We start from the raw sequence: 72,089 nt of genomic DNA, 5'->3' as shown, positions 1-72,089 counted from the left end.
CTGTGTATTAATAACCACTTCAAAGCAAATGTGCTCCCCTGAATGTGTTGTGCATGCATTTAGAGGTCTATCTTCCGTTGGTATGAACCCCCACAGCAGACTGCATGTAAACGTATCGGAGGCAAATGCACGCCGGCCTGGTGGCTGTATTCTGTCAGCCTGTAAGTCAACTGTTTGGGTTTTTAGTTTGATTTGTTTTCATGCAGGAGCCCATACTTCTGATGGATGATTTCCACGCGCAGTATTTATCAAGGCTGTCGAATGGGTTACTTGTCACAACGCAAATGAATGGGGGAAAAAACTATTAGTATAATGCTATGAAACTTAAAATTTGAATTTACTTTGCTAATGAAACAAATCCCAACATAATATATGCTTTCTGTCTTTAAGTCGGCTGATAAGCTAAATTTATGGTAGTTGACTTTTGCCTTGTGGCGACAACTTCAGCAGGGGATGCCAGGAGTTTTAGTTTTCAGCTGTGAGGGTTTTGTGAAGTTTATAGAAAGGGCCTGGGTACATCCCCTCTAGTCTGTCATCATACTTAAGTGGAGCATTGTCTAGGCCCTGCAGCTCCCCCAGATAAAACTGCCGGTGGTGCAATTTCCCCAAGACCCCTAAGGGCCCATAATTCTCTTTGTAGGTTGTCTGACAATTTGCTAAGCAGTTGAGTCAGGGACACAGAAAGACTGAGAAGTGCTGGAGCAGTATTGTGCATTCACTGAACAAGAGGTTCTACAGACGATTCTGCAAGGTTACATGAACCATTTAACTTTCACATTTCATGTATGGCAGGGAAAAACGGAAATATTGACAGCTCTCAGTATGAAGCATACTGCAGTGCTCAGACATGCAAACACACAGGAAATGTATCAATTCAAATAACACAATATGTTATTTTTGAGAGGTAATATATGTTTAGGGGTGATCATCAAAAGAAGGGGAAATCTCACAGATATACAGCAGGAGCCTGAGGAGCCAGTAGGCAAAAGAAGAAAAGGATTTTGAGTTCCACTCTATCAAGCACTGGTGCTTTCTGGGCAACCCAGATTTAGTGCATTACATGCGTTAATCATCCTGCCAAGTGTAAAAATTGCACCGAAGGAGTGTGTTGGCTGTAAGCTAGAATAACATACATGCAGCACGCATGAGACGCTTCGACTGATGGACAACTGTACGGGGAGGGAGCCAAGTTCTGCAATGATGCTCAGTGTTCCCCTCCACTTGTCATGTTGCGGACGTGTTTATGATTCATGAGTGCTTCATATCAAGCCATCTGTAATTCTGTAAAACTCTCACTATGCCATTCACAACGACACTTGTTACTCCGAAAACTTAAATTTATGCAAAAATCTGTCGGTGCTGCCTGTAAAGAACTTTATATTTGTGGTGATTTGTGTGTATGAGAGCAAGAGACGAGAATAAAATCATTTATTTTTCATCTTACTACAGTTCGTGATGGAAATAAAATCATATTTCCCATCTTTTTCACATTTTTTTCCCCTCACAATAAACTATTCACAATCAACCTGTAATTGATTGTAAGAATGAAATTGCCTGTTACAATCTGGGATAGAATTGCCGCAGGGATGGCGTGAGGGAACTAAATAACAAATGAGAGGACAGGATGAAAGACACTGCTTTAATTCACCACAACTGATTTGATAATAAAACTCGAGCCAATTTCACACTATAGCCAATTATGTCTTCAGTGAGTTCCGCCATCACGGCTGTTAGAGTTTTATGCCTCACAATCAACTCCGTGGCTTATTCCACACCAGTGTGTCGTCTGATTTGAAACACCGTCACATAGCCAGTTACAGGGACATTATACATAATTAAACAGCAAACAATAATTACGTTATTACCTTGCATTATTCTAAGTTGTCAAAACATTTTAAAGCCCTCTCCACTTTGAAAACTTTTATTTTATCGTGAGCCGTCTTGACTAGTTTTGCAATTCAAAACGCACAAGAGGGCTCCAAGGTGACATGAAGTATGACTCAATTCTTCATGTGAGGGAAGTAATTAATTAGGATGTCAAATTCAAGGAGCATCCATGCCTTCATTTTTCTTCTTAATTGGGGAATAATTTGGAATTTGGAGAGGTGGCAGATCGCATTTAATGAAGATTGACACCTGTTATTTCTCCCTGTCTCCGCCACCCACCACTGACTACGATTTATTAATGGCCGTGCCCTTCTGGAAGGTACATGCGCTGCCTCCGAGCTCGCTGTCAAAGGGGTCGTGTCCCAACACACAGCGACGATTGGTGGGCCGCTGGGTGCCACCTTTAAGGGCAGACCTGATGACAGAATAGGACTCTTCTCTGGCTTGACTACTCATATCCCACGTAACAGCTGTCTCTCACAGAGTGATGACTTCATTTTGGCATCAGTGGTCCCTCCTGAATGGCTCCTCCATGCAATTGCCCCCCTGAAACTAATATCAGCGTTAACATATGTCAAAAGGTCAAATACGTGTGTTTTCACCTTTCACTCAGCACACGATGGCAACGATCAGCCCACACTGAAATTAAAGCTGCCGCCCGGACGTGGAAGGAACATTAATTGCCCTCCACAGTCTGGTTGTACTTAATCTCGCATCCTCAAAGTGTGGCTATGTGAGATTAGGTTGCTCTAAGCCACTAAGCGCTTGGTGTACACACAGTCAGGGACACGTTTAGGTACGCGCACGCATATGTAAAACATAAAGCTCTGTGGGTGGTTGCCCAAACATATACAGGTTCAACATGCACAGATTCACTCTGAAACAAATAAGACCCACGCACACACACGCGCACACGCACGCACGCACGCACACACACACACACACACACACACACACACACACGCACACACACGCACACGCACAGCTGTTAAACCAACTACCAAATGTCAATCTTCAATCCAGAGTAATTCACCGGAGACAGACCCGTATGGGTTTGTCACAGGACAGAGAATCTTAATCAAACCTGAGCTCTGTCAGTCCGCTGCTCACCTTTTTTTCCCCACACAAAATCTAATTAAATGAGACAGGGGGGGGATGTATGTGTCTGTGCATGTGTGTGGGGGAAGAGTTACTGGTCTGAAACAAGAGCCACGGTTCCATCAAAAGCAGGACTAAATAATCATTGTTTGTGTGTAGCAGATTGGGCAGCTTGAAAGGGTTAAGCATGAGTGGATTAAAACGCTGGCACACATCCGTTTCCATACTTTAATCCTCTTAGTGCCCACTCCTAATACGTTTTTATATCTTTCCTATCTCTCACTGAGGTGAAATATCAGATTAGTTGCCAGGCTTTGACTATATCTTATTACAACCTTATCTAACACTGAGGAGTTGTGAGCTTCCAGTGAGGCGGGGTGTTCGCTGTGCTGGGCACTGCTCTCACTGACGGTTGTTTATAAAATGCTAAATTAAGGTTTTGGAATTGCTGTGGTCTAAAATGGATAATTTCTGCTCTTGATGTGATTGTTTTCCTTCAAACCTATTAAATGGCAGTTAGCAGTTGTCATTACTCCTATAATTATGCTGCAGACTGTATATAAAAATAAATAAATAATTATAAATGATATAAATAATTAGATATTAGGCCTCAAACAGAGCTATGTGGGCATAGTGTTCTCAGGTTTTCTGTCAGATCCTCCCCTCGTTCGTCCCCAGCTCGTCCAAATATGGTCACTTCTGGTTCCAAAAAACAAGATGGTGGCGGCCAAATTGCTAGAGCTGAGGCCTCGAAACAGCTGTTCACAAACTTGGGCAAACTGTACCTATTTGTAGGTCAGAAGGTTACTTATTTATTACGACCTCTCTTAGCTGTTGTAATTATGATGACAGCAAAGGAGGAAGTCAGCCATTGCACAAAGAGTGACAAAGTCCATGTAGGGAGGAGATCGAGAGGATTTGGACGATTTAAACATAAAACTTTCCCCCATGTAAAAACAAAGGCTATTTTGAAGTTACGAACATAAGCGAACTTATGTCATTGTTAAAGCCCTACTGAGCCGACTAGGAGGTGGAACAGTAGCTGTATCTATAGGCAAGTCAATTTGTCCATCATCTTCTGATTTGCTTGTGTTTTACAGTTGCAGCCTGTTTGTTTACAGTTTGGTCTGATGTCAGATGTCCCTTCTCACCAGTGAGGAGGCTATTTGACATAAATTAGTGTTGATGACAGTAGCAGGAGATGTGATACAAATGCTGGATTTGGTAGAGGCAGGTGAAAATTAAGCTGAGCTTTCCTTTTTGTATCCGGGGCCTATTCTGAGCAAAAACAAAGGGCTCTCCAGACATGACGTTTATCGACTCTATTGAAATGTACACACACACACACACACACACACACACACACACACACACACACACACACACACACACACACACACACACACACACACACACACACACACACACACACACACACACACACACACATACACACACAGACATGTAACAATCCACACCTAGTGTAAATACTGTAAACAAATAGTCTATCAACCTGAGACCTAAATTCAATTTTAACATTGCCTCCAGCTGAACGAAATCTCATACTGTTAAAATCAATCATCTTCTTGCAAAAGTTAATGAAACATATGAGAACACAGGAGGTGAATCAATGAAAGTGTTCTCATGGAAGGTTCTTGGATGCCATTTAACAGCAATCTATAGTTCACAACTGCCTTGTATAGACAGAAAGTGCCACAGTATTGATTGTGTACTGTAGTATAGTGATTTATTTGGCATTACAAACTGTAGACTAAGTGCTTACAAACAAACTTGTCAATTAGTTTTCGGCACAATGACGAGCAATACAGTTTGTGTGGTGAAGTAGTGCAATTTGAGTCACACCAAAGATTATGAGGTGTACCTTAACCTAACTTGGTGCAGCTGGAGCAGAGCCTATAATCAGGTCACCTTCACACAATTTAATTCAGAGCTGCAAAAGACAGACCATGACCACTTTCCTGCATTTTCTGTAGTGCAAGTAGTAGTATACGTAACCCTGTGCCTCTGAGTGGCCTTCAGCTTCATCATGACATTTCTTGGGAATCATAAAACATCACACAGAAGACGATTTTGTGGCATTTTAGGAGAAGGAAGCAAAAGAAAGCATCCTTTTGATACATTACAAGCATTCCTACATCATTAAAAAAATTAGTACTTACTAGCCCTGTTTTCACACCATGTAAATGGAAGAGTAGCAAAAATTTGCAGATGGAATTGAATCCTAATTGGCCATTTTAACCAGATATAAACTCTATTTAAACGAACTAGTTCACTTGTAATTGTGGTCATATTAGATTCTGTTCACATATTTGTTTGTCGAAGCTTTCGTTCCGGAAAATATTGCAGCTGTTGGTATTTCCCTATTTCTCGTACTTCTAATAACCACTTGGAGGCTGTACACAGTGTTTTTCAAACATATAGGACTAGTAGCTATAATCGGTGGTCAGAAAAGGATATGTTTCATGCTCTTTCTTCTTCCTTGTTATTGCTTTACTATTTCATTTTCTCGTTATTATTTCTTTATTGTTGACATTTATGGAACAGCAGTGGTAATTTTACTGTTTTCATTTCTTTTGCCATCACTTTTGTTCTCCGTTGTGAATATTTACATTGGTTTAACAACAAACTATTGAATGCATACTTCTGCCACCATACTTGCCAACTAACAAAATACTATCAGTTACCTATTCACCGTGATACAATGCAGAGCAATTCAACTTTGACGTACAGTGTACAGTCTGCCCGCAATGCTCTTGCACTGTCCCTGCAATGCAGTGCACTTTCATATCGGCATAGAGAAAGGACCAGTTAATCCACAAGGTTAGGATAGTGAAAGTTGTTCTTTATCCACCTTAAGATGATCCTGCTTTTGCAGTCCTGTGCAGCCCAGATATCAGTCAAGAGCTGAGGGGAGAAAAAGTACACAGGTATGCGCTAAATGCACATCCTGAGGTCTGCAAAGGGCCGTGATGGCAAACAGTGTGGAATTGTTCAACCTGTGTGATCACTGAGGGACACAGCAAAGGAGGGCCAAGTTGTAGTACTGACAGCAGTATAAACACATATTGATGGGGAAGTTTAACAGTGTGGCTGTGTGAGACACTGGAAGAAGCTGTTCCTATCCCTTCTGCAGTTTGACTACACAAGTGGTAAGAAAAATGGTCCATGTGAGATAGTTGCAGAGTGCATAATTTAGAAGTACCCTGCGGTATTGCGCAAAGCAACTTGGCAATGAATTAAAGGCTAAGGAGAAGAAAAGTGCAATCTAATTAACAAGGATGTAAACAATCCACCATTTAAAATAGTCTGTAACTCAGAAAATAAGTTGTATGAGGAATGAATGCATGCAACGTGTTTGTTAGGTGTCAGGGATACACACACTGAATACATATGTTTACGGGCCACCTTTAATCTAAAGCGACTCAAAATTGCCCTTTTTCACAAACTGTATTTCTAATGTGAGATAAAAAACCACACTGGAAAAGCATTACCTCCAGAGTGAGAAAATATAAGCAGAAGTATTAAAGAGGAGGCACCTCTGGTCTCTACCTTGTGAAATATCTAATTTCTAACGTTTCTACACAGTCGATGCTCAGGTCTGAGTGAGTTTTACCTCCAGTGCCACTATTCGGAGTTCACTTCCACAGTGCATTGATCCTGAACTACGTCTTGGAAAATAGCCAGATCCTATAGGGAGCAAGGAGAAAACTGTTGAGTAGCGACTCCAGAGATGCCCCCCGCTCGCCCAGCCCACCCCACATCTCCTCTTTCCTTAGAGAACTGCTGACATCATCTGCATCTCTTGACTTATATAGCTCATAAATTCAAACACATGGTTGGTTAAAACACAAGAATGAGAGGGGACACCTCAGGTGGAATACAAATAGCGACGCTTTACAACCGAATCATGAAGCGGTTTCCAGGGAAGCAGAGCAGAGCACTTGAGTGTGGACATCTCTCTTGCTATCTCTTCCTTTCTCTCCCTCTCCCTCTCTGTCTCTGTCTCTGGCTGCAACGTAAGGCTAGCTATGGGGAAATTACCCATGAATGAAACAACTGTTGACACAAAGAGAATTATTTTTTTGCCCTTGCTCCACTGTACAGGCAGTGGATTATGAAATCCTGTGATCCAACCTCAGTCCTCCGGCCTCGGTAAACATTAGCTGACACATGGGGGAAAGGAATCCCCATAGCCTCAGGCCTAGATTGCCTCCTGCCAAAATAGGCAGAGCCTCCCCACGACACAGTAAGAGAGATAATGAAGCCAGGAGGCTCCAGAAAGAGCAATTATCTTAAACATTCAGGTATTAACGACCTTAGCATACCTTGAGCTTGTATTGAATAAATGAAAAACTGAAGAAAGGCGGCTGAAATAGAAAGATATATTAAATGTAACCTTGATTTTTATGATGACTTATAACCTTGAAACACCTCTGAATGGCGTCCTTTATACTTAATACACCTTTTGTCAATGACCGGTGACTACTAATCAAGAAGTGGCTGTAACCTAAAGACTAAATCAGGGTTAGTTAGTTGTTCATCACCATTGGTTGTTCACTCAGATGCCCATTACGACTTGTTTACCTGACAAGGACCTCTAGTGGCCATGTCAATTATAGCCGTTACCTGACAAGAAGGCAGTGAAAACATGTCAACAACCGAGCGTTAACACATAAAACGTAACACAGCATACTGTTAGAATATATTAGGATTTGACTGTACCATGCGGTAAAAAAGCATTGACCTTAATTGGCCCCAGTAACCTCGCATAGAGATGACCATAGAGATGATATGCATATCAGTATGCATGTAAAACTCCAACATGACTTTAAATAGATAATATATTAATTTGTAGTTTTCTTTACTTGGGAATTATAATTTAGTGCTTCCCTCAGAACTGTAGGGGCTTTACATTTTTCAAATTCTCCCTGTTTACAATTCCAATAAAACCATCAGGATTATCTTATCTGGTAGTTTCAACATAAGATATGTTTCTGAGTTTCCCTTTTGAATATGGCTTCATGTTGTACTTTTGCACTGTGAATGCTGCTAGGGTAATTTTTACCTCAAATAATTTATCATAATAAGTCATGAAGTCGTGACTCACTCGACATACAAAAGTAAAATTATTAGCATGCTGTCTGCTGTTTTCAGAAATATGTATTGCTGTGTTTGATTTATGTTTAAAATGAAATAATTTTCAAATTTTTATTGATGAATCATTTTGAATCTTTGAAGACCCCTTAGTTTGCTGCCGCATAATTTAAATATGTACCATTTTGTCATCAGTTCTAATGCGCAGAACAAGTGAGGAAATGTTCAGAATTTAAACCAGACTCATCTCAGGCCCGGGCTCGCCTCCATCAGGTAGATGTTACAAATGCTAACATGTTTATTCAGAAATGTTAAGGACTTCCAACTCTCCAAGGATCAAAAATCAGTGCGTGATGCTAAAATACAATCTGCTTACCTCTGACCACTCCATAGCAAATGCACAATTAAAGTATTGCAAACGGCGTGATGTACCTTTCACGTGCCATTTCCTTAATTGCACATTGCGCAGAGGGTTGAGTCTCCCAAGGAAGTCAATCCTCCCATATCACTACGTTTTCTGTTCCTCAGATATCTGCAAAGGGAAGTGCCACCTTCCTGTAGCACCTCACACCACCTTTAACGCCAAAGGCTTTGAAGACAGCTAATTTCCATACTAATTTCTTTCTTTTCTCCCTCCCCTCACCGTAATTCTAGACCAGGCACGAGGCAAGAAGACATGTGTCGCTTGATCTAATGGCAGAGGACTAATTGCATTCTGGGATACATGCCTGGAATCCAAAATGTTCAACAAAAAAGCATGTTGTGCAAGCAGACCACATACAGAATCGAGACAATTAATAACCCCCCTTCAGGGGAGAAAATTTGGATTGTCCAGCCTCCCAGAAGACTGCACTGCTGCCTTTATTGATATCTGTGGCGAGATAGAGACAGGCTGGCCATCCCCGGGCAGCGTGACTCCGCTGGGACTCCACTGTGACTGGACTGTTATGAGGCCAACTTAGCCAGCCTGCTCCAATCATAGGAGCACAAACAAGCCCCTAACCACACTGAATGCTAAGCCAGATCAGTCTCGGGGGTGGTTTGTCAGGTTTTGCAGGGATAACATAGCATGAGATTATTTTTTTTCTCTCTCTCGTGCACTCTTGCTGTCTCTCTTCCTCTATTTCTATCTCTGTGTCTGTTATTTTGAATTCACATCTCTCTGAGGAGGAGAATGCCTTTTCGACACATGCTGACACGCGCACACACTTGCATCCATACATAGTGGCATAGACACAAATGCGCCTGTGTGCTCACACCCACACACACTCTCACCTCCTATCTCCCATCGATACAAGCTGCCAAAGCGTTCAAGGTCTCCATTTATATGGTTCAGATGTGGTTCAGCTGTGAAATTAAGATGAGGTGTTGACAAGCTAATGTTGAAATAACAAGACCTACTAATTTGTGGCCAGCCTTATGGAGCCTGTGCCATCAAATGTTCCCGAAGCCCAGTATTAGGGTGATGAAGTGTAACATTTTAAACTGGCACAATCATAGGGCAAAGTCCTCATTACCACGAAGGCACTGGTGGCACATTATGAAAAGCTATAAACATGACCCCCCGCTCATGCGACTGCATCTATCACAGCCACCCCTGCGGGCATATGGGTGCCTGCAGGGGTGGCTGTACTTACCCGCCCGGGGTTTGCTAACAACACTGTCATGGTCAGTGTGAAAGGAAATGTCATCTTCTTAAAAAACACTCCTTTTTCACCAACAGGAAGTCAACATTTGTTAAAAGGAGACTCTAACCTTCACTAGGGTTTCTGTCTTAAGAAAAATGTGTGCGGCTGTTTTGCTAAGTGTGTGGGAGAAGGAAAGAGGCAATGGCAGGCAGAGAGGATGGGTGGTGTGTGTGTGTGTGTGTGTGTGTGTGTGTGTGTGTGTGTGTGTGTGTGTGTGTGTGTGTGTGTGTGTGTGTGTGTGTGTGTGTGTGTGTGTGTGTGTGTGTGTGTGTGTGTGTGTGTGTGTGTGTGTGTGTGTGTGTGTGTGTACGGAAGTTGTCATCAGTGAATATAACCTCGTTGTCTCTATGCAGCACGCTGCTCAGTCAGGCTGGTCGGGATTTAGAGCATTACCACGGCTAAATCAGCCACAGCCGCTCAAAACATTTTGGATATTAGATTAGATAGACAGATTAGAGAGGAATAAAAAAAAAAAAAACAAAAAAAAAAAAAACACTATGTTTTCCTCTTCTTAGCTCCCCCATTTTATGGGAACAAAGATCAATAAACACATTTATTTAAAACAGACATGTGTCATCTATAAAATGCAGCAAAGCATGGCCAAGCATGCACCAATTCAAAAGCGCAGCCAGAGGTAGTGACCATGACATCTCCGTTCACTGCTTCAGTCTGAGGGGGTGAAAAAGGTACACAGCCACACTAATTTGTCTTGACGAGAAAACAGCTGTAAACACCCCCAAAGGGGGGCGGGGGGGAGGGAGGAGGGGCGATGAGATAAGTGCCATGTTGTTGAGATGGTATCAGATGGCAACGATGTCCCACCCAGGCACCACACTGCATTTTCAGGTGTTCTATCCACCATGTTGTGCCTATTAATCAGAGCTGACACTGAATAAACACAACAACACAAAGCTAATTGACCGTACGCCAGGTGAACAGAAACTTGTGTGTTCACAGATCATTTCTATTGTCTATTCAGAGTCTTGGGTTTATGTTGCTTTTGTTGTTTTTTCTATAATTTGTATTTTTTGTTTTTTGAATGGATCCAGGCCTCCTAACAAAGACAACTGATTTTGCACACTGGGGTAATCAGATGAAAATGAAATCTCTGGCTTGGCATTGTGCGGGTGATTACACCTATTGTGCTTCATGCTATGGAAACGGGGAGAGAGGGCTAGATATCATGGTTTAAAGAGTCACACATTCACAAACATGCATCTCCAAAATGTTTAATCAATACAGCAGACTTGGTCCAAAAAAGCCCTGGCTCCAAGAATGTATTTATTTATTTATTTATTTATTTTACCGGCTCAGGTTGCCTAAAGCATTCACGGCTACTGTAAAATGTTCGATTTCCCAATTCAGAAATGTTTAAAAGATTGTTGCTCAGAGGTCAATCCTTTTCAGGGAAAAATGAAAAGTGTTAAAAGAAGCACTTTGTTGATTTAGGAGAAATACTTCTGTAAATATCTAGAATGATGCAAAGCTCCAAAATGTCGGTAAAGCATGTCCTGCTTCTTTTTCTTCTTTTTGCGGAACTCCTGCAGGCAGAGAAGAGGAAATCAATAAGTGAACCAAAATGTTCACAGTATGTCCTATACTGTCGAATTGTTCAGAATCATCATTAGTTATCATGGTTATTGGATTCTACAGCTTTATAAACTATCACCTTTTCCATCCTATTGGCTACATGCATGTCTATATTCAAGAATTAAAAAAGATGAGCAAACTTCCATGGCAACAAATTTCTGTTACACTCAACTCTGTAAACCTAAGTTTAATATACAGTAATATTTAATAAATAAAAAATTACACAAATAGCATCAAACAACTGCATACAATACAGTGAATTGCTAATGTTCTGAAACTGTAATTCCACTTGAACAAATAGCCATTTAGAGTTTAAATGACTATTTATCACTCAGACATTCAAATAGAAACGGGTCTAAACATGAGAGGACTGAACACAAAGTCTGTTAATTGCCATCTAACAGCATAAATAGCTAAACCAATTTGCACAAATAGAACAAGCTTCTCTTAAACACATTTCATTTCAGAAGCAAATGGGTCATTGGGTTACAAATTATTAATTGTTTAAACATCAACAAACTGCATATTTAATCAATGCGGTTTTTGATGATCAGGAGCCCCACCAACCATGTGACTTCAAACAGCCACGTTTAACAATTCTTTCATTTGCATCTGGATGTAACAAGGGCCACAACTGTTCTAATACAACACCATCTGCATCTGTATTCTGCTGGTGCCGGGCAAAGCAAGGCGAGAGACTTCATTTTCATGAAACCTGGTGGAGGCTATTCAAGAAAAACCTTTTGTGAGAACACGTGAAAATCAACAGCAGGTCTTGCAGAACGAGGAAATATTAGTGGCCAACAAGTTTGTCATCAGAAGCCACAAGAAAAGTTTTGCTCTAAGCTAACATGGCAGCAGATAATAAAAGAAAGCACAGCACCTTAAATAAGCACAAACAAAATACATGCACTTTATTTCCACTCGCTGATTCTCAGAGAAGTGATGGAAAGAAATGGTATTAACAGAATGAAAGACACAAAGCTGCAGCCACTGTACTCTATCTTCCTTAACTCAGCCGCGATGGGGTCCCAGGCCAGTGCTTTGAGGAAATTAGGATTAAAAACAGGATTAAATTAAAAAAAAAAGTCGCACAACAACCACCAGCACATCAGAAAGTAGTTGCTGAAGAGCAGAAAAAGAGTTGCACTAGCAGCCATGTTGTTGAGCCCAAGGGACTCTGCGAACCCTCAGATGGTGAGAGTTGATACTAATTGATGTATCATGGACAGGAACAGTGTGGAAGTGAGTGGAGGGCGTATCATCATTGACCAGAAGCCCATAGATTAAGCCTGTCAATTCCCCTTCCTTTTTATGCCTCTGGCAAGGGGTGCTCAGGAGGAATCAATTTTTTGAGAAGCGGAATGAGTGAGGACCATAATAATAACATCATCTTCAGCTCCGGCCAAAACAAGCATGGCCATCTTGCCCATTCAGAATCAATGCGCCACTGTCTCTGCCGTCTGAAACCTAGCTCCTGTAAGTCCATGTCTGTGCATGGCCGAGATCCAGTGCCGGCAGGACATAGAGGTGATAATGCCAGCATCTGTCAGAGAGGCTTAGATATTCCTTTCCAAGCAAGCAGCAGGGACAGACTACAGATGTGTGCCATTCCTTGGCAGCAGAGAAAAAAACCTGATATGAAATAAAATCAGTCATTCCCTGTGTACTTTCAACTGCACTGGTTCAAGCTTTCCACCACAAATGCTTCAAATATGCTCCAGACTGATGCGAGGTTTTGAAATTCCCATGGATTTAAGTAGCCGAGCTCTGCCTTCTGTTGAAGAAAAAAAAAAAAAAAAAAACAGCGCTACACATATGTCAGGAAGTGAGGAAATATCGTATTATACTTGATAAGAGTGGATTTTTCTACAAAAATAAAAACCTATGCTGATGGACAAGTAACAGTCACGCACAACATTGCAGTGAAGTTCACCGTGTTTGTACTTTCATACATTTTCTGCTCGTTTTTCATCAACAACAAATGGAGGCTGCTTAAATTAGCATAAAACTGTGACATAAACTCCTCAAAGCCTGAGTGAGGTCACAGTTTTTGTTTTCTTTTTTCTTTTGACAGCATTGTTCTAAGTCTTGAAGCACTAACAAGTCTGTAATGACCATTATCTCTTTCAAACTTCACTCGATGTAAAATGTATTTTTTGGGGTAAATACTTCATGTTGTGTTTTGAGGGAAGTTGAACTATACTCTAAGATCGTACAAGACAAGAACATAGAGTGGCGAGCCAGACGCTCCTGAGCCTTACAAACGACAGTTTAATGAATCAGTGCACAAGTAAACACATTTACTTCTCACAATTAGTTTTTCCTCCTTTTTTTTTTCTTTCTTTTTTCCATAGAACAAATGACGGCAGTGAAAACAAACACTGATGCTAAACACTCAATGCTGCACCGCTCACAACAGAAAATTTAAGGATTTTAACATAGTGGTAAAATCAATACAGGACACAAAAGAAACGTCAACAGCAGGAAGTATATTGAGGTAGATTGTAGCTCATAAATGAAATATGCCACTGCTCTCCAAGAGAAAGAAATACATTGTGGCTAAATTACTGCCATAGTTTATGATCAACCCTGCAGCTCGAGGCAGAGCTGTTGCCTTTATTCACACTGCACTCAACAGCAGGGGGAAAAACATCTGCAACATTTTTAACCCTCTTAGCCCTCACCGTGTACTGGAGCTTTCCAAAGTGGACTGAAATTTTCACACTCAAGGATGTCTAACTCTCAACAGCTTTGGGTTAATGGCAGAAGCATCAACTCAACCCTTGTAACAAGAAGCAACATGCTGTCTTAACATCTGAAGAAGAAAAAAAGAGACTGCAGTAATTTCAGAAATACATGGAAAACCTAAGTTACATTGTAAAATATCGATCACACATGCCACATATTCCCCTGTACATTCACCTAACAGTAAAATATCATTAGTTATTGACAGTTACCAGGGAGAACTTGCACCTGTTCGTGCAATCAAGCAGGCAACGCAAGCCTCTGTAACATGCCAGACTGACAGAAGCACGCAAGTTGCTATGCACCGTGTTGTACATATGGCCATCAGAAAGTCCCGGGGAAAAGAAAGTCCCCTGCCACTGCCTACGGTTGTTTAACTCGCCAACATTAAGAATTTATGAGCTTAAAGATTCTTCTGGCGCGCTCCTTATGCGTCTGCAACATGTCTTGAAAAGTGTTGTGGCAGAGCAAACAAGTTGCTTTGTTGATACTTACTTGTTTGTCAAGATGTGATAGCATTATGTGAGAGGAGAGAAAATATTTTCATCACAACATCGTGGCATCCAAGGCATTTAACAGCGATTCCTGTAGAGGAGACAGTGTGGCTTCACCTTTCTGCAGCTTCAATATAGTAGATGCTGAGGTGTAATTCTGAGCTTTTAAAGATAATTATTTCTTTCCTCGGGTGACCTGGAAGACACAGTCTCACATGGGTTCATATATTCTGAACAGTTTAATGGTAGCAAGGTCCAGATAGTGCTGAAAAATATGCCAAGTGAAGCTGCTGTAGCTGAGTTTTTATTAGACTGACACATCTGAAGCTTTTGAAATGAATAAAAAAAAACATAAATAAACGAGGTAAATTCAATCACCATACTGCACAACAATGACCTTGTTGTCCTTTCCATATAGAGTTCAATCACTCTTTATTGATTAACAATGATTGGATATGGCCCAGGACTAATTCACCCCCTCGGCTGAATATTAATTGTGGTCAAACTGCAGACTTCTACTCCAATATAAAAAGGAAATTGATTTGACGGTGTGTTTCATTGTTATTCTCGTGGCACGCTGTTGTTTTTTCATTGGGGGTGAAGCAGTCTGGGGGTAAAAATGGACAAGCTGGAATAACAGAATGGAGCGGCGGCTGCGGACGCTAGGTGTCACCCTTGTGACTTTGAAATCGGCCTGCCCTCGACAGGATGTGATGGCGGCTGAGCGCGCCGGTGAGAGGCAGACAGGCAGGCAGGCTGGCTGCATGGGAAGAGGTGTGTGTGTGTGTGTGTGTGTGTGTGTGTGTGTGTGTGTGTGTGTGTGTGTGTGTGTGTGTGTGTGTGTGTGTGTGTGTGTGTGTGTGTGTGTGTGTGTGTGTGTGTGTGAGGGACCGGCTGGAAGCGAGTGTCGCTTCTATCTGAATGAGAAGAGTGAGATTTCAGGGAGGGTGATGACAGTCTGCAATATGTGTAGAGCTCCGGAGGAACTTTATATTCAACATTTTTTTCATCGACAGAGTCGTTTTTAAAAAAAAAATTTTTTTATTTGTGTTGGCTGCCATTGAGCTGAAGTGAATTGTTCCCATCACAAGGAGCCATATAATGTCGGCCTGAATTACATGGAGATAAAACAGAAGGGACGCTTTGAATAGCTAATAATTGATATGTTGCTCCTTTTATTATGATGATTAGCGGCAGGCTGTAGGTGAGAGTCCACTCACCTTATTATTAACCTTATTAACAAACGACTTCATACAGTTAGTGAAGGCTATTTATTAATTTTCATATGCTAAAATTATTTCCCGATAATTAAACACCCTATCACAGGCTGCTATCCAAACGTATTTAATGTCAAATTAAACGTGTTGGTCATTAATATCAAATAAATTGACTAGTTGTGATTGAGAGTAGTGCGGCTCAAATATGATAGGCCTGAAGAATGATTTTTATTTTCGTGACATCTATAAAAAAAAAAAAAAAAAAGTAAACTCTGTTATTATTGATTTGGCCTGTGGCAAGATTTCCTCTGAGTATGTTGCTACATGGAAACCATCATTTAAACCTATAATGTTTGTTCATTATTGGGAATTGCCTCACCACGGTCTCTGGTGCTGCTGAAGTTCAGACGAAGCGCACTTAAACGCAGAAGAGACACGTTATAGGCTAAATGATGTAACACGATGCGTACAGTTTCAGCGGCAGTATAGATCAACAGGCCCCACACTTGACTTTCAAATAGGCAGTATAAGGTAGCAGGAAATGCTATCTGGTCATGCGGTGATGCTATCTGCTCCGGCACAGGGTCACACCCTCAGATGTCGGTGCGTCTCCAGCAGATCACGGATAACAGAGGATCCCCACGGTGAGGATCTGTGCTGTAAAATATAATTGACTACTGCAGTAGAAGAAAAAACAAGGGCAGATCTGTGAAAAGTTATCCTGAGCGTCTCCTCTCTGTCTCTGCTGGGGGAAATTAGTCTTGTTACTCCTTTTTTTTTTTTTTTTTTTTTTTTTTTGTTGCACCCATGAGAGCCTTCTCAAAGACACCCATGGGTCCCCAGACCCTACTTTTGGAACCGCAGCTCGACCGATCATCTCCTACTCAGGTTCGTGTTTCGACGTGCGCGCTGTAATTGCCCGTTCAGTCGTCCATCTGCAGGAGAACAGGTAGTTGGCCGTGTTTCATTGCTGTACTTTGCCCCACCCACCAGCAGCTCCAGCCCTCCCGTGTAACCCCTGATTGGCTGAGGGGATTGCGGGTCCTGAGACTGAGCGCTCGGCTCGGAGCTGCGCGTTCGCCAGTGTGCACCAGTGAAGCGAGAGGAGCGCTTGTTGGAGTCAACCAGACAGCCTACTGGCAACGAGTGGTGATTTCTTTCTTTTTTTCTGCCTCAACCAGACTGGATATAGGCTACTGTGCTTCAGTTTGCTGCAGCTCAACATTAAATGCTTTTTGAAGTAGGCTCTGGCTTCGTTTCCTCCCACTGGCTTTTGGCTACATTTTCAACGGATTTTTTTTTTTTTTCTTCTGTTGCATGGACTAATAATCGGGATATGTGCATCCCGTTTCCAAGTGAGATACGAGGAAATTAATTAGTAAGTAAAAGCTTAAAGACTTTCGGAGAGGATGAAAGACTAAAAACCTGCTGGAAATAAACAAGGTAATCGGGACTTGAGTGATGTGATGAGACATTCCTGCAATTGCACCCTTGTTCTTTAGGCAGAGATATCCGGACTCAGGCTGTTGAATAATTTTTGTGACTGCAGATCCTTTTAGCTCTCTTCATCAGATGTGCAGTTTGAAAGCCTATAGCTGCCGACCGAAGAGGACATTTGTATCACTGCTTGTAAAATATCACAGAGAACAAGATCTTTATCCGAAATGCGACTTATATATTGACTGACATCAAGGCGGAGAATTTAACACGGACTTTTGAGCCCCATCACTTCACCCGCACGGAAGATTCAAATCTTTTGTGGACTTGCTCACAGGAATTCTCATTTTGTGTCTATGCAGTCCGTGCATTTTTCCTCCTTTCAGCCCACTTGAATATGGACATTTCACCATATGAGTCATGTGTAAAACCAGTTTACCGCTTGGTAAGAGCTGCACGGATTTATACGACTAAATCACTATTGTGAGAAGATTCAGCATGTTTACACAGATCTGTCGTCCTCAATGTTTCGTCCGCTGCAGTAGACCTGAGGATGTGCTCTGCCTGAGAAGAGTGAAATAGGCTGAGGCACTTGTTAGAATTATAGCTTTCACACCATGATATAATTTGCATCCACGAGAGATTCATCACTCAAACACTTTTTTTCTGGACATTTTAATAAGATGATTAATTTGCATAATTTTTCCAGCTTTCTCTGACGTGCATTCTTGTGCGTAATTATCAAGGTCTTTATTAGACACCGAAAAACTCAACAGGTACGATGCAAACCAAGGAGATGGAATTAATAGAATTAACTGCTGTTTTCCTCCTATTCTGGGTTGGGACTGAGGCTGTTATCAACCTAAAGTATGGAATAAACGAGGAGATGAAGCCCGGGTCAGTGATTGGAAACGTGACAAAGGACGCACTAAAGCAAGGATTTCAGATTGCACCGCAGCCCCCATACTTGAGGGTTATTTCCAATTCAGAACCACGATGGGTGGAACTCAGTCCAGCCGGAATTCTTACAACCCAAATGAAAATAGATCGGGATGTAGTTTGTCGACAAAACCCAAAGTGCATTATTTCCCTCGAAGTGATGTCAAACTCTATGGAGATCTGTGTCATCAAAGTTGAAATTGAGGATTTGAACGATAACGCACCCAGATTCCCAACGAGCCACATTGACATTGAAATTTCAGAGAATGCCTCCCCTGGTACCAGGTTTCCCCTAGAGGGGGCAAGCGATCCGGACTCGGGGATATTTGGAGTGCAATCATATTCCATCACCCCAAATGAGCTTTTCGGACTAGAAATAAAGACCAGAGGGGATGGGTCCAAAATTGCTGAGCTTGTTGTGCAAAAATCGTTAGACAGGGAGACCCAGTCCCACTATTCGTATGAAATCAGCGCAGAAGATGGAGGAGATCCTCCAAAGATAGGTGCGGTCCAGTTAAATATCAAAGTAATTGATTCTAATGACAACAACCCGGTTTTTGATGAGCCGGTGTATACAGTTAATGTGATGGAGAATTCCCCCATCAATACATTAGTCATAGACCTGAATGCAACGGATCCTGACGAAGGCACTAATGGAGAGGTTGTATACTCCTTCAACAGTTACGTCACCGAGAAAACGAGGGATGCTTTCAAAATTGACCCCAGAACCGGGATCATCACTGTCAACGGCGATTTGGATTATGAAACAACTCAAATATACGAGATCGACGTCCAAGCCAAAGATTTAGGTCCCAACTCCATCCCAGCTCACTGCAAAGTCACAGTGAACGTGATGGATACGAACGATAACTCACCTATCATCAGTTTACTCTCACTGAACACAGAGATGGTGGAAGTGAGTGAAAACGCGCAGCGTGGATATGTCATTGCGCTGGTGAGGGTGTCAGATAAGGATTCTGGGGCAAACGGCAAAGTGCAGTGCAGGCTGCAGGGCAATGTTCCGTTCAGACTGCAAGAATATGAGAGCTTCTCCACGATACTTGTTGATGGCAGGCTGGATAGAGAGCAGAAGGACACATACAACCTGACTATCCAGGCGGAGGACAGCGGCATCCCTCCTCTACGCGCCACAAAATCTTTGGTAGTTAAAGTCACAGATGAAAACGACAACCCTCCCCACTTTCTTAAGCCACACTATCAGGAGATGGTGATGGAAAACAACCTCCCTGGTTCGTGTCTGCTCGCAGTATCCGCAGAAGACCCGGATCTGGGGATGAATGGCACAGTTTCCTACTCCATAGTCCCTGGTGAGATTAAGCACATGGATGTAAACACATATGTCAGCATAAACCCATCAGGCCGCATTTACTCCATGAGATCATTCGACCATGAATACACCAGGACTTTTGATTTCAAAGTTTTGGCCAGAGACAACGGTAATCCCTCTTTATCGAGCAACGCCACAGTGCGTATTGTTGTGCTGGACGTCAACGACAACACACCTGTTATGACAAACCCTCCGCTGGTTAATGGCACAGCGGAGGTTTCCATCCCCAGAAACGCTGGGGTGGGTTACATGGTGACACAAGTGAAAGCTGACGACTATGACGAGGGGGAGAACGGACGCCTGACCTACACCATCTCAGAGGGGGACAGGGCTTTCTTTGAAATCGACCAGGTGAACGGAGAGGTGCGCTCCACCAGGATGTTTGGAGAAAATGTCAAATCCACGTACGAGATCACAGTCGTGGCGAGGGACCACGGCAAGCCCTCCCTGTCCGCTTCGGCCTACATAGTGGTGTACCTCTCTCCAGACCTGAATGCGCAGGAGCCTATTGGACCTGTCAACCTGTCTCTCATCTTCATTATCGCCCTGGGCTCTATCGCAGCCATCCTCTTTATTACCATGATTTTCGTGGCGGTCAAGTGCAAGAGGGATAACAAGGAGATCCGGACGTACAACTGCAGGTACTGACTAAATCCTGTGTGTGTGTGTGTGTGTGTGTGTGTGTGTGTGTGTGTGTGTGTGTGTGTGTGTGTGTGTGTGTGTGTGTGTGTGTGTGTGTGTGTGTGTGTGTGTGTGTGCTGAGAGAGAGACGGGGGGAGGGGGGAGAGAGAGAGAGAGAGAGAGAGAGAGAGAGAGAGAGAGAGAGAGAGAGAGAACGTGCTTGTGTCCTCGATTGCGCCTGAAACTGCCAGTGTTGTCAGTGCATTGCTTTTGTCATGCAGCATGTAGAGGCCCTGATGTGAGGACTGCAGATTTTTTTTTTTCCACCGCTGAAACTGAGGTAGACCTAAATACAGCCGCCTGCTTTAAATCAGACACATTCTGCTGAGGCTCACTGTTCCGTGTTAGGAAAACGTGATTGATGGATTTAATCCTTCCATTGTAACCAATTGACTCATAAATACGACGGTTCAACTGTCATGTTCAATTTGCGGTAGTGTTGCCGGACAATTAACGTCCCACTTGGCTCAATAGCAGTCCCAGACATTTATTATTTAACGTCCACCGTGGCTGATTGGCTGTTATCAGCTTTAATCTAGTGTGATTATGGACAGTCCTGCAGGATCATTCAGATTCCCCCGCCCTCTCCCCCCACCTTTTTTTTTTGGTCCACACTCAGCTATAGGAGGATGTACAGTAAAATAAAACAGTAATGACAGTATTAAAAACACTGTAGTTTAGATGCTATGAAATGATGTAAATCAAATCAGAGTCATTAACTGTTAAGACAGTTTCATGGAAAAGGAGCAGTTTATTATTTTCTTCAATCTTGTATACTGAATATTCTGTTTTGTTCATCAATCTGAACATCAATTCTGCCTTTGATTTCCCGGTGCCATATTACCATTGTAAATTTACATATAGATTGGATTTGAGAATTTAACCTGAAGGTATAATCATTATTTGCTCCCAAATATAATTTTGTTGATTTGAAGTTCACTTAATTTTTCAAGCAGTAATGGTTGTAAAAACAAAAGGTTCTAAAAAAATCCTCAGTATTGATTGGATTTTTTTTCTCAATATTGATCAGGAATTATGTTGGGTTTTTTTTCCATCCTGATGTCGTATTTGGTTGAAATATTCACAGGTGTTTTTCAACATTGTTAATTGCAGAGAATGGAAATAAGGACGTTAATTCTATCTCTCTTGATGTATTAGCTCAGAGGAAAATTATACCTCAAATCCACTGTGACCCTCCTTTAGATTGTTAACAACTCTTTTCTCCTGTCAGCATATAAATACTTTTCAAAATTTCTTTTTATTCAAGCCTAATTGGAAATACATGAGAATTTATGTGCTGACATTTTGACAGAAAAAATGGTGTCACATTTGAATGCCAGTTCTACATTTTGTTCAGAGAAGAAACAATGATAGACAACAAGAAATTCCAAAGTGAAAACTGCTCCCAGTACTTTACTCTCCTCGTGTGAGCCACTCTCCCTGCTGGGTGCTTTAATCAGCACTGATGTGCTCTGCCTCTCAGTCGCCACCTCGAATATGAGGAGCAGTTATCTCCAATTTATTGCTTGTCCTCTGTCAGTCTGTCTGACTCTGAAGATTTCCCCTCCCAAATTTCAATTTGGGCACTGAGTAGAGAGACAACATGTTAAAATGACAAATGAAAAAGAGATGGAGTGTTTTCTCCCCTTGCAGCTGCCCATTTTCTTTCCTCTGAATCGGAAGGGGGGAGGGGGGGAAGCAGAATGTGGGCGGGAGCTGTTTTCAAGATGCCATCAAAAAGAAACATGAAAAAGACAAACTGCAATGGTGCTTCTTCTGGGCCAGTTTGGCTTTTAGGAGCAACAGAGGATTAGTGCTGCAGAACAGAGGCCAGTATGGCCTGGCACAGCAGAGACATTTCAGACAACACGAGAGACAGAAACAGACACATTGCAGATAGTCCAATTTTATATGTAGCTCTGGTTTAGTTTTGGCCTTAATATGGGATAATAAACCATATGCTCTGAGCCACAAGGTTAAAAATGAGCTCTTCCAGAGTTCGAAGTAATGCAGATATTAAAAAACATCAAAAATTATATGGAATATGTCTCGTGGGGTTTGTAAGCACCACTGTAGAGTACTTAGCATTTGCTCTCCTGTGGAAAACTGCAAGGCTGTGCGAAGAATGGATATTTCCCCCAGTCTGTGGATCCTTTGATAAAACATGGCTGTGTTGCTCATTTGCTCTTATTAAAGTCAAAATACTCAGTTCAAGTTTGCAGCAGCAACTGAGAGTAGCTAAATGAATTTGAATCTGCAGTTCTCCTGCACTGTGTACTGCTAGTGGGCTCGCTTGATAATGAAAGAAAAAAAATTGAATTACTGTGGGTTGTGTGCTTTGAATATTATTGCATATACTGGTAGTGCTGTTCTGCATCCCTGTGTTGTTTTGCTTTGCTTCTGTGGTTTTGGCATGTTTGCATATTGTCTGCCTGTTTGTGACATGTCGATTGTTGAGCATGCAAATGCAAACAAACAAGGGATGACAGCTCCATTGCAAGCCGGGTGTGGGAAGCCACTTAGGTGTGCCGTTCCACCCCTGGACAGGGGCAGTGAGCCTTTGTCTGGCACCCATGGTCGAACAGCGCCCTAGCTGGCATGGTGGGAGAGCGTTTTGACCGTGTGGGGAAGGCAGGACACTGCTTTATTGAGTCTGTTCAGTTTCTTCTACTTGCGCAGGGTGGCGGAGTACTCATATGGCAACCAGAAGAAGTCCAGCAAGAAGAAGAAGCTGAGCAAGAACGACATCCGCTTGGTGCCGCGAGACGTTGAGGAGACAGACAAGATGAATGTGGTGAGTTGCTCATCTCTCACCTCCTCGCTCAACTACTTCGACTACCACCAGCAGAGCCTGCCGCTGGGCTGCAGGCGCTCCGAGAGCACCTTCCTCAACGTGGAGAACCAGAACTCACGCAATGCAGCTCCCAACCATGGCTATCAGCACCCGTTCACAGGGCAGAGTCACCAGCAGCCAGACCTCATCATCAACGGCATGCCACTGCCAGAGGTGAGATACAATCCACTCTGCTCTGTCCTTGATCCTTGGCTGGGCTGCTTTGGCTCTTAGGGGTAGGATGAAAGGGGAGGTTGATTATAACATTGATTACCATGGTTAAATGCAATGTTTTAGTAGCAGTGAAGAAATAGTCAACTTTATAGGTTTGGTTTTTCATTCATCAAAAATGTATCAGGTCTGTTTGATCACACTAAATATTATGAAAGCAATGTAGCGATGCTATGCAGCACCCTTCAACACATCTCAAGGTCTAGTGCTGTTTCAAATTTCATTGTATCAAAGGATATAGTGTCAGAGACATGTTCGTCTGTTATTGATGGAAAAGCTGAGCTATTTGAAATGGCAATATGTCAGTCTATCTGAGTGGAATCCTTCAAGGCATTTCAAGGTGCCGAGACACTGAAGCTGACCTGCGATGAGAGCGCTTTGCCAAGCAGAATTTGGAGGCCTGACAAAGTGGATTATTTGGCCTCTCTTACTGCACTTGTTTTCTTTCTTTCTTTCTTTTTTTATTTGTGTGTGCTGAGCTATTGCAAAAAAGAACAGGAGTTTGTTCACCTGCCAGATATATTGACCCGGCTAATCAGCTCCTCCACACATCATTTCAGGTGCTAACAGAAAGAATAATCATTGCCTAAATCTGTATGTCATCCATTTGGCTGCAGTATTACCGCATGGTCGCTCTGCACAGCCAGCCATTGAATTACCCTGACATACCATGCGTGGCTCCAGCAGAGAAGTGAAGGCTTGACTTGAAAGACTATTCAAGCTGACAGGTGTATGCCGACCAGCTGATCTTTAGTTTATAGATTTTTGTATGTATGAACTTGACTATTGGATTCTTTTGGCAACCTTCCTCTTTCTCTCCATGAACCACTTCTCCCTGGTCCTATGGGAGAAAGGGGACATTTATGTTTGTGTGTGTGTGTGTGTGTGTGTGTGTGTGAGAGAGAGAGAGAGTGTGTGTGTGAGAGAGAGAGAGAGAGAGAGAGAGAGAGAGAGAGAGAGAGAGAGAGAATGTGCATCGCTATGTGTGTGTTTGCCTGAGAATGTGTATCTTGCTCACTTATATAGACAGCAGCAAGTAAGCCCCGGCCCCACACACACACACACACACACACACACACACACACACACACACACACACACACACACACACACACACACACACACACACACACACACACACACACACACACACACACATCCATGCTCACTTGTAATTGATGAGTCCAATCTCCATTTGACATTCAGTGAGGGGAAGGTGGGGGTGTTGGTTTGCGAGTGGGGTTCTTAAAGCAAGAAACACAAGATGGATATTGATATATTGACTGGATGATCCAGAGCAATCCAGGCACCGATGGATCCTGCGGGGTCAATGAGACCTACTTACAGGCATACTGATTTACTGGGCCTGTCTGAGCTGGTTCTGAGTCAGTGTGTGTGAAGAGCACAGGTGGAAAGAATCAGAAATGTTGTCGGGGGTTTTCCTGTGATGTTATCCGGTTAGTTGAGCCAGAGGTTGGGGGGGGATACAGCAGGCCCATGCAGTGACCCGTATTCTGTGATTGTGTTTGCCGATAGGTAGCGCCTGTGCAGGTCGCCCCCACCCTTCCTCAGCCCAAACATTTTGGGGGGATTTGGCTAACGGTGTAAAAAAAAAATTAAATCTCCAGCAACTCTCCGTCTCTGTGGCTGAAGCATCCAATAAAAGCACATTTGCCGCAGGATCAGGACACCCTTTATTTGTTTCAGCTAATGAAAAAGTGGAGAGGGAGACAAATAGGAAGGAGGATTGATTTTGATGATTCCATATGCAAAGCTTGGCGTTGTCTTGATAGAGCTGTGTGGAGGGCAGATCGAGAGATGAGGAGGATGAATCTCCAGTGTCAGTGCCAGGTGTTTGAGCCCCCGACCACGTTTTCTCATTTCTTAGAGGCAGTTGATTGGCTTGATAGAGGCCGGGGCTGTTTAGCATGCAGCTTCCCTCTCTTTCCTTCTTGCACTTGATGTTGACAAACATCTCTTTGACCCAGCCTTTGCACATTTTCGGTGGCCTGAGAAAAGAGAGCGTGTGTGTGAGATTGAGAAAGTAAGGAAGAGCGGCAGCCAGAGCGTGCCTCATCCTACAGCAGGGTAACCCAGCACAACGACAGTTGGCATTGTTGTCTTTCGTCCCCATCGTGACATTTGCGAGAGGCAGAAGCACACAGTGTGTACAAATGTTACTCTTAAATAAAAAAAGTGTTTTTGGTATAATTACAATGCAATTTATAGCACAAACAAACAGCAGTGAAATGACTGATAATTGCTTTGTTCCAATGAGCAAGCTTGGGCTTGAAACCACTTGACTCCACAAGTCCTCAACCCATATCCCATTGACTGGCTAGGACACACGAGTGGCTGCACTGTTGTGATTACTGAGGCTGCTTTGTCCCCCAAAAAAATTGTTTTCATCCTGAGGGCAACCTCATAATTATCCATGATTCATTTATCCTCGGCAGAAGAGCTTTTTGTTTTTACACCCGTGCGCAGTGATGTCCCTGTGTTTGTTTATTTTCCAAACGTGTAGTTTAAAATTATCATAGCCATCAAGAACGCGGTCGGATTTGGTTTGCTAATGGAGGGGAAGAGGATATGAGCTGGTGTCTATTTGTCTATTTGTAATTTATGTGTTCGATTGATGCAAAGTTGTCCTCCATTGTTAGTTTATGTGGGGCAGTGAGCTTCCTGCTTATGTCGGAGCAGCTGGAGTCGAGCTTTTCCTACTTCAGACAAAGCACGCTTGCGCACACACAAACACACAGAAACACAGCCGACTGGGCCGAGATAACAGTGACAGGTCTCCCCGAAGGCCTCATACCTGCTATTGCATTGTGTATATATTGTATTCTCCCTTGTGAGAATGTGTACCATATACCTCCCTGAACATCATTGTCCATTGTTTTGAAAAGCATCAGCTGTGAGATGTTTGTTAGACCTGCCTGTGGTAGCACTAATATGAACGCTCACAGGAGAATAGAGCTGTCTTCCATGGCTTAATTATAGTGAATCACTTGGTGGGGGAGACAATTATACAGTAAAGGAACGGCCTTTGGCTAGAATGTGTTTTTGAATTTGTAATGCGTGCTTAGGCTTCTCACACCTGTGATTCCAGATAATGAGCATAGCAGGAAAATGAGTTATCTTACTTCATCGATTAGCCTTATTCAGGTAAGAAAATGGGGATTTTTCTTTTTGACGGGCGACAAATTAATCAGAAAAAGGATATAAATGAATTAAAAACGGTGGTCGGACATTACACTACATGGAGTGTGTTTCACAAGTTTAGTTCATTGATAATCAAAGCAATCATCCTCCAGATGCTCCCCATACTCCTTTTTAAAGGGTACTGTTATTACATGAGTCCTAGTGATGCTGTATTGTAGTGGATGGTCCAAATTCTGAAAACAACATGGCTGTGCATTTTGTGTTTGTTTGTTTGGCTCTCTCAGTCAATCAAAGGACGCTTAATGAGAAAATGAAAATTGAAACAAAACAACTAACAGGGAATCTCAGTGCTTGCTGTTTTTCCCAGTTAGCAAAGAAGACGTTTGGATATTGATGTAGGAGAGACAACGGGGAGTGGTTCCAGTGAGGCTGCACATCCCTCGCTATCACTTCACATCAGGACAATATGCATGGGAGCATTCAAACGTGTCATATTGAGCATGCAAAGTAGATGTCATGCTGTCAGTGCATACTACACATCTGTTGAAACTGCCAGTCTCCCCCCACACACGTACCCACGAAAACACACAATGTTTCTTATGGAGTGTCACATTTATTTGAAACATGGGCTGTGACATTATCATTTACATCATTGTGACCGACTGGGAGATCTCTGAGAAGCAGGGAACGAAAGGCATAATCCAACATTTTCGATAATCAAGCTTTGGTTTGAGTCTGCATTTATAGCACTCTTTGATTATTGTCGTGATGTTGTCAGCTCTGTAAGATTTCCTCAGTAGTTTCTGTCATTCTAGTAAAAGATCATACGTTCCTGTGTACGTGAGAATGTCACACATCTACTGTGGTTCACAACTAGTGTAGATAGATTTGTTTGTGAATATAAATTTATCATCACCTCAGCTGTTTTCAGTCACTATAAAGATATATATTAACATTTTGAAGGTCTTTTTTCTGACGGTGTAGATTTCAAGTAGGCACTCCATTTTCAGTTTATCTTTGCACGCTGAATCTGGCAAAATCATGGAGCTTTGTTTGTTTGTTTGTTGTCTTGAACAAGCTGTGATTAACAGAAAGTTGAGGACATCACCATTGGTTGAAAGTGGAACTGTGAGAGAACAACATGGGAAGCAGAGAAGCAGAAATTTGGAAGTAAAACTCTCTTGTCCGGTCTGGTCTATCGTGTTTTGGCTGAAGGCATCCATTACTGCGAGTGGAGACAGTTGGAAGTTCTTTCGCGATGTGAAAGTTCATTGCCTGATATTAGTTATGCAGGATGTGACTGTCAGCTTTGTATTTCCGTGTCTTTTGAAAGCGAGTGAGTGAGTCATTAGGTAAACTGAAATATACTGAGTCATAATAAACAGGGTGAAGATAAGAAGTAGATAAATACAAATTAATAATTTATTTTCTGGTTATTTAAAAAGAGGTTTAGATAAGTGTTTATATATATATATATATTTAGGTATACCGATAATGATTATGATTAATGATTAATGATTAAAAAAAAAACAGCAAATTCTCCAGTGATACAAAACCTTCTTCACTCTGAACAGTTTGTCAAAATCTAATCACACTGGGAAAGAAACACTGAAAGATATACAGACATTGTGCAATAAGGGAATGGATACATATCTGCTTGATCTTAAAAGTTTGTGTTTTTTTTATTTTTATTTTTGATGCGTTGGAAGACTGGGAAGTGTGCGTTGCAGTCTTTAAAGTCTCCTCCCTTCAAAGCATTTGAAAAAGATTTGTTTCATCTCGAAAAGCTTCAGATGCGCGTTGATTGAGTGGCAGATGAACCTGTTAATTATTTAGAGAGGTTATTTGTAAGGCAGAGACTTCAGAAATGCTCAGCTTTTTAAGTGTCAGTGTTTATAAGGTGAAATAAAGCCGTGTCTGTCAAAAATAAATTAACAGTGTGACAGTGATGTACTCAATGCCCTCTGACAACACTCTGCGGCTGGCTCCGCCCATCATGTTCAACACACAAAACTGGTGGAGCTGTGGGTGATTTGGCAGCATTACTCAACAAGATGGTTTTCACTTCATGCACAACCAGTGCTAGTTTTACACTTGGTTGGGTTTTTATAGCCTTGACCCTTACTCGCAACACCCCATCACCGCGTGTCATTCTTGATGTTGCAGAGGTACAATGAAATGACATAACAACCCCAGGCAGCCAGTCAGAAGCATCCAGGCCCGCCGGGCTGCCACCCTCTCGTTGGGATCAGAGCATCCAGTCAAAAGAGCTTAATAGTCAAAACACATGAGTGACGGCGTCTGATGTACACGTCACTGTATGTGTCCTTAACCACATGTGACTTGTACAGATTACACCGAGGGAGCAATACTGCAGAAAAACGGCGAGGCCGTTAAAAATCGAGGGAGGAGAGACAGTGCGAGAGAAGAGGGGAGAGAGACCTATTTATAGAATGTCAATGATTTTCCTCAACCTGTATTGCTGCTGCCTGAAACATGTTATTTTTTCTCTGTAAACAGCAGTGTTGAGAAAAGGAAAAGATTTTATTGCAAAAATCATATTAACCTCCACAGAAAGCAATCATGTCACTTTTATATTGCATGGTCAAGATGCTCTTTTCTCCTAAAAAAAACAACCAAATACTATGATTAGATTATTTGAGCGTGAGTGCAGATGTGAGAGGTGGTTCGAACACAGGATAGTGGTTTGAGCATAATTTAGACTTTTGTACCGCCAAGTGTTTCCCTTAAAATGTGACAGTCTGAAATCATCAATTGGGTGGAAATCTTGAGAATATCAGTGAGCTACATGGAGACATGCAGGAGATGTTCTTAGATGTCAGTAGACACACACAGGCAGCTACACCAAACAAACAAAAATGTTCAATCATATGGGTATAATCAACATAATTATTCCACAACGTTTTGAGACTATTCTACTTGGTTTAAGATGACAGCATTGAAAAGGAACATACTAGTTAAATTACTTTAAAAGCTCTATCACATGGAAAGAATTGTAAACCTATTAAACATTAAAGCGAGGGGATTTTTGTGAAGCCAAAAATAGTTACACAATGGCAGTCGTCGTCCAACAATTTATGTTGTGAGATTCTTTTTCGACACGTATCTAAATGCAAAAAGGGGTATAATGGCATTGGGCTTATAGGTTGATGAGTCCACCCGTAAATGAGAAAGGGCTAAATGGAGTGAAGGAAATGGACATCGTGATGATGTTTATCGCCAGGGAAGGGGACATGATTACGCACCTTGTTAAGCCCTGCAAGCAATGCTGCTTGGACGTAATTACCCATTTAAATGAGTTTCCCGCAGCGTTGTTTTTTTATTTTTATTTCTCAAATTAAACTCTCTGACATAAATATGCCGCATTGTGTTTTCTTTTAATGGAAATCCTTCAAAACTCAAGTCCCAACACAGAGGGACATAGAGGTGTGGAAATGTACCACACACGGGTTCATTAAAACATTTTGAAGTGGTCATTTACAGCCTTTCACACATTTTCTAGCAAAGTTTGTGTACCAAACGTATGCCATTATGAAGCAAAACTGAGGTGGAATTTTAAAGAAAACAAACTAACAATACCTCATAAAAGTCAGAGGAAAACTTTTGAAAAGAGAAGTCTCCAGGAGAATAAAGAAACATAACCCCATCTCTCATTAATGCAGATTTTGCTGCCTGAGCTGGAAATGTTATTTACATTAATATAGGCTAGAAAAGGTCAGCTTACACATTTAAAAACACAAAGCCTGAGACTTGTTATGACCAGGAGTGAAATCTATTTGCAGAGAAAGCTGACAATATTATTTTTTCTTGCATTCGGTGTGTCAGGAGTGGCCACCTTTGTCCCTATGGCTTAGGAATATAAAAACAGAAGCATTTGTACATGGTGTACTGGAATACACTGCAAGATAACGTAGACACTTCTTCAATATATTTGTCCCTCCTTGCAGATAGGAAAAACAAAGGGCTTGTCAACCATACTTGGGGGAAATAATTTTTTTCTTTTCTGTTATGGAACAACAAAACCAGAGTATTTTTCAGAAAGTAAACGAAGTGAGGAAAAAAAGTAATTACTTTTCTCTTGTAATGACCATTATGGGTGCCAAAAACTCATTTCATCCAAATGTGCAGAGAGAGGAGTTATTAATTAAAATTCATGTGTATCAGGCTTGTAACATTTTTTTCCACTGTCCTGTCTCAGTTGAACTGCAGGTTGCCAGACTTTGTTCAGATGGTTCCCAGGGCTTTCTCCTGAGTGCTGATGCTAGGCTTTTTGAATGACAGGGAAATGGGGGGAGGGATTCTGTGAAACATAACAATACTCGCTGTGAACGGAAACTTTTTTCCAAGTAGCTCTGACACCAGGGAAGAATGACCTTTCCAAGTGTCCTGGTTTTTTTTGTTGCCTAAAACAAAGAGGGAGCAGGAGGATGTTAGTTAGCATTTCCCCCATCAGATTAAATGTCAAATTCTGCATGCATAATTGTAGAACGGAGAGGAGGACGACTTGAAATGAACCAATTTGCTGGTGGATAGATGAATCCTGAGCTTAGTTATTCGCTGCATTGCAGATATTGTCACAATACTTTCAGTAGCTTTAGTTGTGTTGTGTTTGGATCTCTATGTAAGGACTTCACCTGCCGTAATTGTAACATCAAGTGAAACTGAATTCAGTTGTAAACTAAAGAATTATTCATTTGTCACATGTGTACCTTTTTAAAGAGGTTAAAGAAGGCTGAGCAGACAAAAGGGCACAAACGTCATTATATTACTCGCACAAACGCTGCATTATACCTTTGCTTTGTTCGCTCCGGCAGTGGAAGCAGCCTTTGCCTGTTCCTGCCCTCCTTTCATTTTAGCAAATTCATACAGCGCTTTTGTTTCTAGACATAAACCTGGATTTGCATTAGGGAGCGCATGTATGGGATGTTTGATGAGCACAGAGGCTGTTGGCAAGCGAGCCACTATAGCAGCAATATCAGCCTCCTCAGAGGTATGCAGCAGTATGGCTGGAGGAGCAGCAGGGTAGCGTAATTGTGCATTGTTCATCCACAGAACAGAGGCAGAGCATGTAATGAGCTGTAGCATTTTCACCCAGCCAGCCTAATGGGCTATGACCGAGTGTAGGCCTCTCAGAGCCCCTGCGCTCCCCCTGCCCTGTGTGGCCACTGTCTTGGGCCCCCTCTTTTCTTTTCTCCCATTCTCCCCTCTTTCTCCACCCGATCAGCGTCAGCCATTCCTTCACCCCTGTTATCCCCCCTCCTTTATCTCTGCTCCCCCTGCCCATTGTCCCCCTGTCTGAGGAGATGGTGGGACCCCTAATGTGTTCAATGTGTGGCTCCTTTTCTCATTCATGATGTCTGTAAAGCCTCTAAGCAGTTAGTCTGATTCAGCCTGACATAAATCAGAATAGCTCATTGATGGCACGCCGAATGCAGTGTGATTATATTAAAAAAAAAAAACACTGAATACAAAGTTCAGGAGGAGAATTTGCTGATGTTAGTTGTAGGGGATTTGTTGTTAGAAGTCGGCACATTTTTCTATCAGAGGCTGTTTTGCATTTTGATTATCTAGTTTCCCTGAAAGCAATTCAGGTGGGCCTGTTTCGCTCAGGTTTGTTTTCCTGGGATTAGGGCTTTTCAGAAAGTGCCCAGGCATATTATTTACACCATATCTACTTCCGTGGGAGGCGGGAAACCATTTCTTTGTTGAGTGTACCAGGTCAAGTTGGAAAGACAAGAATATGTGTTTGGGAATAGATTAGTTATCTAATCTGAACTGAGTGCGGAAGATGGAAACACTACTAATGATAATAGTTATTATTGGCTTGCAAGGGAATTGATAACGACTTTTCCCACATCTTTGTGCTCTCTTATGGCATCAGAAAACAATATCCAGAGTTCGGTCGTCTGGCTGCGGAGCACAATGGGACATCAGTTTTGACTTTCCCCTCACGTCCACGATTTGACATACCACAGCACAGGCAGCCAAGTTAATGAATGAAAAGCACTTTGCCTCTGTCAGACTGCTGCGAGTGCAGTAACCTCCTCACTTCAAGATTAGCTGTTCCCAGTTCAGTCTTATGGGGAGCTAGAGAGCACCGAAGGCAGCATGTCTATACTTGTTAAAGGGAAGATTGCTTATAATCTCTGTGCTTTAATAACACAGATCGACTACTTTGGGGAACACTGCAGGAAGGTCACCAAGGAGCTGAGTTTGAATGCTCTTATCTTGTTCAGGGATTACATGATACATGAAAGCAGAGTTTAATGCATCAACATAAGAGATACATGTGCATATACATGCATGCACACCAAGGAATATCCTACAAACAGGGTGAAGCATTTAGCTTCCCAAAATGGTCCAATGCCTTAAAAGAAACTATTGGCAAAAAATTTAACATTTTAACTTATTAATTGTTCAAATATATTAATATATAATGTCTTGATTAACAAGCTTTAGTAGCGCTAGTATACACATTTTGTTAGATGTGTCTGTCAGTTGCTAAGCTAACCACCTGCTTGTTCCAGCCTAATACTGAAAACAGAGACTGAAATCAATCATCTTTTATAACTCTCAGCAAAAAGGAAAATAATCATATTTCTCAAAGTGTCAAACAATGTCGTTCATTTATTCATTTGTAAATGGACCTTTTCCTTGACTAAATTAGATATTCCAGAAGAAGAGAATCCAGTCTAAGCGTTGTTTTCCTCTCTGCCCCAAAATGTAGTCCATCCTAAATGTTAATGTGTGGCTGTCCCCTTTTTGTTTGTGTGCGATGGGACGGCAGACAAAATACCAAGAGTGCTGGGGGAGGACAGACATGGGAGTAGTGTTCTGACTTTTCATTTGTTCGCTACCCAGTAATGATTATTTTAGCCTCTAAGCCCCAGATTTGGCCTTGTTTTGCTGCGGGAAGCGGCATCAATAGGGACAGAGCAGCCTTGCCCTGGCTGAGAAGCTTGTCTGTGGCTAAGCTGGTTGGCAGCGAGAGTCAGGTACACAGCATGGAAGACATTTTGAGTGTAGTTGCAGGAGGTCAGCTGAGGAGGGAAAGTGGCGAGAGAACGGCATAATATTCAGATATTCAGTTTACGTGGAGATGGGTCTGGTTTTGCTACTGTGTTACCGTCGTTTGTTCATCTGGTGGCTGAGTGAGACAATTTTCTAATTATAGACCTCCTTCGTTTGCCTTGTTTGTAGCGCTGGTAACAAGCCAGTTGCCAGCTTGCATGAGCAACTGCAGAAAGCTGACTTTTGGTTTAATTTGGAGGACTAGCTATAATCCAGACTAAGTCCTTTAAAGCTGAAGCCTCCCCCCCCCTTCCTCCCACCACTGTTGGATTACGGGAGTGTCTTTAAAAGGATAAGGACCTGCTTATCACTGCTTCCCTCAACACTTGTTTGGGACTTCAGATGTGGGGGAGGACGGTTCATCGTCACCCAATGTGGCCAGTATGGATATGAGTCATAGAGATTAGGGATCTAACAACTGAGATCAATGATAATCACAATTTTTGCTTTTTAAACCCCCGCAGTTACAAAGACATATGGATCTTAGCGTCTATGCCTCTGCTCCCACCCCTGTGAGTCTAATCAGCGAGTGGAATCTAACTGGAAAATAGCAGCTAAATTGGATGTCGAACAGCACGTCATGAGTGAAATTCTTGTTGCCTTTAATCACTTTCACATGTACATTTATGAACAGTTTGACACTATAGTTTCAGCTTTTGTTACAGGAAAAAAAAAAAAAAGGTGGATTTAAGGCCACTGGAATATCAGTGAAAATCATCTGAGCGTATGTCGAGATACACCGATCAAAGAAGCAATAAAAGGATTTTGCAAATTCCCACTATACTTAACAGTGGTTCCACATTGACTGTCAAATTAATATCATATTTGCTTGTAGACAGCTTTTCCTCTTCTTCAAAAAAAGATCATCCTTTTTAGTCCCAGTGGTGCTGATATTTTCTCCACTAATAAAAAAAAAAAAAAAATCACTGAAATACCTTACTAGTGCAGCTGATGGTTTTACATGCGTTCCCTCTTTAATTCCTCCTTTTAAGGAATAGTTTTTTGAGTTTGCACATCACTACGAGGTTGCTGGGCAACCCAACAGAGACACCAGGAAGTCACTTCTCCTGGAACTGATAATCCGGCACATAACTCTTTATAAAACAAGTTGCGGTTTTAACATTTGTGCATGCTAAACAACTGACGTATAACACATTAATCAGTCAATTTATGAGTAGTGTAGGTAAGTATTTCCCTTTTGGACAGAGCCAGGCTTGCTGTTTCCCACGTGTCCACCGTGTATGCTAAACTAAACTAAGCTAAGATAACTGTCCACTCGTACGAGCTTCACATTTAACAGATGAGTGTAGATTGATCTTCTTCATAAAGAAAATTAAGGTTGTTTCCCAAATGTATCTAAATGCTTTAACAGATATTGATGCAAATCACGAGCTGTTTACAGGCCGGGAAATGAACAACAACAAAACAAATAATCTAAAAACATCATGTTTTTTTTTTTTTTTTTTTTTTGTGTGACAGTTATATAAAGTGCCCTATTGTTATAAATGAGCTGAAAACATGCAAAACAATGATCTGTTAAGCAGCCCGAGCTCAATTGAGGTGACAGACAGGAGCTATATAAAAGGATTACCGTACCAGTTTAGGGCTGTTTGTATCGCTCCCTCCTAAAGAAGTGTTGTTGGGGGCTGTTGAAGGAAGGGAGGGTGTTTGCGGTGCAGCAGGGAATAGAGACCAATCTAGCACACATAAGCATACGTGTTGTTTGAGATGCTATATTTGAGTGCGAGGTTGCTACTTATCTCATCGGGGTGCGATGGTGGCGAGGTGAGGGAACGGAGTGAATTCCTGGCGGACCTGGAACGGGGACCCGGAGCTCCCAGGGTTAGGAGCAGGCAGGGATTTGAAGAGACAGAGAGATGGAGCCAAACCACACGGAGGGGGGGGGGAGGGCATAGAAATAGAAGTACCTCAGCGTGAGTACTTGTTTATCTCTGTGTCAACATTTTTGACTCAGCTCATTAACCTGTGCACTTGGGTGGATCAGAACACCTTTAGCTTTCTGTCTCCTCATCTCTCTCTTTCACAATTAATAGCGATAACTAACGGTAAGCATAAACACGTTAGACTCGAGCTAATGAACAGATGCAACAACAGGGTGACGGGGCGGCTATCACACCTCGAAGGGAGCGAATCGATTTCAGCTGATACTAGTTCACAGATACACCCTGTAGCACTTTCCTCAAATCTAATCATGGATCCATTTAAACTGCGTTAGCTGGGAGTCTACTTGCCATTAAAATGGGTTTTCAATTTCTATTTTTTTGAGAGCATTGGTTCAAAAAGAGGCAAGTGCAGAGGTAAAGTAACAACTATACGTCTTCCGTCTCTGAAATACAGAAAAGGAGAGGAGTCGCAGCGTTCATCCGAGCCCTCCCCTCCTCTCCTCCCATTACCCATGCAGCCAGCATCCTCTCGAAATTGTTTTGCGTGACCTTTGCTACAGTAGCTCTAATTATTACCATCACACAGGCCCTGTAAGGCACATAGCTAATTATACTGGATTTATCTGAAGGGACATTGGTGCCATTCTTCATAGACATGTCTTGGCTACCGTCAGTGCGGGTGATCGAAACCCAGAATAAGGTTAATTTGGGTAATACAGTAATAGTAATTAGAGCCACAATAATTACAAGCATAGTTGTAATAACAGTTACGAGCAGCCTATTAGTAATAGGGATCCAAATGATCTCGCTACACGTATGCAATGTAATTGAGAAGAATGGCAATGCCAAAAAAAACAGACTAAGGGTGAGAAGTGCTGTGCAATATGCATAATGACATTATTACAGAGGCAGATTGTTGCTGTTTCCCTCACATTGCTCACAATCGCAGTTTGACAGTGGTAGTTGAAAGATATATTTTCAAAGGCATTGTGGGATTATCTGTTAATGTAGGTACCAGGACCTCTAGTCATTGCATCTCATAAAGAGTTGTTACTAGAGGAAGCGATATTTTTCAAAGCTCCAACATGAATGAAGAAGGGCAGTTGGAGCCGTCTTTTGGCTGGCGGGCAACTCATGTAATGAGCCTAAGAGGGTTCCAATTATTCCACTTGCGATCAAAAAGGAGAAGGAGATTACTTCTCTTGCCTCTTTTTTCTTTGACATTTTACACAGTAACATCTTTTGATAGGGGCTGGGGGAGAGAGGGAAAAAAACGATTGCCAGTGAGTGGTTGATAGTCTTAAACAGTCTCTGTCTCTACTCTCTTCTCTGTCTAGCAGAGACAAGGCAACGCTTTTGCAAACCTTTTTAATTTTTTTGGGGATGTGTTTTTAATAAAAACAACTTTCTCCCATTGCATGGTACATTAGCTCTCTCTGAGTACGTCACCTGCACAAGACAGAGAGGAAGCTTTCATATGACTGCAGGCTTTGGCTACAACAGACTTGATGGCTGATCGCTGCCATAGTTTTCCACAGAGCTATTGTAAATTGTGAAGAGGCATGTTCCGTACTCACTCACTCACTCACTCACTCACTGCAGCTGTTTTCCTCTTCTGCTTAACAGTGTAAGTCATGTTACTCATAATACAAAAGGGAGTTGAATTATTCGATTGTGTACAGATTTTTTTTTTTCCCACTGCTTCTCCCAGATTACAAGTAAAAGCACATCAGATGCCTGGGGGCAACTAAAAAGATTTCTCCACTATAGAACATCCAACTATATCAGCCCAGGAAAAAAATAAAGGATGAAAAAAAAAAAAAAAAGACAAATAATATTATGTGCCACTGCACTGAGACAAAGAGAACTCCTCCAATCTGCGTCAGCACAGATAAACATCCACCCCTAAGATATGTTCTTGGTAGATAACAGCTTAGTGTGTGTGTTTGCAACACACACAAGCATAGACAGCAAGTACACAGAGCAGATTTGATAAGCACCGAAAATTATTACTTGTTGTTTATGGTGGCAGAACAAAAGGATTCAGGGTCTTCATTTCAAGAAATCAAGCTATGGAAAAGTGGATGCGGGGTATAAGTTGCATGTCAATTGGATAGATTTGACTTGATAATATAGACATAATGAGGGGGGAAGGTGTTTGTGTGTGTGTGTGTGTGTGTGTGTGTGTGTGTGTGTGTGTGTGTGTGTGTGTGTGTGTGTGTGTGTGTGTGTGTGTGTGTGTGTGTGTGTGTGTGTGTGTGTGTGTGTATCTGAGAATACAGTGCCTTGCCTTCCCCTGTGGATCTACTGCAGGAGTGGGAGGCAGAAATCCACCGTCTGTTGCTGTTTTCCATGACCCTGTACATCCCCCCGCAGTGAAAAACGATGTTTGCCCCCAAAGACGGCCCTAATTCAAATTAAATTAAATGAAGTCAGTGCGGCTAATCCCTGTGTGTTTCAGCTGCTGAAACCCCCCGCTCCCCCGCTCCCTGCCTTCCTCCCTCCCTCCCCCACGAGTGAGTGGGTCAAGCCTGCTGCATCTGGACCCCTATCCACAGGCCCTGCTCTCAAGCTGCCAGGCTCCCAGTCCCTGACGGAGACGACAGCAGGCCCCGCTCAGACTTTCTGCCCCACTGCGACTGTATGTGTGTGTGTGTGTGTGTGTGTGTGTGTGTGTGTGTGTGTGTGTGTGTGTGTGTGTGTGTGTGTGTGTGTGTGTGTGTGTGTGTGTGTGTGTGTGTGGTGTGTTCACAAAAATGTGTATTTTACTGTAAATTTGTGTTGCGTTATTCTCTTTCTGACTCACATAGTGTTTATTCCCCTTTGCTTGTTTTGCCTGTGTGCCTGCATGTGTGCAGTTCTTCAAAAAAGATTTATTTTTGTTTGCGACTGGCTTACGCAATTCACACACATTCCTTGTTTTTGCCTTTTTTTTTGGTTTGTTTAGTTTTTCCGGTAAAATTAAAGTTAGAGATAAAATACAAAGAAGTCACATGTCCGCATCTCTGTGACAATGTAGTTAACAGTGGTAGAAAACAAACAGTAGAGTCAGTGGATGTAGCTTTGTTCTGCCTGTGCACTGATGGCAGTCTGTCACAGTCCTGTTAACAAGCTGGATTTAGAGATGCATTGGTGATGTGCAAGCAGCTAATACTCTGCTGTCAATCCCGGCAATGACAGCTGCCTAGAAGGACCATCCCAGATTTTAGCACCAGATGTGCTTCACAGTGAAGCACCGGCAAACAGCATCAAAAAGCGAACCAGGCTTCCGTGACACGATCACTGATAGGAGTAGCCTTGTTGTGACGCAAGCTGGAAGATGTGGTAAATAAAAAGCCCCTTTCTATTATTCGTATTTTGGCATGGGGCCCAATGAACCGCCTGTGATTTGAGCAGCAGCTCTGATTTGTGAGACAAAGTGCATCAACTGAGTTACAGCAGCTGGTGTACACAGATATTGTGTTTCGGGGGTTGTGGGTTAGGAGGGCAGGTGGGTTTTTGATGAGCTGGAGCTTGGAGTATATGTTTGTGTGTGTGTGTGTGTGTGTGTGTGTGTGTGTGCACGTGGGCGTTGCAGGTCTGAGCACCTGCACACATGCCCTTTGAAAAGCTCCATCACCCCTCCATCCAGCCAACACGCAGTGTAAACACGGTTTGTTTGAGCGAGTGGCCTGGGGTTGTTGGATTAATGAGCGCTGATGAAGTTCCACTTGTATCCTAGGTGCTGCCTCCCTATTTGCTGGAGTGGCTGTGATGTGGTAGTGTGTCTGGAGGCGGTGACTCATTCCCTTTACCCAGTGTCAGATTAAGGCATGTCAATAAACAGACCCACTCAATCCATCTCCGAGTGACTGCATCCGCTCACAGAGCCTCCCAGTCTGTAATGAGCTGCTGCAAATCTCCATCCAACTAAAATGTCTGGAAAGATGCCTTGTCACAGTGAGCAAGAGAAAAAAAGATGGAGGGAGGGAGGGAGGGAGGGAGGGCGAGAGAGACAGAGAGACTACGGCTGCATCGATATGACTGGCAGCCACCTTTAAGCTGCTAAGAGAAATTGTACAAGCCGCGCTCCGTTGTGTTGTGGAGTGCAAGTCGATCTGCACTCCCCACAGATTTGCAGATTTCTCATTTCTGTTGTCCTCGTGTGCATTGAGTTAATCAAAAATGAATTCTAAGTTTACACATTTCAAAAGTGACCGAAAGTTATACTGTTTGTTCAGTCACAGCTCTCGTGTAAGCGTTTAAGGGGAATGTGTTTACATAATCTGCAGTATTTCTAAGTGTTTATTTTTAAGGCTCAACCCAGGGGAGGTGGGAGAAACCTTTGGGAATATCTCGTGCTCTAATTTAGCGTGGCACCCCTTCCCCCTCAACACTGGCTAATGTAGGCCACAACTGAGAGGAGACATCGCTATCGAGTAATTATTTCAGAAAAATGAAATGACTGTGTTTGTAATGCTTACTTCTAAAGGGGCAGGAAACCTCAAGATCTACCTGGATTAGATGTTTCTTTTAACACTTCCTTAGTATATATATATAAAAAAAAAAAAAAAAAAAAAAAAAAATCACCACCTGTGGCACCATACACACATTAACGGATTTTGGGATGAGAGGAGTGTGAAAACTTTTCAGTCTGACATCCAAATTAAAGAAAATCCCTCAAGACTTGCCTAAAGGGGAAGTTCCTGGTATTTGAGTTTCATTGGGCTCCGCAGGCTTTAAGGAAAGTAAGCCGATTTCTTTTAGGCAACAGCGTAGATAGTCGTCTTTTTTTTCCTCCCTCCCCACTTTTTACTATGTAAAGCCATGAATCCTAATCTCACAGATACGCAGGTTTTCTATCTGACCTGCAGATACAATGAAAACACATGCAAAAGCCTGAACGCTGAACAGGTGTTCAATGAAACTCTATCCACTCTTAAGTGCCTGGTTGACACAGTAGACCCGTATTCATTGGACACTATAACTCCATCTGAGCGTCTTAAAAGCACTAGCCTTGTCTCTGCAGACAAAGACAAAACAAAAACACCGACCCAGGAAGCCAAACAGCCACAAACGGTTTGAAACATGTCGGCCTGAGCGGTGATTCCCTGTAAGACAGCAGCTATGACTTAAGCCTCTTTAGTGTCAGCCTACTCCGCTGGAATGCAGACGTCTGCAAAGGGGGCCTATTATTTAAAATCTTTTCATCATGCTGAAAGGGAGGGAAATAGCTTTGACGTTGAGAAGTTCATGAATAATGAATGCTGTTTCTATCAATGTATGTATAATTAATCACATCTCTACTAACTGGACTTCTGTGGAGCCTGTAGTCCTGAGTGACATGGAGACTGGTCTGGACTATTGTCTCTGTGTCAGAAGAAAAGACAGCAGCATGATCTGCAGTTTTCTGCATGGTTGTGATGCACAAGGTGGAGCAGGCAATAGCCACAGCACTTTGGCCTTTCTCCTTACTTTACAAGAGCAGGGGGTGATTGTTTTGGTCTGAATGGGCAAATATTTGTTCAATTTCACATGGGAAAGCAAGCAAAATGAGAAGGAAATGCAAGCAGGAAGTGCTGGATCTGTTTCATTGTGTTCCAGAAAAGCTGTTATTTAGTTGGCTCAAACAATACAGTACATTAAACACATGTGGTCAGGAACACAAGTGACCTCCTGATCGCATTTAATTCACACAGTTTGTTTTCTTTTGTCCGGCCGCCAAGACTGCAGAAATGTACAAACTACAGCAGAGCAAGGAAATCTTGTAAAATCCTTCTCTCTCAGAATCACTCACTTTCATAACATGATTGATTTCCAAATGGGCTACTGGGTTTGGGGTGAATTGATGGGTGATGAAGTGAAATGATGCAGAGAATGTGGCAGGTTATTTGTCACACGTGTACCCTTCTGTCACAATTGATTGTGTATAATTTGAGTTTGCAGGGGAGCCAGTTGATATTAAATGGTAACAACTCTCTGTATTCATCACAGCAGTCCCCTTTTAGCAGGCAGAAATAGAAAATGTAATCTCATCCACAACCATGGCTGTGCCTCAGGCACTCTTTCACCCTTTTTACCGCTGATCCTCCCTCAGGGGCCCTGCCCTCTCTAAAGGAAGAGGGAAATCTATAATCTAGCAGCTGGCAGAGGGTCTATGGGAAATTTTATAATCAGGAAGAAGGTGGTGATGATGGTCACCGGGGTAGAGGCCAAAGAGTTGGTGCTCGTAGAGGGTTAGCGCATCTCGGGGGCCGAAGAGCGATTCTTCTTTCTTACGTGGGAAACAAAATATAAACTCAATCCAGGCGGGGGCATTCGCGGTCTGCGTCTTAGTCACGGGTGTCTTGCAGACTGAATCGGAGCGCCGCCGGGTACAGACCCAAAGACGGGGACATCGGGCGCCGACACAGACCTGCAAGTCAGGGATTGTTGGAGCAGTGCTTTTGTAGGGGAGTGGAAGGAAAGAGTCTGTGTGTGCAAGAATGTGAATGTGCATGACGGCCATAGTGAAGCAGTTCTTTTCGTAGTCCCTGTGTATAGGATAGGAAAATCACCCGCATACCCACACACACTCACACACTCATCTGCAGCCTCTCTCTGCAAAATACACGAGGGCAGTGCATGCATCTACAAGCAACCACTTTCACATACTGACCATCATCTATTGGAATTTGTTCGCTGTACTCTCCTTCCCTCTCATCTTTTTTTTTTTTACCCATCTCTACTCTCTTAGCTTTGCCACAACCAAGCCGGATAGTGAAACCATTTTTTTTTTTTTTAAATACTCTAATTGCGCCTGGCTTGCCCTGTAAACCCCTGTGGACCTCTTCCTACTCATCCCTTCCTTAAGCAATGGGAGATCAATAACGGGGGACGTAATGTGTAACATTTCCTTCCGGGGCCGAGGGGAGCCCTTGAGTGAGCTGCAGCAACGAGGCACAACCTCAGACTGCTCAAACGCAAAATGAAGCAGCAAAATTTGATCTGACATCTTTAATAGATTCTGTCTAGTCTGATGTTCTGAATGTACAAACTGAGCATTTCAGTGTGACAGTGAGAGCATTTTGTGTCCGCAAAGAGCGTGGCTAGATGTTTTTTTTTTCCAACTAAGTTGATAACGTTAAAGAGTTGCAATGCATGACAGAAGTGAACCACTCACTTCTGTAATTGATTTTTCTTCTTCAATTTACAATATCTCAATCTATAATTTTTTTTTTTTTTTTTTTTTTTTTTTTAAAAGGTCAAAGTGAAACTGTAAATGGAAGGAACAAAAAGAAACAAATTATTGAGTAAAAACAGATTTGCTGATGGCAGCGTCTTGTTTTTCAAGCTAGCATGTCATTAGTGCATGTCGTTACATCTGTCCATATTTTCCGAGCTTGCTTCCTTGTTTATATGTTGCACTGCGCAGCATCTGCCTCGATAATGCATACAGTGGGGCAGCTGTGCGCCATTTTTTTTCCTCTCTTTTTCTCTCCTATCTGTGTGACATCTGCTGAACTTGTCGGGTGTTTACTGGTGTAACAACTGGTGTCTTCACTCCCCTCCTCTTCTCCCGGGTGCTCTCCATGCCCCCACACAATGAATACACTTGCATCCAGACTACAGAACCAATTGTCACGCTGGGAGGAAGGCAAATCAAATCTTACGGCAGCAACTAGGCGAGGAGATTGCTTTTCCTCTCAGTGGCAGAGAAGCAAGTCCATCGTCCCTGCGCCTCAGGTTTTTTGCTGGAAAGAATGAAGCAAAGGGTGAAAAGGGGAACGCTGCAGCAGCTGGACCGCAAGTATCTCGCGGGTCAAGTCTCACCCATTTCCTCCCATCTTCACCGTCTTTGACTCTCCGCTCCCTTTCAACTTCTCGCCCCACTCATCCTGACACTACCTATCCGTCACCCGGCGATACCAGGGACTACACTCCTGCCTCCAGTCCTCCAGAAGAAGCGGAACAATAATTATGGGGATAGAGTGACTCTGGCCGGCAAACTGGGGCCGTTCAAATCACAACAACACATTGTCCAACCTGATTAAGTAGCCATTTGTGGCGTCCTCGCTGTAGTTAAGCAGTCCTCATCCTCTTGCCTGAAACTTGACCTCCCAGCGAGATATATTGACATGTCCTCCAATTTGAGGTCGGTCCGAAATGTGGGGGAAGACATTACATTTCTTTACAGGAAGCCCGGGCTAATGCTTCCGATTCTTCCTCAGAATAGGCATTCTTCAGTGATTCATCATTGCCCAAGGTTATGCCCTCACATGATGGGTGTGTGTTTATTTCCACTGACAATTTGATAAACAGAGAAAATAAACCACATTATTAGATTAATGAGGATCTGCAGTGTTGAAAGAAGAGCTGGAGTGGAAGCGGTGGTGAGGCATAACTATTGAGTCCTATTGAAGTGTCTCCTTTGGTTGCACCTACTACCCCCTTAAGAGTGCTCCATGTAAAATAGAAAAAAATAATAATAAATAAAAAGCCCTGAGAGAGAATTGCATTATGGAAAGTACAGTTCCATTTCAGGACGGCACCAGCTTGAGAGCAGGGGCATGCTGCCTCCCTCTCCAGGCCCTGCTCGCACGGAACATGCCAACCAAACCAATTACAGGCTGCAGCCAGAGTGACATTCACAAGAAAATTCTCTATCTTGTCTTTTAAATGAAGTTTTCCCCTTGTTACTCATGCCTTGCATTTTCATTAGTTTCTCACTGGATGCGCAGCCACTGTAGCAGATGAGGCAGTTTAATTCGTGTACACTGGGACCAAAGTGGAGCGCGAGTGGAACACAAAACCTTATGCACATACAGATAGCTTTGGCATGTCATCATTATTATTTATAAACATTACGTCATCTATATGATGATCTATTATCTAAAATAAAAACGCCGTAGCTATACACTGTGTAGTTCTGCTAAGGGAAAGATTGTGAATGTGAAATAATTTCTAAATTAATGAAATAAAAGAATCTTGATCTTTAATGAATGATTAATCTGAGTTGCAGTATGTTTCCACTACCGTTACCTTTGATATTTAATGGAGTCAAACTGAACGGGAGCAAAAGGAGTCAGGGGTAATGCAAAAGAACAAACACTATGTGCTCCACATTATGGGATAATAATAAAATGTTAATTGAATTCCTTATTATAAATTATCTTCTCGATACTAATGAGTTAAAGTTTAATTAGGGGTAAATGGTAAAAAGGAGAAGGAGCGATGCTAACCTTCAGCGCGTAAACACATTGCATCATAATTTAACAAACTCCAATCAGATGCCTGCCCTGCATTGTTGCTTGTTGTTATACACGTTTCGTGCCAAACATAATGAGGAGTAAAGGAGGTGAAAAGACAAGCAGCAGCTCATCTGATGATTTAAGGTAGACTCATTGGAGAATGTTGAAAAATCAATACACTTCTGATTTCCATACAAATTCACAGTGACTCAAGAGACCAGACCAGCGTCTGCAGCAGGCAAAATTATAATGCTGCAGAGCACACTGCATATTATGTCTTTGAAGCCACGTGAAAGCGGCATCAATACCAAGAATCTGAACAAGCAAGGACATGCATTTGGTAGCATTAACCGTCCTTTACATTTTCATAGACTGCAAACAGGTCATGAGAGCTATTTGCCAGAGGTAAACACCATACATTCGCTGCTGTGATCTGCCAGCATCAACTTTTATTTACACATGTATTTATTTATTTATTTCAAAAGGAATCTAAGAAGACTGGGACTAATGCTTGACATTTTTTTCCTTCCGCTTTACTCCCCCTCCCCCGTCCCTCTTGCTCCGACATTGTGGTCTCACTTCGACGCTGTAAAAGTTCAAAATGTTCAGCCCCATTAGCATCTAATAAGGAGAGTGTTCGCCCAGTCGCACACTGAGTTTTAATCCAAATCTGTTTGGTCAGCGTGTATGACAGCTGTGCAGGGCCACTGCTACCTCAACAGCAGGACTCTGTCAAACGTGGAGCTCACTTGATAATCAGCAACTGTGCTCCAGTGCCAGCATTAACCTTTCTTACCATCAGGGTGACTTTTTTTTTTTTTGTCCTAGCAGGGCTTTGATATCGGCACTGTAGGATATAGAGTCACAGCTTTTATCGGGACACCGTATCTGCAAGGTGGAATTTTAAGTGAAGGATCTGCTTTCTTTCTGCAGAAAACACCTGCATTTTATCAAACTTACTCTACAGGGTCATATCCTGGCTTTTCGAAGCACTTGGGGAAGTCCTTTGAGAGGCTTTGATATCCCATGGCCCTCTGACATCTTACCTAGTGTGAGTAGATACTTGGCAGATGTAGGAGGGGCTACCTGCTCCGTGTACACTGACTCCTCTGTCCGCGTGCTCCTCGCACCAGACATTCTCCTCGCTCAATAAATGTTGAAAAAAAAATAATGTAGGATCCCTTTGAACTGTGTTCTCTAATGTGGGTCAGAGATCTATCGCATGCATATTCTGAAAGCCTTTTCATCTGCAATTGCGGAGTTAAGATTCCCCTGGTACACTCTTAATTTCAACTACTTCTCCCGCAGTTATTTATTAAATATTTCTACATTAATGTCTTCTCAAACATGGTAAAAATGAAGAGTTCATAGAAGAAAAAAGGGAAACTTTTCTTCTCCCTCTGTCTGCAAGTCTGTCCTCCCTAATGACTGCATTTTAAAGACATTGGGCTGACCGGCAGTGGAGGGAGGGAGCAAAGGATCGAGAGTGGGAGGGTGAAGAGGAGAAGAGAGGCTGTGCTCACTGCAGCACTCTCTTCAGCTCTCAACTCCCAGTCAGCCTCTCTGTGTGTGTGCTTTGAAAGAGAATAGGATTCAGCCCTTTGAAAGCCTAGGCTGCTCACCAGGGCCTTTGTGTAAAATAACATTTCTACTGAAAGCCAATTACTGCTAACATTATTTTGGTTGCTCCCATTAATAAAAGTACCTCTCTCTTGTTGCCCCCATCATCTCCCCCTCCCCCCTCCCCCACCTGCTCCCCCACCGCTCATCACTCTCTTTCAGACGGAGAATTATTCCATTGACTCCAGTTACGTGAACAGCAGAGCCCACCTCATTAAAAGGTATGTCTTGATTAGGAATTGTTACCAGCACCTCATTACCATTGTTATCTCTAATTGTTTTATCTAATGAGTGCACAGTTACCATTGCAGCAGTTTGCATGTGTACCTGCATGTTTTCCACTCTGGATAATTGCAAAGGGAGGATAAGATTTTTGAATAAATAGCGTTACTTCATAATGCGTTTAGTAGACACTTGTTGAGCCACAATACTTTCAAATTATTACATTACGCAGAGCTGCAGAATGTGAAAGTAATGATTTCCCTATTTACAGATAACCTTATTACACTTCTGTAATTTTGTTCATTAGCAACACGTGCGGCTGGAATCGCATCAGGTTACAGCTTAAAACAACTTCTCTGTGATTAAATGATATTCAAAAGATTTCTCCTGTGTTTTCCCAAACAACAATTTCATGAATAGTCAGTTATTGCATTCCTTTTTTTTCTCCTTGCGTGAGGAAGAGGAGAATAAATGTTTTCATTGTGCATTGTTATTCAGTCCACCTGAACCAGGATATTAGATAGGCCTACAGGAATGGGGTTGGGATGGGGGTCATCTAATAATTCCCTCCAGCCGTAGATGTTTTTGTGACCGGGCTCATTTCGTAAACTACAGTTCTCCTTTTCTTTCTTTTTTTTCTTTTTTTTTTTTTTTTTTAACCTGCAGCTTAAAAACATTCCAGGCTTTCTTTTGTTTGAGGCTATCCCAGCCTTTTGAAAACCCATTATGGCAATTTCACCCTCCCGCCAAAAAAGATTCCTTGCATTAATGTAAACAAAGAGCATTCAAGTGTGGGCCTCTGCAGCATACTACAAAGAAATCCCCTCAGGAGCCAGTGAGCCTATGGTCTGGGACAGGTGCAATTACAGTGATAACATCAGAGAGCCAGCATTACCTCCACTGCAGTCCTCTCCCAGGCTGGAGAATGGGAGGCTCGGGTTGGGGAATGCACCTTGTACTGTCCTTCACTTCCTCTACCTTTCTTTCTGTTTGTACATTTTTGTTTACTCTCATTTTCTCCTATGTCTACGCTCTCTCTCCTTTCCAACCTCTGTCCTTACGTGACCTCATTGGGTTTTTTTCTTCTTCTTCTTCTGCAAGAACACATGTTCATATATTCACCCGTGTTTAGTGTTGTTTGTAAAGCAGAATGTGTTCCAGAGGGATGGAAATCAAATGAAGGGAAATCACGCAGTTACTGTGCAGCTGTTGCTTGTGCCCCCACACCCCACCCTCTTTATTGACTGTGCGCCCCAAACAAGACAGATGCTCAGTTTGTATGCTTCCAGCGTTTCCCACATCCATCTTCCTTCCAGGAATTCCTGATTACTGCACTATTTGTTTGATTGCAGTGAGTGAGTGCCTCCTGTTTGTTCAATGCGATGTCCTTGAAGTCAGCGCATAGACAGACATCCCACAGCTTCTGTGTTATGTGAAGTAAAAAAAATTCCTCTTAATCCAACAAGACTCTAGGCAGCTTTAAATCCCCTACTTATTACATTGTTACTGCAAACAGAGAAGCTGTGGAGACTCTTTGTTCTTTGCAAAGGTGTTGCATTTAAATAACATTTACAGCAAAATAAATTACTATTCATCTACTTTGAATCCATGGAAATGGACCGTGTTAAAGGGCAAAGAACCCTGAGAAAACGTAAAAAGGGACAGGGACGGAAAGACAGACAGCTCGTCACAAACCATTAGAGACACGGGGACAAAGGAGAGCATGTGACAGAAGGTGATGTGACAGTTAATCAACATTTCCCATTCCTCCCTCCTGGCCCCCATGTAGCACATCGACATTCAAGGACCTGGAGGGGAACAGTCTGAAGGACAGCGGCCACGAGGAGAGCGACCAGACCGACAGTGAACATGATGTCCAGAGAGGACACTATGTTGACACGGCTGTCAATGACGTGCTGAACATGACTGTCCCCCCCAATGTTTGCCAGCTGCCTGACCAAGGTAGGAAAATCTGTGTGTGTGTGTGTGTGTGTGTGTTTAGATAACTGAAATATCCTGTGGAGTGTGTTTTTCCAGTTCAGAGATAAGACCAATGTGTATTTGTCTGTGCACTTCAGACAGTTTTTTTGCTCCCAGAGCATCTTTTAAGATGCATTATGCCCATTGGAGGTCTCAGATGTGCATGTATGAACAACATCAGAGTTGTTGTTTTTTGGCTTTGATGTCCTGCTTGTGCAGCTAATGTGAGGAATCTCTGACAGCTAAGGCTACCCTTTGATACAGGCTTAGGCAACATTATTGACTGATAGTAGCCATGTCTGCTCTTGAAGCTGAGCTGACTTCAGATGTGCTTGGATGGCAGCAATTAGGCTCACAAAGGTAGAAGGTGGAAATCTACATATCTCCATGTGCCCTCATCCATTATTCAATGGGATCATTTAGCAGGGAATTAATGTTGATGTTTCATTTCTGACTCATCATTTAAAAAGACATCCACTTGGCTGGCAGAAGTCAATGTCAGGGTCATGTTCATTCTTAACTACTGCCAGTCAGACTGAGGGAGAGAGCGGGTCAGTGACAGGCAGAGAGGAGGATAAAGCTGTCTGCTGCAGACCAGGATGTTACTATATGCACCGGAGGGTATTTACGGAGCTCAAAGGAAACACCACATGCACAGGTGCTGTGACTCAGTAGAGCCAGAGTCAGCTGTGTGTGTGTGTGTGTGTGTGTGTGTGTGTGTGTGTGTGTGTGTGTGTGTGTGTGTGTGTGTGTGTGTGTGTGTGTGTGTGTGTGTGTGTGTGTGAAAAATGCAGACATTTGAGGATGACTCCCATTAGCAATTTCATTCAGAGAGAGAGAGAGGAAGCGCTGGCCAATTCCATATTAGATGCTCACACTTGAGGACAGTACTTGCAGATATCACTCACCGTATCCTAACTTTACATTTACACTTTGCTCCAACTCGAGAATTGTGTGCCAAATTTAGGTCTTCTTCCCTCAGTTAATGCCGACATAATTTCGGCTCCCTTTTTACTAACACTGCCCCAGTAAGGCTGTCTACTTCCTCACAACTCTTACTTTCTTCTTCCTCAGCTCATATAGAGGAGAAATTTTAATGAGCAGGAGATAACGAAAAAGAATCCTACTTTATAAAAATGCATAAAGGAATAAGGATTATGTGATTTTTTTTAAATTATTTATCCATCTATCTATTTGTATCTGGGAAGTGTGTGGGTGTGGTTGGAAAAGCAGTCATAGATATCTGTAGGCTCTTTCTTGTCTAGTCCCCGGGATATATAACTAACCAGATGCTTCACGTAGAGCCATTTGGCTGTTGATGTTGTTCGACTGGAGGAATAATAACACAAGACTCCCACATCATTTGGTGTTAATCAAGGCTTGAGTTAACAAATGGACCTGCCCTCTTGGCTGGTAGCTCACACTTTGTACTGACTTAGCTGAGAAGTACATATAGCAGTAAATATGGTGAGGAGGTATGGTGACCATTACAATCAGATCGTAACTGGTTGTTCCCCCAGCGGTGTCAGACGATAATGAACAATGAAAAGTGAATTTGCTGACTATTTGTTGCCAGCTGTAATTACTTAACAACCTGCAAAAAAAAAAAAAAAAAAAAAAAAAGAGTCCCGTGCTTTTAAAAAATGCCCTCTGACAGGTCCTCGAGACGTGGGATCTCATTATTGGAGACAATTAGAACTGATGTACATGAAGAATATTACAAGTGGGGGAAAGCTCTCTCCAAGGCAGCTCTTTTTTCATTAACACCACCAATGATAGTATCTGTTTCAGCAAAATGGATGTGTGCCGCCTGAATGTGTAATGCAGCACCACACTGCTGGTAAACAGAGCAAGAGGCTATTTCACAGTGCTGTCCATTCTTTTGACCAGAACAAATAGATGATAACAAATGTCTGTTTGGAATTACAATTTGATGGTTTGCTTTTCCTTTTTTCAAATCTTTTATTGCTGCAGACTCACTTTTGGCCGGCAATTTTCTTCACTGAGGATTTAAGAAAATGGCTCCTCTGGAAGCTTTTTTCTCTCTATTGTTTTGGAAGTCAGTCAGCAGCAGTGGTCACACCAGAGACTAATGAGAGGCTGATTGTAATCATTAAATGAATTGACCAAACATCACGTGCAGAAATGTAATGACATGGCAAATGAAATCGTCCCTCTTTCACCATCTCGACGGTCTAATTACATAGTTAAAGGGCATGGTGGAATGACAGTGATGGGCAGGGTTTTACATAATCAGATTTTTTTTTTTTTCTCCCTCACTGACTGTTCAGGAGAACACTCACTTCATCTTTTCCCACCTTCATTTTCCTTAGTGCAAACTGTCTCGAGTACAAAGGCAGAAATAGAACAGGTTTGTCTAATATGAGCGGTGCAGCGGTGACATGGTTTTACTTTGAGCTCATCTGTCTTAATTGACAAAAGTGGACACTATCTGCTGGCTCTATTGAGAGAATTTTCTGAAAACAAATAGGCATGTTCACTAAAAACCCCGCTGCTTAGATGTCTTCTGGGAGTAACTCTGTTGTATGGTGCGCCTCTCCTGCCAGCTAAAACAGAAAACAAGTTGAGAGACTGCAATTGCCAAAGGACAACAGCACACACAAGCTGAGCTTTTTGTGTGTGTGTGTGTGTGTGTGTGTGTGTGTGTGTGTGTGTGTGTGTGTGTGTGTGTGTGTGTGTGTGTGTGTGTGTGTGTGTGTGTGTGTTCTGTTTTCTTCTGTTGATAAGCGCTGAGAACAAAAGGAGGCTGGAAGAGGAAGGGAGGAAGGGTTAAACTCTCAGGCTTTTACAGTGCAAATGTTTACCATTCCCAGTGCCATGTAAAGATGTTGTTTGCCCAGGATACAAGCTGTTACCTTTACACAAAGACCCTGCATCCGCGTCATCTTGTGGGACAAGATTTAGCTGCTAACTAACGCAGCGCCCGTCACAGTGGGCATCTGTCCCTTCTGAGGCAATTTAGGAGTTTGATATTTTCCTTTTGTCCGACAGTTATGCTTTTTCTTTTCCACCCTTCGGTGATGCAGTTTCAGCAACGCTATTCATTACGCCAGCCACTACCAAGGTAACTTTCAGTGAAGCACTCGTGAAGAGATTTCCGACTTAAATCTGAGTGAATAACTCTTTGTTGAATCCCTGCCAAGAATCTAAAGAGGCGTGTGTGCTCTTTTTGAAGACCTGACCTTAAATATCCTCACCCTGTGGATTAGATTAGGGAAGTATCTGAAGAACAAATTACATTAAATCTCTTAAAATCTATAAAGGAAGGGATATCTTTAACATGTAATGACTCCCTCATATCTGCCAATAGAATAAAAATGGATGATATCGCTGGAACTATAAACTGAGGAGAAGAGCTATATAAAATGAATTCTTCTTTATCTTTATAGGCATGTCTGTGAAGTTAGGGGGATTTGGTTGAAATGTGCGACATGCTAGCTTTGGCTCTGTGGAACCATTAGTGTCAAGGGAGAAGCAAGAGGAACAGACTCCGAGGGGGCTCGTGACAAAGGGAGCTTAATCTATTTTTTTCAACTTCCTTTGATTGTCATAGCTCACACTTTAATTCCTCCCAGACATGGATGAGCCTTGGTTTTCAAGGATTAAGATTCATGTATTGTTAAATTGCTCAAGTTATCTCCGCGGGAGGGAAAAGGAGAGCGTGATGTCATTTTACAGCGTCCGATTTGTGGGTATAGAGGTTTGTGGACTTGGTTTTGGAATTGTTTCCAGGTCAATGTGTGAGTGTTCTTCAAATAAAATCCTCTTCCTCTTGGCTTATTAGACTCAAAGGGATCCAAGACTGCTCAATTAGCCAGAGCAGGGAACAGGCCTCTTTTATTTCTGACATATTCCTTGGCCTCCACCTCTGGAGAATATCTCTCATCTATCTGTTAGCTCCCTGTGGGTGTGTGCCTGAAGCTGGAGCCCAGGAATGGAAGCCCCCTCTGCGGGCTGCAGATTTCTCCATATTCCTTTTCTCCATCAGTAGATCCGCAGGGTTTCACTGTTCCTAATTGATTTCATCTCAACCCCACCACTTTTTTCTTTCTCTCTCCCTCTCTCCCTCCGTACGTCTTCCTCGTCTGTTTCCATCTACCGACTGCAAACATCTCCAACCCACATCTCCCAACTTTGTGCCAGTCAAGCAGTTCCGTCTCCCTGTTGAATTAAAGAAAGCGTAAAGGCACCTCACATGTTCCTGCCGCAAACTTGCCCTAAATTCACCACGGGAACATTTCTAGTTTGCAGTTCTCTGATCTACTAACAAAAATGCTGACAGGTGTCAGAATGAGGAAGGCAACATGAACAGGGCTGTGCTGACAACACGAGAGGGGGAGAGAGAGTCTGCGTGTGAGGGAGACAGAGATTGAGAGATGAGCTGAGAGTCTAGTAAGCAGTCTTAGCGAGGGGAAATAAAAAGAGGAGATGAAGAAACAATCTCAGGTAGGACAGATTTTTTTTCTTTCCCTTCTCCCACTCCAAGGTAACTGTGGATGTGCCAGAGCATTTGACTGATTCTCAAACAACATTTGATTGAATTAAGCATCAAAACTCATGTTGTCATTCGGGCTGGCAACAACACGTGTTGCTTCATGATACTTTATGATTCGGTTAACAGATAAACTCTATACTGGGACCATCCATTTTGATTTTGATTTGCTTAATCTAATGTGGAACCAGTGGAGGTAAAATGGCTGACAGTGACAAAGAGCTCAGTGCAATACAAGCATTAAGGAAGATCGAGTGCAAACACACTGCATGCTCAAACACACCAGAGGATGCTCGCAAGCAGGTGTCGTGAAGTCTGTAATGAAGAACCGAGATGCTGATTTTGCCTCGGAGATGTACAGACTTGAGGAAAAGAAAGGAAATAAAATGTCATTTCAAGCTGTGTCCATCTGGGCTCATCGTTTTTAATGGCTGCTGAATGGAAATGTGCCACTGTGAGATCTTTGTAAAATCAAAATTACACCTAATGCAGTAAAACAGAGCTGACCAGTATTGTATTACTTAAAGGAAAGATGTATTTATTTTTCCTCTTTATTTATACATATCTAACTATGTGAAGAAGAGGTGCTTCTCCACAAACGATGCTGCTTTTATTTCCGCTGTGAATTTAATTTCTTTTATTATCCTCCTGGTAGTATTTGTTTGCAGTACTACACCAACAAATTCTTTTAAAAAAACATGTACATTCCTTTAGTTATTTAGTCAATTCCAAGTGGGAATAAAGAAAGAGATGTGAACGAGAGCTTAAATAAATGTGAGATATTCTGATTCTCTGACAACTTTTTACAAGCATCGCCTCCGGCTGCTCTTCCTCAACTGCGTGCGCTGCCGCAGACGCAAACAAAAAAATGCATACAAAAGTTCTTAATTTCCAGCCCAGACTGAAAACATATAGTCATGTTATAATACTATAATGGCATCCCCTGAACCTTCTCTGTGCCAAAGCTCTCCTGAATATGCCCAGTGTATTTAATCAGCTCAAGAGGGGACTGCTTATCTCTTTGCACTTGTCATGGATAGCGTATTGAACATATCAGAGAGAGAAATGGGAATAGTTCATTATTTTCTAGGGCTCACAATGAGCCTGATGTATCTCATTGCAGGCCCTCCACTGACAGCTCATTTTCTAGACAATCCTGGCATTCAGTTCACAACGCGGCAGGGCAAGGGAGAGAAAGACGGGGGAGAGGGAGGAAACACAGAGGCAGGGAGAAAATAGGGCTCCGGATCTCCATTGCTTATTCATGACGCTGTGGCATTCTAGGTGTGTTAATAATCTCCGCAGAAACCAAGTGAATCACAGTTGTTTGTTGAACACCTAGCCAAGCTGGGCCCCAATCGACAGCAGATGGGAAAACAGGGGGATCAGGATGATCCCAGACAGAGGGAAGGAGATTAAGAACAGGTAATGTGCAGAAGTTGATGGGGGCCGAGTGTGTATTAAAGGGAGAAGAGAGAGGAGAGAGTACCTGAATTTTAAACCTGTCTGAGAGTGTGTACACGGTATATTGAGTGTGTGTGTGTGTGTGTGTGTGTGTGTGTGTGTGTGTGTGTGTGTGTGTGTGTGTGTGTGTGTGTGTGTGTGTGTGTGTGTGTGTGTGTGTGTGTGTGTGTGTGTGGCTGCAGGTGTGTATCTTTAAAGGTTAATCAGAGAAGGAGTGGGGAAGAGAGAGGGAGGAATATACAGAGATGGCACAGGAGAGAAATGCTACAGGTTAAGGTGGGTGGGGGGATAGAGTGAAATTCAAGAAGCAGAGCTATAACTTTGTCTATGGTCTGCTCGCCTTTTGTGGCTCTGATTGATTTCAGTTCTTGTTTCAAGAACAGAGGTGGCGGCCATTTTTCTAACAGCACCATTGTGTTTTTAATTCTTTGAGGTCACGGACAGAAGCCCTTCTCCCCTGTAATACAAAGCAGTAATAAAGTTGTGGGTAAAACAGAAGGAGGACTGCAGCGCTGAAATCACAAACACCTAATGGACCTGTTAGGGCGAATTTACTCCAAAAAAAGAATCTGTTACTAATTACTTATTAATCTTAATATGACTATAATGGAATTATTTTACCTCTTCCATTTTACTAAATGAGGGACATAATCACTTTTCTCATGATTTCTTTTTTTTTTTTTTTTTTCCTTTTCTGTCCCCACATCACCTCCCAGTGATTCTCACCACCTGGCCCACCTCAGTCTGTTCAGCAGGAGTCAAGATATTCTCACCATCACTGTATCTTTATTGTGAGGATGTTTTTGTGCCACAGGTTTGATGTGGTCTTTCAGTCGCAGACAGGCGATCTTAATCTAAACTCTGATTTACATTCTATTTTGATAATCTTATTGTCCTGTAAAGTCAACTTAATCAGAGGTTAAAAAAAGCATCCTCTCTGCAGTGGTGGCCGTCATTTACAAACCCACAACCCCCCACTCAGGCAGGGTGGTGCAGCTGGTGCAGACACTGTTGCGCGCACACCTGGTGGCAGCAAAAAGTGCAGCGAGCCAAATCAAATCATTTCTCCTTGAAACGTACCGTATACTGTTTCTCATTCACTCTGCTGTTGCATGTTTGTTGAATTTTTACAATGTGGAGGAACAGTTAGAGACTGTCCTCCCAAGGATAATGACAACATCGGTCGTTTCCGCAAATACACCCTTTATGTTGAAGTGACAAAGCCCTCTAATCGCCAGAGTAATTTGGCAGGAACAAAGGAGGAAGTGATGCTGTTCCAGAGCAGCAAGGTCTAAAGAGGGAGGACACGGAGGCAGGAGGCAGAACCGTCAGACGGTTCACAGGGAAACAAGTGTTTCTTTACTCTTACACTTTGAGGTTGTCATTGTAAACATGATGACAAAGTTCCCCTGATTTGTGTCTAACCAAATCTTAAACCACAGTGTTGTCACGCCATAAACTAAGTTATTTTTGGACTGTTTTGGAAAGGGATAGATAAATGATGTAATCCTGGTGAAATGGACATCAAATCCGATGTGTGTGTTGTTTTGTTACATTGTATTGAATTACATTACTGTCTAACTGGAAATGGTAATTCGATAACACGGCGTCTTTTAACACTTCTTGCCCAGCGCCGGCCTGGATATCCTAATTCTGAGTTTTAGTGGAAATGAGGAAGCGTGACCGCGGTACTAAGTCTAATGGCTGCCGGTCGGCTCAGAGAAACATTTTTATGGCACTGCAGGGATAATGCATCCCCAACTGATTAGCCGTTGTTGTCTCTTGTGTTAGGAATGCAATTTGTGTGCATAACAGTAAAGTTGTCCACCAGAACCAGTGGGCCCCCAGGACAGAAGGCAGCAGACAGAATAAGTACAGAGCACATCCTGATCCTCTGTTGACAACTTGAGTTCCTGTCACAAGCCCATAACACTCCTTTAGAAAAGCATGACTTACCACAGCCTTGTTGCTGAAATGCTATGACTCTAGACTGATACCATTTGGAGTAAACAACCTGATGAGGACATAGTATACACATAGACTAACTCCAAGGAGCCTCAGTGTGTGTCTGGAAGTGGGCAGGAGAGTCACAGAGTGACTGCCAAAGCAAGGCTTGTATTACAGGGATCCCAGGATATCAGACACCAGGCGGCCTGTGCTCCCTCCAGGCAGGGCAGAGTCTGGCAGCTGGCCCATAGCCCAGATAGCTATAATCAGCTCCATTACCTGTAGCACTGGCTCCCATTTAGGAGCCCTCATAGTGGAACTGTGGGGGACTGGAAGGATGCTGCAAAATTTAGGATAAGTACAAATAGCATGCAGTTGCACATGCTACAGCTACACCTGCTGCAGACGCATACGTTGCACACACAGGAGCGCATTCATAACTGCACGGCGCACCAACGTGTAGTGAATGAGGAGAGATTTTGTGGGCATTATGTGTCTTGGCAGGAGGCATTTGTTTTATCTTCTCCCTCTGTGAAAGGAAAGATTAGGAATATACCATGCTCTGTTTAAAGGGGAAATCAGCTGTCTTCTGACAAGTACATTGTAGCCTGCAGTTTTCTGTCCAGAATACAAAGAGACATTTATCACTGCAGCTGGGGTAAGGGAGGAAGGTGGGGGGGAGCGGGGGTATCGTGCTGCAGCAGCGTGCTTTTTTTTTTTTTTTTTTTTTAACCCCTATTACTTCCTTTCTGTGGGAAAACCGCCATACCTCCATCCTCTCTAATCCATCTAAGATTTCCTTACGTTTTATTTTTTCTTTCATTCCGCTGTCTGCCTGAACACCTTTGTCATTTTCATCTTGGTTTTTTATCTCAGCTCTCATCACCTTGGTTCTCCTGACAACATTATAACTCAGATGGAATATGTTGCAGGAATATGTAAAGTTATGTCGTCTTCCTCAGTTGTGGCAACAAAAGGTTACTACCTCAGGCAGAGTGCGATAATATTTCCATATTTTGCTCCCCTCATGTATATTCAGTGAGAATGATTTATCCTGAAACATTTTATAGTCACTGAAATGAAGAATTTCTCTCTGCATATAGAGCATCGCATGTGCAGACTGTGCTCATTGGATTTGTACTCAGCAGAAGTTAAACAGAGGTTAAAGAGAAGTCATCCAAACCAGCTCTATCATTACTATCTTTCATTCACCAATTAGTGTCAATGCTCCCCTCGTTGTCCCCTAGATGACCTTGCTCAGATGAGCTCAGTATGTTGTAATTCAACATTTCGAGTCAGTCTCGGTAGTGGGAGGCACCTTGTGGCTGCTCGTGACCCAGATTATAAACTATTGATGAGAGAGTGAGGGCACTGTTAAAGAGAGGAGGGACCTGCTGAAGTGTGTGTGGACTCACAGAGCTTCCCTCCTCCTTTTCTTGGCCACTACACCGTGCTTGCATTTTGTCTTTCAACACGTCTTCATACTCAAGAACCTGTGAAATTTAACACTCTGCGCTCCTTTTACTCCTTATCCAACCATTTAAAATGAACCCTCATAATTTAGATTAAAGAAACACAGGCTGCTACCAGGGCTGACACAATGGGGAAATTTTAGTCAACAATTAATTACCACCAAAATAATTGTGATATACAATTATAAAAAAAAAATAAAAAAAAATGCTCTGCTCATTTTATGCCACTATTAAAGTGTAAGCCTAATTATTGTTTAATAATACACCTTATGAAGAAGAAAAACAGGAATATATTAATATTAAACATAGATAAGTTAAAATTCCTGTTTTCCTTTTAGGGTTTGGACACAAAAACTGCACAGGGCAGATATAGATAATACCTTTATAATACAAAATCTATTACTGAAATATACAATTCAGAAGTTGGTGCGATGAGATGACTTTATGAAAAGAGCACCAGTCAAACTATATACAATTGAAAATGACACGATGAAAATTTGACATTTCTGTTAGTTTCGTCCAGCTATTTATATACACATATGAATGGAAACAATTCTAATGATTATGCACAATGATTACTGTGAGCTCAAAAACTTGCGATCAGGCGTTTATGTAATAATTGAGACAGACCAAGCTGCTGCTGAGCTTAACGATGAAAATGTGCATCACCTGAACACCACATCAAGTTTACAATCTGAATTGCTGCGCAGCACACACACTGCGTTCTGCCAGTTTGTTTCATTTGTGAGAAAGGTCAGGAGCTGAACAGGATCCAGAGTGGTGTTTCTACATCGTGGCGTAGCTGGCGGTGCTGGATAATCAAATTAAAGTAAATTCATCAGCATTAAATCACAAAGCAACTATTTTTGCATTGTGCTGCTAATATGTTGTTTCCTTTAGGCTATCACATATCTTTCTGGGCATTAACTTAATTATCATATCACATTAGCATATTATGTAAAACCGGGTTATTGTGAAATATGTAAAAAGTGCAGAAACTGCGATATTTATCTGCTTATCTGCAGAAATACCATTAAAAAATGTGTACACAAAATGCTTTTGATAAATTCCAGGAGCCTTTGATATTTCTTCTTCTTTGTAAAATCGAATGATGGACAGAATTCACTTAATGGATGCATCTTGCCAGCCAAATGTGACTTCTCAAACCCCTGTCTCTCCCCACCTCCTTAAAGGGGAGGATAAAAGGTAATGAGAGAGGTCGGCTGTTAAGTTTAATGGCAGACAGGGAAATCTCAAAATGGCTCTTTTTAATGATGTGCCTCTTCTCATGCAGTCCTTGTTAAAGACGAGGCCAGAATGCATGGAGAGGACAGAGGAGGGACTGTTGCCACACATAACGCCCCCCCCCCTTCCCACCACCACCACCACCTCCCTCCCTACCTCCATCATCTGTAAGATCTTGCAGCGCGGGTCTCAAACCCCATTGTGTGTTCCCCAGGTCGTGGTAGAAATCCTTCTGTATTCAGCTCACATTAGCATCAGAAAATAAATAAAGCAAGCAATCAGGCCGTGACCTCTTATATCCACAGTGCTTACAGCCCCCTCCCCCCCCCTTCCTCCTCCTTATTCCTCCTCCGCTGCTGCATTCTCCGTAGGTTTAACTAGCTTGGATTTGCAACTGAATGTCAAGCTTGGTGTTTGGCTTTACCACGGGGCAGCTTGTTCCTCTGCCGTCTCCAGAGAAAAGGAAGTCAAGGATCGAGAGGAGTGAGGGAATTGGATCTTTGACACCTGTCACTTCCACTCCGCTGCACCTTGCTCCCTTGCCACACATAAGGACTTTTCATGTCACAGCTCAGCATGTTATCACGAGTGGGCACAGGGCCCCGAGAAATCCAATTACTACCACTGTGTCAAAACCATGCCATCATCCTTATGTATGCTATAGCCATGTTCCTCAAATCAGAGAAGATGTGCCTATTAGTTCCTTCTCTTTTCTTCAGACTAGTCTCCCACCTCCATTTCAATCTGTGCTGCTCTGATACGAGCTGCAGCTCTCCTCGAGGACTGCCTCGTTTCTGACAATCCCCCTCTCTAGTGCAGCGCTGGCTGGTGGGTGGCTAATGCTACGGACATTGGTTCTGACTGTCTTAGATTAAGTGGTATCATGGTGCAGACCTCACTGTGGTGGATAATGGAGAACCTGGGAGAGAATCAACATGCGTCCCAGATGCCAAACAGATTGTCCTTTGTGACAGTGAAATAGGAAGTGTGTTAGAAAGGCCTCCTCCTTGCTTTTCCTCGACCCAGTAGGTGTAAATCTAATGCATCTCCACGCAACGGGGGCCTCGCTGGGCTTTTCTTATTTCTTTTATCTGCCCTAAGTGACGTTGTCTATCTGGTTCAGTGGGAAATGGAGGGGATTATTTTTCAAGCCCTGATCTGTTTCCCAAGGTGGCCCACCTCCTCTTACTGTGTACTGTGTGTTTCTGCTCACCGAGTTAAACCTGCCCATCACACCACACAGCCATAGTCACCATGTCACACTGTCCTATTTCCAGAGGTTGTTAAAACTGCTGAGAAAAGGGGACAAGTGGATTTATAAAGAAAAAAAAAATTAAAGGAAGAAGAAAAAAAAATTGAGAACATGAGAGACTAGGAGCCATGCTGGTACTTTGGTTACAAGATAAAATGGAATATAAAACACATAGACCTGGCTAACACAAAGTGAACATGACTGAATGAGAAGCCACATTGTATTAATTATGTAAGGCTGTTCTTTGGAGGCACAGAGGGAGAGGAAATTCTAAGATATTGGTTTGCTGCCCGGTGAGCCATCCATAGTTGTTTGGAATCATTGAAGACAGTATTGTGTTTATTTCACATGGCTCTGAGAAGTAACACTAAAGAGAGGAAAACTATTATAAATGTTTCTTCATTGCAAATGTTTGAGAATATACAGTGATGTTTTCTTTTCCTGGGCTGATTATAAATTGTTGCAAACACTTAAATCAATTTTTGCCATGTTTGTTTGGGAAGAAAATGTTGATTTTTAAGTAGAAATCTCGATGTTGGTGAAACATCTTTAATTGCTCTTTTATAAAGGAAAAGCCGCGTACCATACGGAGCACAGTTTTCCATTTTCCAGTATTATATTTCCCTGACTTGTGCAGTTTGTATTTCCTCTCCCGCCCATTGAAGTTTGTTGAAACACTTATACTTCTAATAGGGTTATATTACCGTTAACGGGACACCTTTATTCATTGATTAATATCGAATTGTCACTCTTGGTTTACTCAAGAATGAGATGAAGTGACCTCAATCTTTTCCTCAGTGTTTTGACATCAGTGATCACGTCCTTCTCCTCTGCGATCTCCGCTCACCGTCTAACTTTCATCTACCCCCCCCTAACCCCATTCATGGATGTAATTTAAAAGGCTGCTTCTGCCCCTTTGTTTCTCCCAGACTCAAGGGTTTCGGAGCAAATTAGCTCGCTAGCTCGGTCAAGCTTAAACACAGAAATGCTGCATTTGTTCCAGTGTATTTAAAGATGTCCTCTGCCGATGCATTGTGGAGGAAGCGAGCCAAGCAGACAGAGGCAGGCAGGCAGGCAGGCAGGCGGGCGAGCGGTCTGGCTGGCTGGCTGGCTGGCTGGCGAGGTGGAGTGGGCAGGTCTGCAATTGGGACGCCAACAGCCTGCTGTGCTGAGTTTTGGGAGCGCATTGTATTGTTGCTGTGGGCCTGGAGCGCCTGAGCGCAGGTTAATTTGAAGCTCATCATTAGAAGGGCAATTTGGATGCGCACAATTGACAAGGGTGATATTTGCTGTGCCATTATAGCGAAGGACATCGCAGCACAACCCAATACCTGTAATATGTTAGGCGTAATGTAATGTAATCGGTTTGAAAAAGTCTTTGTAACGTTTATTATCTGAGTTCTGCTGCTTCAAACCATAAAAGCAGCAAAGTGAATGTGGTTGTAACTGTAAATTATGCATCTGTTTATTAACTGTCACTTGTGGAAAGTGAAGTTAAGGTCGGGAATAGTCACATAGCAGTAACTGTGGTACCCGTAATTTACTTACACTTAATGTTGGTCTTGTGGAAAGTGGTTACAACCAATTGTGCAGCACTACAGCAGATATTTTCACAGAAAATGCTCCTCCAATCAAACAAAATTACAATTCTGTCCCATTTTTCTTCAGATACTTTTGAGATGTTCCTTCCTGCCTAATGTTCCCCCCACAAAACAATTATTTTAAATGGAAATAAATCGAATAATGTGAAGAAGTTTCAGAGCTCAAGTTTCATTTTCCTTTTGACTTTAATTGCGTTCTTTTTCATCCTGTATCTTTCACATTCTGAAATAATTGTCCCTGTAAAACACTTTTAACCCCAAAGATGAATTCTCTCGGATGAAATTCATCAATGAATTAAATCCCCTGATTAGTTTTTCTTGGAGGTGTTATATATGGCCACAAAATTATCTCATTTACGACCACAAAGTTATTAAACTGATTTCTTCTCCCAGTGACAGCGATATGGTTGGCATCATTATCTCGTCGCTGAGGAAAGACATATTACAAGTTCTTTTATAACTTGTAGTAATTAGCTGTCTGTAATTAAATCCTAACCAAAATAAACTTGATGATCTTCCTCCCGTCATCATAACAAATTTGCAAGGGGAATAGGAGTTTACATTTCAAATATTAAAGTTTATTTTTCTCTTATCTGCCCAACACATCTACAGTATCTGCCTCCCCCCAAAATCTTTAAATTGAGGATTTAAATATGACAATCTCATCATCTTTTTTAGACAACAATATTAGCAATTAGCTGTAAGGACAGCAAAACCTGAACAGAAAGTGTTTGGCCAGCGGTCACTTTTCTGTCGTAACGATAAGTATTTTATTGTCCGGTGAGGGATGCACGCTGGAAGAGTGTCATTTTCTCTACAAAGTCTCTGCATGTTGTTGGATTGGCACCGTGCTCGAACAGTTTGGCTCTTTTCATGCAGACATAATACCGGCCTTCCCACAGGCTTTCTAGGGTTTTGTGGACACATACTGTAAGTGTATTGTATTGGTTGCTGGAAACTTGTGAGAACCTCTCTACTACCTCATTAACACAGTTCAGCCTTGGGCCGCCAGGCCGAGCTCTTTATGCTTTCCTGCCTGGGTTAAATCCAGTGCAGAGTGCCTGTTGAGGGAGTTAAATGGTCACTGGCTCATGTAATGTATGAAAAGGAGGGCAGGAATTATAATATTGACTGCTCTGAAAACATATCGATCACACAAGACTTGACCACTTTAAATCCTGCCCCTCCAGGTTTTGCACATGTCATGACAGGAGACTAGGGTAACGCTTAAAAAAATAGATGGCGAGAGACGGAGACCTTTAGGAGCCAGTCATAGTAGGAAGAGGGCAGTGTAAGGTGAGAGAATCCTCTCAGCAAAATGGTATTTGTTGGCCGGGCATTGAAACGAGCCCACCCACGTGTGTCATCATGACAACCAGCTTGCATCGTTTCCACTACATCAAACAGTCCATTGGCTAGTGGTCCTGCCCTTGAGTAAAATAGTGCTCTGCGATGACATAGTGATTTATAAAAACAGCATAGCGATCGCTTTTTTTTGGTGCTTTTTTTCCCGCCTGCTGCTGTTACACAGCTGTTAAACAGATGCTGTTTGTACCAATTTAGAAGCGAGTGCATTGTTTGTCAACACCAGTTTGGAAATTCATTCTTTATACCAGGACCTGTTACAGAATGCTCTGCTGGATGGGCCGGCTGCAACGCAGTGGAAGAAAACCTTTTTAAAACAATTATTGACAAGCACTTGAATAGAAAAGAAACTGCACCAGTGGCTGGGAATTATGTTAACTTGTCATCTCACATGAGTTCTATGGGAGGACGCAGGCAGGCCTGGTGGAAGTGACAAGCTGTCAGACACTCTCCGCAGCGCTGGATGGATTAGACAGTGAAATTTGTTCTTGATAAATTGACTGCTACTAATGTTCAGAAATAAAACCAGGGCCACATGAACCCTTGGCTTCACCCGCCATATGACAGTACTAACAAGGCTGCCCAGTGTGTCTAATTTTCTCAACGAGTAATATTTGATTGGGAGAGTTAAAGGAATTCTGGTCAGATAAGCAGAAGTGAGAGGAAGAGATTTTTGGGTGAAGGATTCATTTAATTACATCAATGTACGTGAGACAGCAGCACTGATTAGATGAAAGAGGAGGACGGAGGGAGGAGAGGAGAGGCATAAAGGATGGCCTTGTGCGGGGAGCTGTGAGGGATGGATCTGGGGGTTTCGGGGCGATAGCTTGATGTGACTGAACCAGATGCTGTAGGGAGAAGGAGAGGGCTCGGTGCTGTGCAGAGAATGATGGCTTGCGTGGCGCAGTAAGGGTGCCCCTCTACTGTTTGTAAAAACAAGACCATCACACTCCATCTTGCCGCTCCCGCAGGAGCCAAGCCTCCGGGCTGATTTATGGCCCACAGACTGAATTGGCTGGCTGGGATGACAGCAGTGCTTGGACTTTCCCTGGTGAGTAGTGCAGGAGGCTGCTTGGCCGAGCTTCAGCCTCAGCTGGCCGTAGAACTGTCCTTTGCTGCAGTTAGGACAGACTAGATGTTAAGCTCCATTCCCAGTGTTAGGATCAGACGGGGCCAAACCTGTTGGGTCTCGAGCACGCTTTGGAATCGGAGCAGCAACCACAGACAGTCACCCTCTTTTCGGCTATGTCTTCAGATTTCTTTTCCCCTCCCCTGTGATACTTTCATCAGCTTCTGCATCACAGGCTCCATCAAGACTCTGTAGTAACAATTTAGATTTAATCAATCTTTGCCATGTGACTGCCAGGATGGAAAATTAATATGGAGAGCAATTAGAAAACAGCCGTCTAACCGTCATAGATACTCTCGAATACCACGACGAGGGGAAAAGTGGACGACATTTTAGCAGCAAGTGAAAACCTGTTCGCTGCTCACACATGGCAGCAAGGACTGGCTGTCCTCAGAAAAGGTCCTCAGGGCTGTGGTCACATTTATTTAACTTTATGTAGATGTAGTTCTTCTGGATTTTACACAGCAGGGAAAATAGGCACAGAGCATAATTTTTCAGTCAACAGAGCTGAATAATTGTCTTTTCAGACTATAGACAGGCTGTTTGATGGCTTTGTCACAGAATTTTAATGGTGTTTAATATCAAAGACAGCGAGGGAAACAAGGGAAATCAAAGGCAAAGTCTGCAAGCCACAAGTAAAGTAGATGTAGGTTTAAATTGCTCCAAATTATTGTCCTTGATGCCAGCCACATCACAGGGAGATGTACATTATTATACTGTCTGGCTGTCTGGTCAGGGGTATCTATTTTCAAATGACAAACAGAATCAGGACATTTATTGTTACCGCTACAACAACAAAAATGTCAGCTTACAGGGGAAATACAAAGAAAGTAGTTTAAGCCAAAAGTGGCAGACATTCTTTGTAAAATGATTTATCATGCCACACTGCTGTTCCAAATTTTTTTTTAGGCTCCATCGTGCTGTTAAGCCAAACTGACTGAATTGTGTCACACTGCGAGTCCCCCATCGTCTTGTGGTTCCAGTTAAACCGAGAAATACAGAATGATGAAGATCTTGTCACCTGAGTCTGGGTTCACATCCACTCAGCCCCGTCTCCGGCCCTCCTATCTGGCCTTCTGTTTCTCGTGGCTGCTTACACTCATTTTACAGGATAACATCAGGGTTTTCAACCTTGAGGCTGTGTGCGCTGCTTTTTTGGATGGATAAGCGCCCGTGTTTTTCCAAGCTGGGCTCCGTGTGTGTGTGTGTGTGTTAGTCAAACAGGACGCAAAATAGCTGGCGAAAGCTCAGGGAGTGTTACCGGGAGTTGCCGCTCTCAGTGAACCAATCCCTTCCCTTTTGTGTCAGAGGATTTCAGTCTTTTGCTGATTCCTCTTTATTTTTTCTACATTCACAACAAACAAATAGCACCCGCAGCTGTATAACATGAAGGAATCATTACATGAAGCGCACAAGGGCAAATTGAGCAATGAGCTTGTCAGGTTGTGGGATTCCCACGCTGTAGCTAAAGATCTGTCTGCTGTAAACCTGAAGTTCAGATGCCTTCATCTGATTGAGGGAGAAAGACGGGATCGCGTAGGCTGCTGGCAGGCTGCGGATGCGAGATGAAATGGCAGTGAGCATGCTGCTTTTCTCCCTGTGTTGATGCGAAGTGATGCTATTGCAGGTAACTACAAATAGAAAAACATGCACAGCACTATCAGGAGAATGTGGCTTTTGCGTTTGAAGTGGTAATATGTATTATTTCACATTGCCATACACTTTTGTACATACATATTAGATTTTCTTGTATTTTTAAAAGCACAACATTAAAAACATGAGCTGCCTCCCCCTCCCTTAATAATTATTACGTATTAATTTGTACATCGGAAACGTTCCCAATGACATCCTGTTTTGTGCTGTACTTTAAGTCTGATCCTGGAACTGATTGGCAAGCTTATTCTCCTGATGAATTTCAATACACATTCACAGCAGTCGGTGCCGTCACTGTCTTCTATTCTGTACTTGTACTTGACTTCCAAAGTACTGCTGTAAAAGGCTTTAATTCAACTCTTACCATTGCAGTTTCGGGGTTTATTTGAAATAGGAGGAGATGATGTTTTGTCAGAGGTCGATGGCCTGTCACTTTTTTTTATTTCATTTGAATTTTGTCTCCTCCATTTTTTGTGGGTCTTTTAGAGCAACATCTGCGTTTTATGAAGCTCTGAGCAGAGCAGGATGTGTGAGTGTTAATAGCACTTGGCTTTGATAACAATGTCATTTACAACCCAGTTGCTCCCCCATAGACCCCTAAAGCAAAGGAGAGAAAATGGCATTCACTGCATATGCGTGCACTGCTAAGTGGAGAGCATACAACTTGTGTATATTTCTTTGTGCCTGGAGGCTTTTCATGCCTTAGAAAGTGCTTTAGGCTATAGAAATAAGCCAAAGTGTTTAGAGGAAATTGCATTCATTACCAAGATGCTTGTAAATTTTTAATGAGTGGAGAAAAATAACTACTTTGTCACATATGTCAAACTAGATTTTGGGAGAATTTTTAGATTAATAGATATATAACTTTAAGTTGCCGTCATGACTGAAAGATTGACTGCCAAACAAATCTGTATTGTTAGCAATCTATCAAAGAACAAGGATAAAAAAAAAAAAGGACCAAAATCAGCGAATGACATTTTTCTCTCCTTTGCATTCATACTGTTGCTGATAAAGCAGCTACATAGTATTAAAAAAAAAGGACACAAAAGGAATGGCTTGCTGCTGCACGGGACAATCTAATATATATTTTTTATTTTTATATATTTATTTCCTATTCATCACCCTCCATTATGTTCTTGGTACCTGGTAAAGCCTTTCTGTTGTGATTGCATTATTATATTCTGATTAGTTTAAACAAAACCTGCAGCTTTACGCCTTTGGTCTCCTTGATTGCTGCCATTGCAGTTCTGCGGACCAATCAGCATTAATTTAATATGTATATATATATATATATATACAGTATATAAGCTTTTGCAAATTTTTGCATGTTGGCATTCTCAAATGACTAACTATATAGCGACTTCATAAAACTCCCTGTTTATGCTGCGTCCTGCATAATATGGAGTTCATATTTTGATATTTTGCACTGAGAGAAATCCTAAGCTATGAAGATATGTGTTTACCTGAATTGTTACTGTTGACTGCATCTGAGATGCTTGTTGCAAAGCAAGAGGATTTCTAAATCTGCATTTGTTTGAGTTAATGCCACGTCTGTGTGGGTCAGTGTGTGCACATTTAGACACACCCGAACAAAGGAGTTTTCTTCTGCGGCGCCTCTGTCTCCTTCTGAACCAGTTGTCTTTCAGACATGAGGACCTTGGTCATTCATGATGTGTATTCCTGGTGCTGGTGTTCATGTTTTCTGCCCACAGGCAAGACAATTGCTCCAGAATTCCGCTCCTCATATTTGGGTTAAAGCAGCCAATGATACCCTTTACTCTTTCGTTCAGTCATTTAGTTACTATGTTATCTGTCAGCCTCATCAGATTATACTTTATGAGAGACAGCTCTGGCATATCTGCCCCTGAAAAGCCTGTCTCCGATCTTTAAATATCGATCCCCGGGGCCTTAGCAGAGGTGCCTCTCGTGAGTGCAGAAAAGAAGGGAGAAAAACAGATCATTAGTGATTTTAATTAGGTGATCTGTCAAGCTGCGATTGCCAGATGTAAGCGTATGCATTTGGGTCGATCGCAATCCCTCTCACAATCCCTTCTTGTCACCTTGGGCCTCTGGAAGGGGCTCTTGCGAGAAGTGACACAGTAGTCGTGGAGCACAGAAATGTGTCATGGTGTATCTGTGTGGCAGCTTCTTTCTTAAGATTGAAGCTGGTAGAAAACACCACAGTGCAGCTGCATAGAGGGATTCTGGGAAATGAATTGTTCTTTTTTTCTCTTGTGTGCTACTAATGTGCTTTAAATCTGTTGTCATGAACAGCATTTCTTATCAAATCTACACAAGACAAATCAAATAATCTACAGATTTAAAAGAGTACTGACTGTTAAAGTGTAATTGTGAGTTAAAAACAAACAAAAATTACAGCATTTGAATTCTAGACTTTGGCTATTTTGTTGTTGTTATAATGATGCAAAAATGTTCTTGAAAGTTCTTCCCCCAGCACAACAAAGTACAGAGGAGCGCAGTTATACAGACTCAGACAAATCTTTTTTTCACTCCAGCGTTAAACATCATTACATATTTATAACTCGGCGCCAGATGACAGAGACAGAGAGGGAGTGAGATATGAACCAGGCAGCAACACCGCAACTCGTCTGGTGTCTTTCTCTGCGAGATATCTGATTGCACTCCTTAAACCTGCCTTTCATCTGATGTTGCTACAGAAAACCCAATTATACAAGAGCTGCAAATGGACTTTTGATTTAACAATACGTAATTTAATTGGCATATTAGACTTGCCCCAAACATCCAGCTCTGGTTATGAGTGAGGGTTGTTAACGGGACTGCGGTCCTGAGCACATGTAGATGGAACCGAAGTGAAAGAAAATCATTCAGAAACGTTCAACTTGGGCTGTTTGAATTACAACTAAATGCATGATTGTTTTTCATTTATTTCTCCTGTTATTTCATGACAGGTTTGACACACTTAAATCAAATGAGGATGACATGGGAGAGTTATTATGATGAGATGTGTGTGCCAAGTCGAAAATCAAATCTAACAATCGGGTTTTCTTTTTTCTCTCTCCAACAGATCCCAGCGAGGGCTTTCACTGCCAGGACGAGTGTCGCATCCTCGGCCACTCTGACCGCTGCTGGATGCCTCGTGTCTCGATCCCGCCACGTACCAAGTCGCCCGAGCACGGCCGTAATGTCATTGCTCTGTCTATCGAGGCCACCACAGTGGACGTGCCGCACTACGAGGACGGCACAACCAAGAGGACTTTTGCCACCTTTGGCAAGGATGGGCCTGACGACGTGGAGCGGGGAGACATAAAGGGAAAGCGGACTCAGGAGTCTCAGGTGTGCAGCCCCAAGGCCAATGGAGGGGCTGTTCGCGAAGCTGGCAACGGGCGTGAGGCGGCCAGCCCCATCACTTCCCCCGTGCACCTGAAGAGCCCGGTATCCAAGCCGTCGTCTGCCTACAACACACTGAAATGCCGCGACGCAGAGCGAATCGCCAACCACAGCCTGCTGCGGCAGCCGGAGGGGAAGGACAGTGAGCCGGCCGTTCGGGAGATCAACACGCTTCTCCACGATGGCCGAGACAAGGAGTCCCCCAGCAGCAAGCGCCTGAAAGACATTGTGCTTTAGCGAGCTTCTCTATGACACACGCCACCATGCATACACACATACAGTGTAAACTCGCATATATACTCCGCAATAGCTGTGTGTACACAGAAGAAAGTCAGGCTGTGGACATAGAGAGACACCCATTTGCAGTATACAAAACTCAAGAACCAGCTGGGGCTGACGGGAATGAACTGTAGAATGCTGCAGCTAGTTGTGTGCTCGAGCGAGGTAGTGGATGTGGCTTTGTTGTAGTCGCAGTACTTTTTTCCTTGTTTGCTTTATGTTCAGTTTTCTCTCTATCAGTCTGCAATGAGTGGACAGGCAGGTTACTGTTGACTGCGTGGACACGGCCAGTGGAGCTCTCCAGCCCTTGAGCCAAAGCAGGACACTACATGTTTGGACACCTGAGGTGCCAGTTCATACGTACAGTTATGCCTTTTGAACTACTTTTGTATCACAAACTGACATTTGCCTTCTTTGGTTTTGCAGTCTGTTTTAGCTGCCAAATCGCTCTTTGTTCCTTTGTATAGTGAGCTCCGTCACTGTAATAAACAGCAGCAGATATACGCAGGACGCATCCAAAAATAACGTCAATTTACTCCTCCGACAGTTTTCAGTGCATTCAGGAGAAGGAAGGAGAGGCCTGTCGGTCTCATTTGCCCCTCTCCCAGACTAATAAGAGAAACTTTCTCCGCGTATCCCCGAGGACATCCTAGTGTCATCAGACTGTGAGGTCCTTACAGTATTTATATTTTATCACTGATGGAGCTAAATGAACTCTCGCTATCTGCCAAGCCGCTCTGAACACTGGAAGTGGGACAGACAGATCCTCGTGTTCAAATTAAGTTGTATGAAAAAAAAAAAAAGACTTACTGCTTTTGAAATCTCCTGTGCCCAACCTTGATTGTAGCCAGTGGAGCACAAATTAGAACTTTGTGCTTTGGTCTTGTACTTTTTTTGACTTTTGACTATGGGGCTAGGATAGAAGGGATCGTCACTCATGTCTTGCTATGTGAAACTCTGTATAGGGTTTACTATTATCATTTTTAATAACCTGTTGTTATGTGACAATCCCTTTAATGTTTTGTTTCAAGAGAAAAAAATGAATAAACATTGGTGTTCAACTGAAGCTACAGTAGCGTTTGTTACACAAACACAAAAATAAAAAAACATATATGCCAAAATATATTTTATAAATAATTTAAAAATGTATAATGAGAATATTTAATGCTGTGTAGTTATTTTATGAGTAAGTTATACTTGAAATTAACTTGCTTTTGTTCATTTGTCTTTTGCTTTTATATTGAACCTGATTAGTTTTTTATTTTCAAAATGAACTTGGATTATTTTTTTGTTTACTGTGTGATCCCTGGCAACTGTTGACTTGCAGTCTACCTTGTTGTAAAGAGTTTCTTATTGGTCAGTTCTTGTGCCATCCAGTTTCTGTGTGGGCTACTAGAAAATGTGAAAAGACAAAAAAAAACAAAAAAAATATACAACAACAAAAAAAAAAGAAGCAATTTCAGCACCAACATTAATGTGTCAGTTCTATGAGCTTAGAGTGAGATAGCAAAAGAAACCAAAAAAGATGCAAACAAAACCTTAAAGATTGCAGGATGTTGCTTAATCTTAGTATCTAAGGAGGAGAAAGAACAGCTTCCAGTGTTCTTCAGGCTGTAACAGGGTTCCACCTATTTTATCTGTGCAATAGGTTGGCTTTCCTATTGGGCCCAATCAAGTTTAAACAAGATTTTTTTCAGCTTCATCTGAGGGCATTCTGATGTGCAGACTAGCTTTACTCAGCACTGCTGTCACACTGTGCCATCTGTGACTCAGCTGATCTCACAGATAAGGTTGAGACCAGGCGGTACGAACAGGGCTCTCCCCTCCTCCGAGCACCACACAACAGACTGGGTGGAATCGTGTTTGAACCAACTAAGGTCTTGGAAGAACCGTGTTGCACATCAGCAAAGTGGTTTTATGTTGCTTTGCAGTAAACTATGTACAATGTGGAAAAATATGAATGAACATGGACAAATTGCATACAACAAACTAGATCTTGTAGCTGAATGTTTTGCTGGTCTCACCCATGGCTTCTGGCAACATGAAAATCGGAATAATCACTGAATGTATACAGCAGCTTATAATTAAACTATTAAATGTTCTCTGCTTTGTTTCCTTGTTTTTACTCAACACGAGGGAAGTTTGAAGTTGAAAAGCATCATGAACATCATGTACACATACAGAGTAACGTACAGATTACTGTAATCACTGATGAGAAGCAATGGCTATTGAATCAGGTTACCACTCCGCTGAAAAATGAAGCCATTGCGCAGTGCCTTAACGTGCAATACCACCAACGGCCACT

The 72,089-nt window shown here is 42.5% G+C and overlaps 1 protein-coding gene across 7 annotated transcripts; it reads left to right on the top strand.

Moving 5' to 3' along the window:
* The first annotated feature begins 16,902 nt into the window (after positions 1–16,902).
* Positions 16,903–71,885, top strand: pcdh19 (protocadherin 19). 7 transcript variants are annotated; one of them, XM_069694227.1, is made up of 5 exons: positions 16,903–20,202; positions 22,922–23,036; positions 46,456–46,514; positions 48,305–48,477; positions 69,183–71,885. In XM_069694227.1, exons 1-5 carry the CDS (start codon positions 18,056–18,058, stop codon positions 69,740–69,742), a joined length of 3,054 nt encoding a protein of 1,017 aa, XP_069550328.1. In that variant the 5' UTR covers positions 16,903–18,055; the 3' UTR covers positions 69,743–71,885. The 7 variants fall into 7 exon arrangements, with proteins under 7 accessions (XP_069550328.1, XP_069550325.1, XP_069550324.1 ...); XM_069694224.1 differs by having other exon boundaries at positions 16,904–20,202; positions 22,922–23,249; XM_069694223.1 differs by having other exon boundaries at positions 16,904–20,202; positions 22,922–23,249; positions 46,456–46,515; positions 48,294–48,477.
* The last annotated feature ends 204 nt before the right edge of the window (positions 71,886–72,089 follow it).

This window comes from Brachyistius frenatus, unplaced genomic scaffold, assembly GCF_029030835.1.
Source record: "Brachyistius frenatus isolate BFR_SWC_R1_liver_20210118 unplaced genomic scaffold, ASM2903083v1 Contig_17, whole genome shotgun sequence".
Lineage (NCBI taxonomy): Eukaryota > Metazoa > Chordata > Actinopteri > Embiotocidae > Brachyistius > Brachyistius frenatus.
This window is presented reverse-complemented; position numbering and strand designations above follow the sequence as displayed.

What these genes read in the sequence shown, in the direction of transcription:
- pcdh19 (XM_069694220.1), top strand. Translation starts at nt 18,056, where the DNA reads ATGCAAACCAAGGAGATGGAATTAATAGAATTAACTGCTGTTTTCCTC. An exon ending in ATCCGGACGTACAACTGCAG is followed by an intron (nt 20,203 to 22,903) that starts GTACTGACTAAA and finishes GAGTCTGTTCAG; the next exon opens with TTTCTTCTACTTGCGCAGGG. An exon ending in TTGCCAGCTGCCTGACCAAG is followed by an intron (nt 48,478 to 69,182) that starts GTAGGAAAATCT and finishes TCTCTCCAACAG; the next exon opens with ATCCCAGCGAGGGCTTTCAC.